The sequence below is a fragment of the Mauremys mutica genome, chromosome 14, assembly GCF_020497125.1.
Source record: "Mauremys mutica isolate MM-2020 ecotype Southern chromosome 14, ASM2049712v1, whole genome shotgun sequence".
Lineage (NCBI taxonomy): Eukaryota > Metazoa > Chordata > Testudines > Geoemydidae > Mauremys > Mauremys mutica.
The window spans coordinates 36224547-36286007 of NC_059085.1; the positions used below are offsets into that span (position 1 = coordinate 36224547).

A 61461-nucleotide genomic window follows, 5' to 3' on the forward strand; every position below is an offset into this window, starting at 1 on the left:
CAGGCCAAGGTACCCTGCACCAAACATCCCGAAGGCTCCAGCTGCATGAATTCAGAACTGCCCTTGGCAGAGAGCTGTAAGGCGGTCATAGCTTTGGGAATCACTTTCCTTCCCATGTCAGAGCAGTTACAAGGGCTGGTGCCAGCAGGAAGGTCCCTGCTTCCTAGGCCCTGCAGTGGGACTCAGGGGAGGCCTCAGAGGGTATGTCTATACTACACTACATTGTAGTTCCAGGTCTATGGGGACTGGGCTTGCAGACTCACTGTTTCCATGCCCGTGTTTGAGCACCCACAATGCCCTGTAAACCTGTGTTTACACCTGAGTCTGATGTGCTAACACATCCACAGGGCACCATGCAGCCCTTCTAACACGGGACTACGGCTTGAGCAGCATCCACACAGCAAAACAACAGGGCTTGTACCTAAATCACAACAAGCCTAGGGCCCTGACCCACCCCCGCAGCGCAGCCCTAGGAGCCAGGGCCTGAGTGCTGGCTGGCCCGAGTCAGACTGATGCGGGCCCCTTGGGCTCAGCCCTGAGCAGAGGGGCGCAGTGTGGACGGACCCAGCGAGGGAGGAGGGGAGCTGGGCGGGAGCAATGGGCTGCAGGAGGGGCCGTGAGGGGAACGACTGGCGGGCGGGGAGCCGCGCGGCAGGGCGGCGTACTGGGAGGCCCGGGCCGCGGCCCCTCCCCAGCCCCGGGGCCGGAGTCGTCCTCGCTTCCCCCGCCGCCCCGCGCGGCTCTCCGGCTCCTCCCCGCCAGGCGGGGCCGGGCAGCGCAGGGAGATGATGTCAGCTCCGAGCCGGGCCGGGAGCGATGGTGCCGGGGCAGTGAGGGAGGAAGCCGGTAGCCGAGCAGTCAGGGGACCGAGGAGGGGGACGCGGCAGGCGGGCGAGCCCGCAGCGAGACGGAGCCGGCCCCGGTCTCAGCCGTGGCCCTGGCGGGCGGTGGGGACTCGACCCCGGGCGGCGGCGGCGGCGGCATGTCGGGCCAGAGCGCGGTGAGCGACCCCCAGCACGCCGCCCGCCTGCTGCGGGCCCTCAGCTCCTTCCGCGAGGAGAGCCGCTTCTGCGACGCGCACCTGGTGCTGGAGGGCGAGGAGATCCCGGTGCAGAAGAACATCCTGGCGGCCGCCAGCCCTTACATCCGGTGAGGGGCTCCAGGGGCGGGCCGGGCTGCGGGGCGCGCTGGCAAGGCCGGGAGCGGGGTCCTGGGGCACGGGCCGGAGCCTCGGGACGGCGCCTGAGGGGCGCGGGGCCCTGGCGCGCTGGTGAGGGAAAGGGGCCGCGGGGCCCGGCCAGCGCTGAGGCGGCTGCACGACGGGGGCGCTCGCGCCCTGACCCTCAGCTCCCTAAGAGGCACCTGCCCACGGGCCCCATCGGCGGAGGCAGGTGAGCCCCGAGCTAGCCCGCTGCCCTGCCACAGGGGCCCCGCAACGCGCAGGTTCTTCTCCCCGGAAAGTAAGTTCACCCCAGTGCGCCAGCCTTGCAGTGCTGGGCACTTGCTGTGTGTGTGTGTGTGTGATGGCTCTGCCAGTTCCCCGCCCAGCCCATCTATTCCTAGGAAGCCGCCAGTAAATTGATACAGGGGAGCCTGATTTTGGTTTTGTTTACCAACATTATTTATTTAAATGCCTATCAACTTGTTTCCATTACAACCTGGCAAGCGCTATCTCAGCTGGGGAGAGAAATGTTTATTTTTGAAAATTAAGGGAAGAAAAATCATGCATTTAGCTTTTTTCTCAAGAGGAAATAATTAGAAGGTAGGGTTTTGTGTGAGTGTGTGTGTACTTGTGGTCACATAACTTAAAAAACAAAACAGCTTTTGTTTTTAAGGAGGAAATCTAATTGCCCTTGATATTTTGGAGACAGGTTGTAAACAGCTGAGATGGAAGTTTCACCATCTGCTGTATAGATATGCTGTCAGTGAAATCAAAGGCTTTTAATACTTTCCTGAGTGTGTACTTCTGCCCTTCCAAAGAAAGAGCTGCTACAGTCTAGTGATTAAAACACACAAAAATATGCTTTATAAAAGAAAAATTTAACTGGATCAATTCTGCAATTCAATCTGATTAAAATTATGTAACTGAATGTTTGTAGAATGGTCTGAAATGCCTTTGGAGGAAAATGATATTCGGTTGCATTAACTCATGCCTTTATTATGAGGTTACAGGTCTGTCGCAATTTACGCGCATTTAACATGCGCAATTTCAGTTTTATGTTGCAGGGCTGGCATCTGGGGGGGTGTGGCCTCAAGATTTAAAGGTCCTGGGGCACCAGCTGTGGCTGGGAGTCCCAGGGCCTTTAAATCACCCAGGGGGCTCCCAGATGTAGAGGTGGCTGGTAGCCCCCGGGGCAAACTAAAGGGCCCGAGGCTCCAGCCACCATAGAGATCCGGGTCCTTTAAATGCCAGCCCGGCTGCCAAAGCTGCGGGCGGAATTTAAAGGGCTCCTCCGGGCTCCCCACCGCGGCGGGAAGCCCGGTGGAGCCCTTTAAATCCCACCCACAGCGGAGGAGCCTTTTAAATGCCGCCCCGGACTGGCTGCCGGAGCTGTGGGCGGGATTTAAAGGGCTTGGGGATGTAATTTTGAGTATACACGGTTTTCGCTTTATGCACTAACCGCGGAACGGAACCCCCACGTAAGATAAGACTTGCCTGTATTTGTTTGTTAAACAGAAAATATCCCAAACAATTACACTTTGAATACATTTCCCAGACCTGAAAAAGAGCTCTGTGTAAGCTGGAGATCTTCTCTCTCATGCCAACAGAAATTGGTCCAATAAAAGATAGTACTTCACAAAGAGTACTTTGTCTCTTTCCAACTACTTGGGCAATAATAAGGACATGATTTAAACCAACAAGCCAGGAAAACAAAAGTTAATACTGAGTGGTAGGGAGATTATGAAAGTAAAGGACACTGTTTTAGTATGGTTTGTTGTTCTCAACAGTATGTACTTTGTATAGTGCTCTCAGAGCAGTGCACATATGCTGAGTAATTTCATCTTAATAAATGCTGGGTTTATTGTCTGTAAGATGCCCTAAACAAAGTCATGACTCTAGGATTGGTTATTTGCTTTTTGTAAATTCATGTGACAGTTTGGCTCTTCCAGAGTTTGTAAACTAGTCATTATCCTGCTTCACTGTTGGTTTAAAGATTTAAAAAACAAACAAACAAAAGCTTGAGTTAGCATTAAATGTATTGCCTGTGTCACAGATAATGTCAGTTGTTTTATTTCTGGCAATATGTAAGCTTCCAGCAAACACTTATTGGTTCTGAAATACACCTATTTTAACTTAAAAACTTAAACACAATATGAATGGGCTGCTTCTTTCTTTGTACAAAATTTTGCAGTTTTCTTACCCTAACAATATAATGGAATGTTCTTTGGGTCTCACCAGATATACCATAGCCTAATCTGCACTGGGAAAACTGGCTGTTGTTGGCAATGGGTGTCAGCAACAGGTACAATCAAAACTGTGGTGAACAGAGTTTAACTGCAAGTGTAGGACAGGACAGACAATAGTCAACACAATCCTGGTTTCTGAATTGGTGCTAAACAATTTGTTCTGGACTGTGCTCACAATTAATCCATAATTACACTGGGTTCAGGTGCAGCCATTGCTAGCAGTGGGAAACTTTCCTAGTGTAGTCAAAGCTTAAGAATCCAATGATGTGACAATTTTGCCTTTGATGGCAGTATATTTACAGTACATGGCAGTGTGTGACTGGGAGTACATGAACTAAAGATGATTTCCATAGATTATTTTTTAAACATTTTAAAGGATTGTTCCACTGTAAGCAGGTGGCAAATGTTTAATTTTCTCCGTGTACCCGAAGAGGCAGTATACGGCCGAGTATTATTAAAGTAAATCCCAAATGATGGCAGGCCTCTTAATACTTGGGTACTCGCTCAGATCCACTCAAATTATATTTGCCTGTAAAAAATACTGTGATCATCTGCATAGATTGGGCTAGATGTAGATGACATGTGCAGTTGTACTTCCCAGAAAGTACTCGTGTGTGATAGATTACTGTTCAAGCAACCATCAGGCAATACTATTCAGTTCTAGACTTCAGTTTAATTTAGTCCAAATTTACAAACTGTTTGAAGTTGATGCACATAAATGAACCCACATTCACTGAAGATGAGCATCTTGGAACAATGCTGTGCATCACGTATTGTACATGTCAGAACTTTACTAAATGCCTAGGGGAGACTACGTGCATCAGCCCTGTCAGAATTAAAGGCATGTCTTTGCTGCCCCACAGTTCGGACTACAGAGATGTGAATAGCAGTGTGCACCAATGTGCTGCATATTAACATAGTCCTCTTCAAACAGAAATTGGTCTTCAAAAGGGCTATGTTAATGTGAACTAGGAACCTTTTAATGTGTGCCTACTGCATCCACATGGGGGAGTTACAGTGCAGCACTTTGATGCTGACTGCTATCTACACTCCTGTAGACCAAATTGTGGGGCAGTGTAGACATGCCTTAAAATACATTGTTTTATTTGGGTTAAGGAAAAATGCATTCTAGAAATTGTTTCCCTTCAGTATTATTGTATTTATGGCAACTCTACACAGACTTCAGATAGTACTGTATTTTTCAAATATTGTATTATATCTTCAACATGCTTAGCAATTAAAACTAAATAAAAATATACAAAAGGAAACCGCCACCAACTTTATAACTTTTAAATTTGACTTCATGATTATTTCTCTAGTACTTCTACTTCTGCATGATAGTTGAGAGACCAAAAAAGAACTACTCCTTACCCATTCAGCTTAAATGCTAAAGCCCTGATCTCTGCAAGAGCACAAAGATTTGCTGTGTGGATTGGCTTTCAGGATTGGGGCCTAAAGTTAGATGTGACACACACAGTGGGATAAGAAGAGAGGGGGTATAGAAAACAGGTGACAGTGACAGAAAATGAGATGTATAAATAACAAGCATTGTATCCATTTTTTTTTAACTGTTAACATTAAGGAAGAGAGGTCAGTGATAGGCTAATCAAAGAAATGAGTTTGAAATAAGTGAGAGTAATATGGGTAGGATTTGGCCCAATATTTTAAATGCCTTGTTGGCAACTGAATATTTCTTAGAATTACTCATTTTTGTTAGTATTTTAGATAGTTCCCAGTAGGATTTGAAGTTAATGCTTTACTGAGGTTATTAGGCTTCCGAGAGGGGTTTAGAGAGGTCATATTCTTGCAAGGCTGGTTTAACAGTGTATCTATTTACATTGTCGGCTACTTTTGCAATTGAAAAGCCTATACTTCTTTTTAACTAAAAAATTAGAGTAGTTGATTGATACCTTAAGATCAATTTGAGATGCTCTCTATGGAAGAAAAAAATTTAATATGCATTTTGAGAGCACATGAACTGCACCCATGGATATGTGCTAGAAGAGTTAAGGTTATTCAAGCACAAATCCCACCCTTACAAGAAACCTGCTAATTAAAAGTAACTTTCATTGACATATCTTAACACTCCAATATCATGTTTCTCTCAGCTTCCTCATCTCTTCAGTGAATTCCCTTGGGCTTCCAACATATAACCAGCCATAATACAGATACCAGGTTCCTCCAAACCAAACTCTGAGACACAAACTGTAATTTTGCCCCTTTCCCCCCGTCCACTTTTTACCCATGCTGCTCATCGCCCTATTTGCCCCCCTTCTCCCTGCCTCCTATACTCTTCTCCTTTTCTTATCCCAGCTGTCTAGCCTGACTCCCTGACTTCTCAGGGTCTTTAGTTGAGCAAAACTGGTAAGGCAAGGAACTGGCATTGGAGAACAGAAGTGTCCAGCAGAACTTGACAGTTCAGTAGTTTTTTCCTTTCAGATGAAATAGGTCATGGCAACTAAGGGAATTACCTCTTCGCATCTAAAGGTAAAATTTAGGAAGTAGCCTGTGACTGAGATGTTATGGGACTGTGTGTATGTATGAAATGTAGGAATGTCTAAAAGCAAGGGAAAAAGCAGCTTAAAAATAATGTGAGGTCATCTTTATGCATCGTAAAGGAGTGGTAAATTTAAAGCGATTTTATTACTTTAGCTCATCTTTAACTTTTATCTAGGTGCTATGAACATTAGTCCCATTTATTGTTGTGCAGACCATATTCATTTTTAAATGGTACTGCATTTCTGAGATCTGCTTGATGTTTGCTAAATTTGGTGTCACTGCAAGATATTCTGGAGCTTGAAGTCATCCAACTTAAGCCTAGACTAAGGATTCTAAATGAGGCCTTGTTTGTCTGTCTTGAGAACTCAGTACCAGACACCATCTCCTAGGTCTCAACACAATATGGGTTCACTTCACTTCCATATATAGGTCCCAGTTGAAGGTTTAGAATTAATTAAACTAATCTAGAACCTTACCTTAGCCAGGAAGAAGTGGGTGGTTACTCTTGGGAAATCAGATTTGTACTTATCCAGTATGTGAGGTGGTACTTTAAATATAACCAAATTGGGAGGAAGTGGAGATAATTGTTAGAGCACAGGAGTCCGACAGGAGTTTTAATTTCTATTTCTTGCTGTGTCACATGCACTGAAACCTTGGGCAAGTCATTGGTGGTCAGATTTTCCAAAGCTATGTACTATCTGCCCAAATCAGCATGTAAACACTTAAGTTAGGGTGTGTGAGAGAGAGAGGCTCGGCTCACGCCCAGCCACCCCCTCAGAAAATCCCACACACGTGTATGTATGCTGATGCACTGGCGTGGCTACAGAGAGAGGTATATCACCTGGTTTTAGATTTGCATGGGGATTGCTTAGACTGATAGTTGTGACTCTGGCACATGTATGTCAGGAGGCACAGATGAGTTGTTTTCCCTCTGACAGACCGGTTACCCATTGCAGTTAAAAATGGCAGCTGCTGAAGGAATGGAAAGAAGGGTCTGGCAAATACGCAGCAATTCTGAAACTGCACAGGCTTACCATACAGAAGGTTTACATATGCTAGTTCCTATCTGCCTTTGCTTCCCGGCGGACACTCATATTGGTCTAGCTGGGATGCAAGTAAAAGAAATCTGCTTAATCCATAAATGTATGTTGGCTGAAGTGGCAATAAGGTCTTTACTGCTGAGTTGTCCTGGGAGCCTGTCATGACTCTTTCGTCCAATCACATTTGTAATATCATGAGGGCAGTGAGATCCAGGAAGGCTGGGTGAGTGCTTCCAAAGGCACTTTATACATGCACATATTTATCTGGTGCCACAGTGTGTAACCAGGGCAAAGTTTCTCACTCACAGGAGGCAGAAGACTTCACCTGCATGTCTGGCACCTGAATCTTGTAGTACAGCACTAGGTTTGAGCAGAGAAGAATTACAGCATACCATTTTGCACCCTTTAGAAGTGGTCCTTTTGATATCTTGACTTGTCAAAAGGGACTCTGTTACACAACCCAGGGAAAGTGAATAGAGCTAGGTCTATACTGCAGGTTAGGGAAGATGGCTTCTTATAACATTTTTATACTGGCAAAAGCTCTAGTGTAATAATAATACCTACCCCTTTCATAAGGTTTTTCATCATTAGTTCTCAAAGTGGTGTACCAAATGAATCAGTATCATTATCTCCATTTTACATATGGGGGAAACTGAAGCACAGGGAGGTGAAGTGGCTTGCCCAAGGTCACCCAGTAGGCCAGAAATAGAATCCAGGTCTCCTGAGTCCCAATCAATACTCTAACCTAGGGGTGTCAAACTCAGTTTACCTTAGGGCCAGTGCCAGTCCTCAGATCCTCCCAGCGGGCCAATGTCACTCATGCCGCCCAGAACCTGCCCCCTCAAAACTCCATTCCCCCCAAAAAAAATCCACCTCCCACCTGCCTAAGGCTCTGGGATGGAGTTTGGGTGGGGGAGGAGGTCTGGGGTAGGGGATTAGGGTGCAGGCTGTGGGAGGGAGTTTGGGTGTAGAAGAGGTGAGAGGGTGGGCTCTGGGAGGGAGTTTGGGGTTCAGGTTCTGGGATGGAGTTTGAGGGTTGAGGGTGTGGGGCGGGAGGGGATGTGGGGACCAGATGCAGGCTCTGGGTGGGAGGGGGTGAAGGGGGTGCAGGCTCTGGGAGGGAGTTTGGGGGCGGGAGGGGGTATGTGGAGAGGGGGTGAGGGGGCAGGCTCTGGGAGGGGGACGGGGGTGGCGCTTACCTGGGGCTCCAAGGCAGGAGGGACCGGCAGTCTGCCCCCAGGCACCGTCCCCACAGCATCTCATTGGCCGCAGGGGCGCTCAGGGTGGGGGCAGCGTGCAGAGGCACAACCCTGCCCTGCCCCTAGGCTGCAGGGAGGGGCTGGCAGCCACTGGAGCGAGCAGGCAGACGCTGCTCAGCTCTGCTGCGCTGCCACGGCCCCTGAGGTGGGAGCACCTGGAGGCAGCAGGTGAGGCCAAGGGAGAGACCTGGCCCCAAAACTGCTGGAGCCCCACAGACCACATTGGGGAGGCTCGCTGGCTGCAGATGGCCCACAGGCTGGGAGTTTGAGACCCCTGCTCTGACCACTAGGATCCCCTGCCTCCCGTCAGTGAACTGCTATAAACTATACCAGCAAGAGCATTCTTTTACCGGAATAAGCTGCATCTGTATTAAGATTCTTGGCTGGTAGCTTTACCATAATTTTCAATGTGCATACCTAAATCTTTGAAAATCTTAACTGTCTTACGTGTGCAGAACAACAAGGGCCTGCAAAGGCCTACACACGGTGCTCTGTGCTTGCATGAGACTCATTGAAAACGTAACCCTTACCCCCCCCCGGGGCCTCATTTTCTCCATCTGTATAATTGCGATAATAATGCTTTTCTACTTCACAATACTGTTGGGGCTGTTTAAATTAATATTTGCACTTATATTATATCTTTCCTCACAGGATCTTAAAGCACTTTACAAAGTTATTTCTGTCCTTGAGTGTTGTGAACTCTTTTGCCTTTTTTTTAAAAAGTGACATTCATTAGGTAACATGCAAAGATTATCTGTCCTAACCTGGGTAATAGCATATTAAAGAGAACACTGTTTGCACTGGGCTAAACTCTTGGGTACATCTTCACTGCAGTTAACTCAGGCTGTTACTTGGGTGTTGCCCTTTGGCCCCCACTTGTCCGCACACACAACCCTCTCACCTGAGTTTAGTGATGCTTTAAATTCTGGACTAGCTAGTCTGACTGGGGATGTAGGTTAGTGCTCAGGTGCCACTTTCGCTCAGGTGCCACTTTCACTCAGGTTAGTAACTGGCCCACTTTGCACTGAGGACAAATAATAAATCACTCGAGGGTTTATAGTCCTCCAGTGCCTTCCCACAATTGCTCCCATGTACTCAGAAGGACAGACAAGTTCTTCCACAATTCACTGGGGAAATTATACAGCAGCTCAGCTTACTGCATGCAGCACATGGGATATGACCCAGAAACCTAGCAACACACATGTGATTGCAGCACTGAGGATGCAGTAACTTGATTTGGGATGTGCATTATGGCTGCTCACAGCTGATCTAGGCTGACCTGGGTGCCAAGCACCTGAGTTGACTGCAGTGAAGACATAGGCTAGGAGACTAAAAATTATCCTCTCTTAGGGTCAAATCAGTTCATTTATTTTATGGTAGACCTTGCTGTGTTTATGCCTGTGAGGATTATTGTGAATGAAGAAAATTTTTCTGAGGTCATATTTATAGATAAAATAAGCTTTATTATACAGTCAGTGTTTTGAAGTGTTAAGCATTGTATTTGAAATGAAATTTAGATTTTCAGCTACATGGATGTGTTTTTGTCCTTCGTTTTCAAACTGTTGCTGTGCTTAGCTGTAGCAGACGTATGCACATGGTGCTATTACTAAATAATCTCCTAATTTAGTAATGTATCTATTACCACATTTTACTTTTTCTCTAGTAATCTGATTTGGTTTGTCTCCAGTACAGTAATCTGGTATATGTAAAAATAAGCACACGGTATTTTTCAGTGTATTTAAAATTAACTCTAAACCCAGACTCATGGAAATAGCTTTCAGGCAAACAAATACTGTAGTTTATTTATATATTTTTGGTCATGTGCAAAGGCTTGAAACTAACAAGATGTTTGCTGCCTTCACGCAGTTCACTCTGCCTGTGTTGTACACCTTCCCTTATCCTGTGTCAGTCTTGTCTATTTAGACTGTAAGCTCTGAGGAGCAGGGACTGATTACTATTCTGTTTGTGCAGTGCCTAGTACAATGGAGCCCTATTCTTAGTTGGCCCATAGGCACTACTGTAATATACATTATTAACAATAAACAACCTTAGGATGTTAACCTCTCTCTGTCAACATTTAACTGGACTGGATTTGAATTGGAGACCTGCTGTGAAAGGCTTTGTGTCATATTATTAATTCCATGTTTCCTTCTATCCTAAGTACTATTGATTTACAGCATTTTGATTTGTTGTTGTGGAGTCTGTGAGAAGACAGATGACTAAAATGTCTTACTCACTGTATACATTTAGTTCTAAGCATTGCTTAACACTGGACTTAATAATCAAGTGCTCTTCAAAATCAGTCCTAGAATTTATGTAAGATTTTAATTAGGAAAATAATATAGCAGCCACAGTATCATTTGTCTTACAGCATTTATTGGCTAATAGAAGTGTTGTCTTTTTTCCTCATGAGTGCTGGAATCTTCTCTCTGCTTTTATTTGTTTAAATTTCCATTTGTTCAGTTTCTCTCTGCAGTTACAAAATTTCTATAGATGTTTCATAAACATTTCTATTTGAAAACAGTCTCCTTCACTCTAGGGTTCTCAAACTAGGGGTAGAGACCCCTCAGGAGGTTGCGAGGTTATTGCAGGGGGGGTCGTGAGCTGTCAGCCTCCACCCCAAACCCTGCTTTGCCTCCAGCATTTATAATGGTGTTAAATATATAAAAACATATTTTTAATTTATAGGGGGGTTGCACTCAGAGGCCTGCTATGTGAAAGGGGTCACCAGTACAAAAGTTTGAGAACCACTGCCTTAACTGAATGAGACACTGACATTAACAATGAAGTAATTTAATGCAAAATGCTGCTGTAGTTAAAGTTGTGGAAGCACTCTTGATACAAGGCCCTGTTTTTTCCCGACATGTAGTGATAAAACTAACTTTAGGGACTGAAATTTCCTATGCTTACCCTCAGTCCAAAGCTGAACTCCCACCCTTCCTTTCAGCTCTTCTACTTTTTAATTATATACACACAAACCATGATGTAACACATGCTTCAATGTGCAGTGTTTGAAGCCATTCTGTAGTCCAGGGGTGGGAAGCTAGTTTTCACCTTAGCTTCAGTCTTCTTTACCAATCTCCCTGAAATGGCACATACTCCATCTTAGGGTAGAATTTTTCTAGGAAGTTAGGAATAAATCACAAAAGTTGTTTTAAAAGTAATTGGGAGAAATCCTGGCCCCACTGAAATCATTGAAAAAATTCCTATTGACTTAAGTGGAGTTAAATTTTTCAAGCATGGTGTTTAAGTAGTATCTGAGTTGTTGACTTTTTGAAAAACTTTCTAACTTTTGTTTGGTTTACCATATCCCAAAAAATAACTTGGCCTAGAAACTCAATGTGTCTGGCCTTCCTGAGAAGTGCCTTTTAAGAGTGTGTTTATTTGGATGGAAGTAAGGTGGAGCATGATGATATATATAAAATGAGGTTGTAATGGAGTATACAGTGCTCATGCTAAGGTTGATAAGAAGCCCCTAATTAACACCTTCCTTAAAGCAGGACTATACAAAGAAGGCCTCATTGGCTGAAATTTAGGTATCTAAAGGCCTTTTAAGTGTCTATGCTATTGGACATCAGCTAAGCAGGGTTTTAAGAATCTAAATTTTGGACTTAAGTGCCTAAATCCCTTTGTGGCTCTAACCCATTTTGCTTTTACACAAAAAGTTGTAATTCTAAAGAGACAGAGGTCGCTACAATATGAGTGTCTACTAATCAGTCATCTTTCCTACTAAACACAATTAATTCCAAAAATATATATTTACTGCTCAAGTCCTTAAGAATGTAGAGCCATGGAACTGGTGAAGGACTGTGCAATACCCTAGATGCAGAGTCGGTTGAATTGATAAACTTGATTTTGTTTTCAGTGGCCTGTTCTACACATACAAAGAGACTATTTTCTTTATTTAGATAAGATGATTCAAATTTGAGAAACCAATTGAGAGTCAAATAGAACTCTCTTCTAGCTCCCTTCTCAGTTCAGACCAACTGTTTCCTCCACTGTACGTTCTCCTTGATCTCAAACTCTCTTTCTACCATGCTTCTATTTATGTAAATCAGCCTGCCACTACCCAGAAATTGTCATCCTGGATCAGACCACTGGCTTATAGTATCTGGTATCCTGTCTTCGGAAATACCAGATGCCGTAGAGGAAAATGAAAGAAACCCTGTAGTGTACAGTTATGGAATAATAAAAGGGAAATCTGTTCCTCATCCCAAATAGTTAATGATAGGTTTAAATCCTGAGGCATGTTTTCACCTATCTAGTGTGACTGTAGCTATCTTTGCAAATATATACCCCTTTTTTGAATCCTTCTAAGTCTTGACCTCAGTGGGTATGCCTATACAACAAAGAAAAAGCTGGTGCCAGCTGACTCTGGCCGTGGGACTGTTTCACTGCTGTGTAGACTTCCGGGCTTGGCCTGGAGCCCAAGTCAGCTGGCATGGGTTTTTCTTTGCTGCGCAGACATACCCAATATCTTGTGCCAGTGAGTTTGCACTCTGCAATGCTGGCTGTATGCATCATTGCCTTTGCTGAAATCCTCATCTGAGCTCCTTTTCTCCTTGACTGTCTCATCTTCCTTCCTCATAGCCTCCCAAAATCTCAATTGTCCAGCTTACTGCCTTCTCACATCTACAAAGGAGTGACATGATCATGCTACCATCTTCACACTGTTTTACTGGTTTTTTAAATAACTGATTTTCATTTACACTGCTTCATCCTACAATTGCTATAAAGGTTGGCTAAACTTTGCTGCTTTCTTCTTTCAGGTGCCATAGTGATGGGGATATATAAGACCTGAAAAAATAGTTCTCTTTGGTAACTCATTAAGGATAACGTTTTCCAATGATGATGAACTTATCAAGTCACAAGTTCTAAATTGTTAGCAGGGACTTGGGGCGAGGGATAGCTCTGGTTTGTGCATTGGCCTGCTAAACCCAGGGTTATGAGTTCAATCCTTGAGGGAGCTATTTAGGGATCTGGGGCAAAAATCTGTCTGGGGATTGGTCCTGCATTGAGCAGGGGGTTGGACTATGAGGTCTCTTCCAACCCTGATGTTCTATGATTTTTAATATTTTTTTTATAATGTGTAGATTTAGCAACCCTAATCTGTAGTTGGTCTTGTTCCTTTCTAGTAGCTGTTGGTAAGATGTTTGAGAGCAGAGTTAACAAATTGGTAGACAATTTGTATTCCTAAGCAAGGCAAAGGCCCAGCTCTTGGTTAAGAGCCAAACTCCAGGAATGTCATCCTTTGAACAGAAGTGGAGATGACAAAGTAGGCAAGTCATGGTTTCAAAATAATGCCTAATGTATATGGAAATGTTTTAGTAAGAGTCTGCAAGCTGTTTTCAATTTCAAGTTGTTATGAAGTGGAAGTTAGGAAACATGAGCTATATAACAACCAAATTTAGGTGGCACCTGCACCAGAGCGGTGGCTTGAAGCTTTATAATTTAGATGCTAAGTTAAAGTTAACCAGAGAGATATAATGACGACTAGTATTTTTTATACTAGCTAAGCTGTTACCTGTTGAATAATATTGTACAGGTTTTTGTATTTTTTTTTAATTACTTTAGAATAGTTCAGGTCTCTTTCCAAATGCATTGTCACAAAAAGGTTAAGGATTTTTAAAATGTGCTTCTAATATAAGAGGATGTCCCTTAAGCCTTCTCTGTGCTGCAGAATATACCCAGAGCTGAATTGGTTCTGATCACAGTTCAAACCAAGACAAGCTGTGATCAACACTTTCAGATACACATGTTGTCACTAATGAGCGTGTTTGTGGTTTTTTGTAGGGTGGACAAGGTTTTCTAGTTGGGATTAGTTATGTTTCTCCCATCAGTGGCCAGCAACCTGTGCAGCTAAATGAGTACAAACTACAAACGTAGACCGGGAAAATTGCAATTTGTACCAAGATGAACTCAACTGTTGCAAATTGTAGCTTCTTTGTCTATGCTTGGGTTTTGCATTGGAATAGCTACAGTAGTTTCTGCCCACTGATAAGGGTGGATAAAAATAAGTGATTTTCTTGGGGGGAAAAATCAAAATGTATTTTTTTTATTTACATTGGATATTTCTTATTTTATTTAAATTATAATTTTTCTTTTTAAAAAATGTTTTTAAAATGGGAATTACAAAATATGTTAAGGCTTTAATTTATTATCTCTTAAAACATTTAAATAAATATAATGAATCCCCATAAACCTTTAGCAAAAACTTTAGTTAAAGGCTACTTCTCTATTATATAAAGAAAAATCAGGGGAAAAGATCTAACTTTAGAGATCAAGCTTTATAAATATGTCACAATAGGTCAGGTACTGTATTAAGGGCTTGATCCTGTGGGAAACTAGGGGCTGTCCTACTGGGTGCAAGAGACTGGAAAACTCATCACAGGCATTGGGAGCCAGCCTCTGACTCCAAGATGCACCATATCGGGATCATCCATTGGGCTCACCCTAGTCGTCTCATGTGCCTATTTTATAGTCTCTCTCTCCCTAAGCTTTGCTTAGCTCATTTCTCAAGTTTGAATATTTATGATTCCACCCATCATTCACCATTTTCTAACATACTAAAAATGTATAGCTAATAAGAATTTGAAAATAGTAAGATATATACTAAATATATATACTAAATAGTAAGATATATACTAAAATGATTATTTAAATCAAGGCTTTCCATATGGGGGTTTAAATCAATCCACCTTGCCACTGATGGCTTAAACCCAACTATAGACAAGGCCTCAGACTTGACTGGAGATTGAGGGCCAGATTCTACTCCACACTGGCTGTAAATCCTAAATCCATTGACTGCAGCAGAATAATATCAGATTTATAGTGGGGCAAATGAAATCACGATCCAGCACAAGGCCTTTAAAACACAGTAAAATGAAGCAAAAAATTCCATTGACATATAGAAGTGGGGCCCTAACTTGGAATTGCTGTTGGTGCTAGAAAAACATGCTGAATGCTATGTCTCTGTGGCTGCTGTTTGAAGGAATTATCTTGTTCCTCCTACAATATGGAAAAACTTAATTATCTAATTTTTAGCCAACCTTCTTTTTTCTTTACTCTGAAAAGCTTTAAACTAAATGCAATCCTCCTCCTTACAAAACAAAAACAAAACAATTCTCCTTCCCCTCCCTTTTTTTTTTTTTTTTTTACACTGAGATGTTGTCTGGATCATTTCGCCTTGGGATCTGACATTGCTCATTCTTTTCAGAGCACCTAAAAACTAAGTACGTAGGCAAAATATTTGGAAAGCTGGCACTCTCTACAGGGTGTGGTGAAGACAGATAGCTTCCATGTGTGCTGCCAAAGGGCCGGGGTGTGACCTGAAAAATAAATCCTACTTCTTTCATTGTAACATGTATTTTGGAGGAGGGGGTGGGTGGCATTAAACTGCTTCATCATGTTTCTATGTCTGACTTATTTTATATGATCTAAAAAGTTTTGCATGCGCAAAATTCAAGCTTGATGAGAGGAAAGTGTTACAGCTATAAATCCAGACACATTATCAAATGTCTAGCTTTTTTAATGGTAAAATTAAACAAGGCTTAATTAGTGTTAATGTGGGGAGGTGGCGCTCTGATGGCTCATAAACGCATATATGGGACCTGAATTGGGAGGAGACCAACTTAGCCTTCATTGTGTCTTGGCGAGAGCGAGGCCGGCTCCAGGCAGCAGCTCAGCAAGCAGGTGCTTGGGGCAGCCAAGGGGAAGGGGCGGTGGGTCCCTCTTGGATGGAAGGACCTGCTGCCAAAGTGCCGCCGAAGAAGAAAGCGGCGCGGTGGAGCTGCCACCGATCGCGATTGCGGCTTCTTTTTTTTTTTTCCCCCGGCCGCTTGGGGCGACAAAAACCCTGGAGCCGGCCCTGGGCGTGAGTAGGTTTGTACCTAAATCTGCAGAGGAGGTTTCAATGCTTATTATTGATGGGGGAGTCTGGAGTATTGCCTTGGCAGGTTCAGATCCCTCTAACTAGTATTGAGTAGAGCTCACTTTCTAATTTGGGATTGATTCACTAGCACAAACATGTTTTAGCCCAGGGTTGGCAACCTCTGGCACACGGTTCACCAGGGTAAGGACCCTGGCGGGCTGGGCCTGTTTACCTGCCGTGTCGCCAGGTTCGGCGGACCGCAGCTCCCACTGGCCGCGGTTTGCCGTCCCAGGCCAGTGTGGGTGGCAGGAAGCCGTGGCCAGCACATCCCTCACCCGTGCCACTTCCCGCCACCCCTTGCTTTGCCGACCTGTTGCAAATTAAATGGTTTAAGAAAATAGTTTAAAAAATCCTCTTAACCTTTCTCCCTTATTTTTCTTCTACTCTTCCTCTTATAGAAATCTTTCTCTCCACTCCAGTCAGCGGGGCTCTTCTCCCCAGGATAACAGCAATATACTTTTGCATACATTGTTTTCAAAGGTGAATTTGGAGCAAGAGGCTGTACTTACTCCCAGAGCATACAATGTAATAACTAATAGGACAGCTGTTCTGGTGGGGAAAATACTTGATGGCCTGGAAGGGGTGGGCAGAGTTGAGAAGTGGACAAACAGAAACTCCACTTCACCCCTTCTTCCCTACCCTCATTCCCTTTGTATTGGTTGATACAATGTTTTCTTTGTTGTTTTGATATGTTGGGGTGTTTTGCGGGGGGGGGGGGGGTTGCCTTGCATGTAAATCTTAGTGTTCTATTTCCTTTAGCTGAAATAAGAAAAGTTGACGCAGCCTTTTCTGTTGATGCCAAACAGCTCCAAAGTTCGGAGTATTGTATAGGAGCCAATCAGAGAAAAGATCTTTGCCTAGTCCCAAATTAATGAATGAAACAACCAAAACTAATTATGTAAATCTCTGCATGCTGGTTTGCTGCTAATAACTGTCAGCCTCCCCAGTCACTTAGATATGTGTGACTATGCAGCAGGTATGCAACTCAGACACTCAGAATAAATCAGCGTCCTGGGAATTGTAATTAAGTATCTGCTGTTCCACCAGCCGTGTATACTTACTTGCTGAAATATCTCTATTTAAACAATTTCAAAATCTTACTTTTAAAATTAAATTATAGAAATTTACAGTTATGCACAGCCCAGCCTCCATACCTATACCTACTTTTTTTCCACACACTGAAAACAAATAGAAATTTCAAGACCACTTTATCTCTCTATCACATAGCTTACTTTTAATCTTAATTTATTAACATTTTTGTACTCACTGATAAAGTGAACCTGTCTAATGGATAAATAATGTGGTCTTATTGTTTCCAGTTGTCTTCAGGATAGCATATGGGAGTAGAGTTAATGTTGAAAGGGGTATATTCAATGTGCATTTTCATGGTTCTGAATATATATATATTTTTTTTTCTGGCTTTTTATATTTGTACTTTTTCTCAAAAACATAATCCCCCATCCCCTAAAAGTACAATGTTCTCAAGATTGATTTTTTTTCCCGTTGTTTTTTGGATTTGGGCTGAAGTAAGTGATTTCAGGTTAACCATTATTATGGCCTGAAATAGGACACTGTTTAGACAGTCGTACATTTGGTTAGATCTGAAACCTCTAAACAGCACTATCTCATTAATAGGAGGGTTTCTGCAAGGGTATATAGTACAAGTCAGGGACAGATCACAGGCCATGAATTTTTGTTTACAGCCCTTGACCTGTCTTAGTTTTATTAAAAATTCCTGTGACTAAAATGTAGCCATAATCATGATTCCTGATTAATAGGACTAGCCTCTTAAATTATATTAACCTAATTTCCCCAAAATAGCTGGCATAAAGTCTGTTTATTATATATATTACATCTAGATTCAGATCCCCACACCTGTTGGAATGCTCAGGCATCTGTGTAGATATTTTTGTGATATCCTTTCTTCTAACAATATCCTGGTACCTTGCTTTGAGAGCGTCTGCAAGGAAGTACGACCCGTGATGTTTTGGTAACTAGATACTGCAGACTCATTAGTTACTGTTTTTCCCCACAGAACAAAATTGAACTATAATCCTCCAAAGGATGATGGATCTACATATAAGATTGAACTTGAAGGGATATCTGTCGAAATCATGAGAGAAATACTGGATTACATCTTCAGTGGGCAGGTATGGTGCTTAACAGAATTATTGCATCTCTCACTGTCTAATTCAGCAGCACCAGTTAGAGATAAGCCACCGCTTTTTGTTTTATCCTGTCATCCAAAAAAGGCAGCAATAGTGAACTTTGTGCTTTGAGTCTTTGCTATGAAATGACTTCTATACGCCAGAATGCAGGCTACTGGTATGAACCAAAAATAGATTGTAAGCACTTCAGATGTGCTTCTCTTGCTCTGCTTAATGTCGTGTATCCCAAGAAACAAACTTTAAAACTAACTCAGTGAAGAAACTAGTAAGGGGTTTTTTTGGTTGTTTTGTTTTTTTTAAAGTTTAACATTTATTGTTTAAAGCATGTGATTTGGTACTTGTGAAAAGTGTCTGGATTGGCAACCTGGGAGGCTGCAGACCTTCACAGAACATTTTCCATCTGGGCAGTCCGAGCTTCCCACTTCATTGCCCCGCTGGTATCCATCAAATCCAGCCATTTAAGGCTGACAGTTTTTGGTTTTTTTCCTCTCCACATCCGTTCAGTCCTCCCTAGTCACTACTGACTTCCAGCAAAACACAGCTTAAAATCTGCTTTTGGTTTGTCCATCAGGAACCAGACTGACCTTGCCAAATTAATTTCAAACAGGTCTCCAAACGCATCAGGTGGCATCGGCTCTTGGTTAGCTGAAACCATTTTTAAGAAAATAGTTTCGTCATCAAGGCCACAGTAAAGATGAAAAAAGTGCAGTTGGGGCTCTGTCTCTTTTCTGTGTGTGCTGATTTGTCTTACCAGCAAAATATAGTTCATTTTCCCAGATGAGTTGAACAGTTTCATTGTTCCTTCAGACAAAACATCCCTTCAGATGCCCTCTACCCAGCTTGCACCCACCCTCTCCCCAGTTAAGTTGCCCACCAGCAGTGGCTTTATCCTTCTGCATGGTAGTTTCAAATCATCTTCTACACCTATGTTATATTCCATTATTCAGTCACTAAGGGCAAGTCTGCACTGAAACGCTACATTGGCGCAGCTGCAGCGCATCTGATGAAGACACGCTATGCTGACGGGAGAGCACTCTTCTGTTGGCATAATTACTCCACCTCCGCAAGGTGTGGACAGTACTTAGGTGGTTGTAACTTATGTCACTTAGGGTGCTGTCTTTTTCACACCCTAAGCGACGTAAGTTATATCATCGTAAGTGATCCTGTAGACCAGCCCTAAGAATCAGTTATAAAGTTATATCAGATAGTGAATTGTGGTTGTAACTTTTTACAATAAACTCTTGCAGATCAGGCTAAATGAAGACACTATCCAAGATGTTCTGCAGGCAGCTGATCTCCTGCTTCTTACAGATCTTAAAACCCTCTGCTGTGAGTTTTTAGAAGGTTGTATAGCTGCTGAGAACTGTATTGGTATTCGGGACTTTGCACTGCACTATTGTTTGCGTCACGTTTATTACCTTGCCTCGGAGTATCTGGAAACTCACTTCCGAGATGTCAGCAGCACAGAGGAGTTCCTGGAACTGAGTCCCCAAAAACTGAAAGAAGTGCTATCCCTGGAAAAGCTGAATGTTGGAAATGAAAGATATGTATTTGAAGCAGTAATTAGATGGATCTCCCACGATTCAGAATTAAGAAAGGTTAGCGTGCACTAAATTACATAGTTTGTTTAGTAAATTGGGCTCACATAAAATTACCTGATGCTAATACAGTGCAGATAAATTATTTTTCCTGTATTCTTGCATTTCTAGGATTTAGATATTACACTGTATATAAAGATGGAAAGTAGATTGGGGCTGTTGAGCTGAAGTGTTGCTTATACTGTAGCTGCATCCTCCCCTTGTTTGCAGATAAAAACACTGAATGAAGTAACACAGTTGTTAGTCTTTGTGTGTTTGATGTATGAGCTTATTGTTGGGTGGAGGGGAAGTAACCATTTGCCACAAGACATAGAAACTTAAACTGTGCTTGCTAAAATAGTTTTATTTAGAAATTAAGTTGTTTTATCCATAAAATATTTTTCAGTATTTTCTGTATATTAAAATAAATACATCACATAAGAATTCCCTTGGAGCTATATTCTAAAGTATGGTGAACAAAATTTTGTTTTTAAACTGTTTTGGAAATTTTGAATTTTTCTGGTTCTCTAGGTTCACCTGAAGGATGTCATGTCAGCAGTGTGGGTTTCAGGATTAGATTCAACTTATTTGCGTGAGCAGATGATGAGTGAACCACTGGTACGGGAGATTGTCAAAGAATGTAACAACATTCCACTCACTCCACCACAGCAGGGGGAGGCAATGTTAGCTTCTTTCAAACCCAGAGGTTATTCCGAGTGTATAGTGACTGTTGGTGGTGAAGAAAGAGTGTAAGTATTCAGTACGTTACCGACAGAAATGGCTTGTATTATTTAAGCAGTTAGTGAGCAGGTGGTAACTTATTGCCTCTCTATAAATCCATAGCATACGCAGATCTTGAATACTGCGTGCAGATGTGGTTGCCACATCTCAAAAAAGATATATTGGAATTGGAAAAGGTTCAGAAAAGGGCAACAAAAATGATTAGGGATATGGAATGGCTTCCATATGAGGAGAGATTAATAAGTCTGGGACTTTTCAGCTTGGAAAAGAGATGACTAAGGGGGGGATATGATAGAGGTCTATAAAATCATGATTGGTGTGGAGAAAGTAAATAAGGACGTGTTATTTTCTCCTTTTCATAACTCATGACTTAGGGGTCACCAAATTAAATTAATAGGCAGCAGGTTTAAAACAAACAAAAGGAAGTATTATTCACACAATGCACAGTCAGTCAGTGGAACTCCTTGCCATAGGATGTTGTGAAGGCCAAGACTATAAACAGAGTTCAAAAAAAGAACTAGATAACTTCATGGAGGCTAGGTCCATCAATGGCTATTAGCCAGAATGGGCAGGAATGGTGTCCCTAGCCTCTGTTTGCCAGAAGCTGGGAATGGGTGACAGGGGATGGATCACTTGATGATTACCTGTTCTGTTAATTCCCTGGCATTGGTCACTGTCGGAAGACAGGATACTGGCCTAGATTGGCCATACTGGGTCACAGCAAAGGTCCATCTTCTTATTGATAAAGAAGTGAAGTTAATATTAACCCATTTAGTGTTGAATTAATTGGGCACATTATAAAACTTGTTTTTTAGCATGGTTAGATGTACCTAGAACACCCTTATGTTTGATCCATTTTAGAATGTCAAATATATTCAGTGAACAAGTTACTTAACTTAAACTTCTAAAAATCCATCTTTAACAAGTATTAAAATACAAATAAATATGTAGCATTATCATAGCGCTTTACATATTCGAGACACCATACAAACAAAAATTACTCTAATCACATTTAATCATATGTCCATTGATTGGCTGAGTGAGGTTTGTGAGAGTCCTTACAATAGCAGTGTAGTTCCATAGCAAACTTCTGATTAAAACATCCTCAGTGTTGAAAGTTAGTGAGGTAGAAAGCCGAAGACACAACTTTTGTGGTACCATATGCTGGTGCCAGAAAAATTTTGTTCAGACTTGTAAACTGAGCAGGTTTGATGCGAAAGTCCTAATTAAGAATAAATATGGAACACCAAAAGCAACACTTATTTTACAGGTTTGTTTTTTTTCCCCTCAGATCAGTGTTACATTTTAATAAAATATCAAAACTCTGCTTTAGCATCAGGACCTACCTGCGATGCCAAAGTAGATTCTCTGTTCGTTACATTGAGATTTAAGGTGACAATGCCCATTCTCCTTTCCTTTTTCAAGTATTTTGTGGGGTTGGGAGGAGGGAATTGTTCTTTGCTGACCCAACTTTGACTTTTGCTCACTATTGATAAAAACTCAGTAGCACCTCCTGTTCAGTTACATTTAAAACTCATTCTACTGGGAGAAGAAATACTGATGTTCTATGATAGTATAATCTGCTTTTTATATAAAATTCCTCACTGACTAGGGCCATAGCTAGTTTCCTTGCGTCGCATATTCTCCCCACCACCCTCCTTCTTGCCTATACATTTAGAAACTTAGATTGTAAGCTCTTTTGTGCTGGGACCGTGTCTTTGTGGCATTTTCCAGATGCACATGTTTATGAATCTATACTTAAAATACATGATTAATCAAGCAATTTTAGTGACCCCTGTGTTGTAAGTATTTAGATATAATATATATATGTATATATAAATGCCACCTGATATAATACGGTAAAGCAGTGCTGCGGGGCGGGGGCGGGGTTGTGCGCTCCGGCGGATCAAATCAAGTTTGATATAACGCGGTTTTACCTATAACGCGGTAAGATTTTTTTGGCTCCCGAGGACAGCGTTATATCGAGGTAGATGTGTGTGTGTGTGTGTGTGTGTGTGTGTGTATATATATATATATATATATATATATATATATTTCCTCCTTTTTCAGGTCACGGAAACCAACAGCTGTGATGCGATGCATGTGCCCTCTTTATGATCCTAATAGGCAACTCTGGATTGAACTTGCCCCTATGAGTATTCCAAGAATCAACCATGGAGTACTCTCGGCAGGTAAATGACAGCATGTTATTTTAACAAAAAGCAAGTGGAGTGTAAACTCACCAGGTTGTCAAAAATGGGGTATAGTTTGTAATGTAGTTTGCTTTCGTAGAGCAAGCTACACTAGAGCCTGTTCATTTTCCCCCACCCACCTTCCCCCAGCATGCTGCTTTGTCTTGTGAGGATTCCCTCTGAGGGGAAGATCTTGGAATCATAATTTGATATTTTGTTGGAGTCTGCTGAATCTGTCGCTATGGGAATGTTTTACTCAAGTAACCACACTATGACTTCAGTTGTGTTCCACTGAGTACACCAGTGCTGAATTTGGCCTGTAGAATCTGCACTGATGGGTTAAACCACAGGGAAAAGTACAGTCTTTACCTTTTGCCAGTCTGGAGTCCAATATGGCATTTTTATGAACTTGTGATTTCCAAGATATGGCTCAGTGCCCTGTGACGATGATTGGTGTGACTTCCATTTTAAAATCTTCACATGCACTTTGTTTTACAGAAGGATCTTTGTTTGTACTTGGAGGTCAAGATGAAAATAAGGAAACTCTGAGCTCTGGAGAAAAATATGATCCTGATACCAATTCATGGAGTTCCTTGCCACCAATGAATGAGGCAAGATCACTACCCAACTGTATGGGGGTTTATTTTTCCTTTGAAAAGTAGAGGATGGATGGTGTAGTAGTTAGAGCATTAGCTTAGGACTTGGGAAATCTCTGTTCTGCCAGAAACTTCCATTGTGACCTTGGGCAAGTCTCTTGGCCTCTCTGTACCTCAGTTGCCTGTCTGTAAAATGATGATAATAGTAATCCCCTACCTAACAGGAATGTTATGAGGATAAATACATTAAAAGATTTGGAGGCACTCAGATGCTATGTTTATGGGTGGGGGGAGGGGGTGGTCATATAAGTACAGTATCCTGGACAGATGGTACTTTTAGAATGCAGTATAGGTCAGACCAATTGATTTTCCAGCTGCTTGCACTTGATCTAATCAAAGCCATGGTGCAGATTTTTGTTTTTCTTATATATTTCCTAGATGCCACGCTTGGATTAGTAATAACTGCAGCCTCTGGAAAACGTTGGTTGTTACTGAAGAACTAGCTATGGAGCTAAGCTGCAGAATTCCTTATGAACTCTGATGTTTGGTTCTGTTCATAAAGTAACCCATTAGAGTTCATTGGCTTTTTTTTTTTTAAATGTGTATATATAAAAATAGTATTGAGAATCTAACATGATGAGAGGATTGGACCATGCAGAAGGATGCACATGAAATGGGGGGTGGAGCAACACATGGAAAGTAACTTGAACCTTATCGTAAACTTGCCAGCTTGGGTTCTTTTTTCATGTTTTAGCTGCCATCAAAAAGTGACTATTCCACTATATATAAATGTAAGTCCTGAAAGTCACCTTTTTGGGGTGTTGATTTTTTTAAGCAGGTATAGGATTTTTTTTATTTAACAAGTTGTTGATTGTGCTCCAGAATTTTCTTTACCGAAGGCCTTCTATTAAATAACTCATCCTTGCACCTGAGGAGATTTCAGCATAGCTCTTTTGGTGATGACTGTGGAACCAGTAGCAGTGTTTTTACAGCCTACTGTGAATAAGGTTAGAGAAAACATGTGTTTAAAAACACTTGCACTCGGGCTAAACTACAGGTTCCACCACTGCTACAATCAGGAGAGCTGGACCAATGGGGAATTATGGGTCCAGAGTGTTTATTTGCAGCATTGATTAGCCAGACCTGGTCACTGTAAGGGGAAATTCTTGCTTCCGGATTAGTTGAAGAATGGAGCATGGTCCATAGCTCAGATTCTTGAATACTAAAGAAACATGCTACTATTCACTTGCTGAACCTCTGTTTTAACTTTAATGCTCTTATTTGTCCTATATTATGTTCTTATATTAAATTACAGAATAAAAAACTTGCTCCAGAGATTGATATTTTGCATTATAACTTCTTCTTTTTTAACAGAGGTGATCTGAGTTACAAACTTCTGCAGGTAGAGCAAGTATTAAAAATGATTACACAGCCATTACTGTTGTAAATATGCTACTACAATGTTTATTGGTGTCTCCTATAGGCACGACATAATTTTGGTTTGGTAGAGATTGATGGAATTCTGTATATTCTGGGAGGTGAGGATAGAGAAAGGGAGCTACGCTCTATGGAGTGCTATGAAATTTATAACAAGACTTGGACCAAGCAGCCAGATCTGACCATGGTTAGAAAGGTAAGAACTACATCATAATTTAGAAAAGCATTGTTGTTAAACTCTTTTTAAAGTCCCTATTCAAATACATAGTCGGATTAAGGTACTGCAGTTTTCAACTTCTGATTTTTCTTTTTTTAAAGATTGGCTGCTATGCAGCTATGAAGAAGAAAATCTATGCCATGGGTGGAGGCTCCTATGGAAAACTGTTTGAATCTGTTGAGTGTTACGACCCTAGGACTCAGCAATGGACAGCCATCTGTCCACTAAAAGAGAGAAGGTGAATAAGATGCACATGCACGTCCAGGTTACAAGGACACTTGTTTATCCTTTAAAATCAAAAATAATATGGATTTTAAAAAAATGGTCCAAACCCACTTATTTTTAAAGAAACTAATAGATTGTTAATCTTAATTTCAGTGTGGCTGTGTGTGTGTCTGACATTAGTGTATGTTTACTAGTCAACAGCTTGTGCAGCTGTTTTAACACTAAGGCCTGGGTCATTTGGTAAGTTGAGGCTGTTTTGTGCCACCCTGGTAATGCACAGCAGTCCTAAAGTTGGCAAAAGAGGCCTCAAGGTGGTTTCCCTGTGTCTCACTTAATTGTTGGGTGGCGTGAAGCTGTCATAGTAGCTACTACCCCAGCTGTAATGCTGGAGAGGTGAGATGGGAAACGGGATAGCCAGGGCACCATGGTGTAGGCCCCAGTGATTTCTGGCTGCTGACACAGTCCTTTGGTGTTCCTATTGCAATTTAGAGCAGTATTCTCAGACAACTCCATGGTCAAAGCCACCTTTGACCCCTTTGCTCCTAGGAGCACTGGATACTTCTCAGTTGCAGCTGAGGATCTGTGGCCAAAGATGATTTTCATGTAGACTCCCGATGTTGTAAGAATTACTCCTATTCTACAGGATGGGGAAAAAAATGGTATTGTGTCAGTATTCGAATTCATACTGAATTTGAACTTAGATCTTTGTTTCCAAAGAGATACTCTGTTGCTCTATTATTTTGTACAATGATTTATATGCGGTTTTAAATATTACTTCATACTTGATCTGCTGAATATGAAAGAGGTAGAGAATTATGGTAGGGCATGTACAAGGTTATGGGTATACAGATTAAATATTTGTTTCCTTCTCCTTTTGGCCCTCAGATTTGGGGCAGTGGCATGTGGAGTTGCCTCAGAGCTTTACGTGTTTGGTGGAGTCAGAAGTCGTGATGATAATCAGGCCAGTGAGATGGTGACATGCAAATCTGAATTTTATCATGATGAGTTTAAAAGGTAAGTAGTTCTGGCTGTAGACCTAGAAAATCTTTAACGCCTCTCTTACCCCCTTTTTTCCCCTTGTGGTGTAATAGAGCATTGCAGTTCATGTAATTTTTCAACAAATGCCAATTATTTTTGTCCCTCTTACCTCAAAGAAATTGACCTAGATATTTCTACCTATGGTATCAGTTTTACCAAAGGATGTGGCTGTTAGCAAGCTGACGACTATGAATAATTCCTGGTTATTCATAACTTACAAGGGCTAATATCTGCTGTGTTTCTTTCTCTGCTTATTTCACTATAAATCAGGAATGTGCTATAGTTTTTATAATCTGAAACAAGATTTGCCATTGTTGTCAGAAATTCTAAGAGTTGCAAGGAGTGAAATGGTGAGGATAGAGGGGATAAAAATGTCCATGTCTCAAGACCTTGTCTTTATACTGGTATATAAAGACTTGTGGGCTTTCCATAGCATGAAAATAAAATAGCGGGATCTAGGTTGATTTTTATCTCTGAAGATGTAGATCTAAAGTGATATTGTCAACTTTGGTATGAAAATGTTTTACTTGTTGTTACATGTAAAACCCAGGATGACTATAACTGAAAGAACCTAAAAGAAAAATAACTTTTTCTCTATTTTTTCCAGTTTGTTTACTTTGTGTATAGTCTAACTATAATTGGTTTCTCCTGTTGCTTCCATGGTCCCTTCACATAGCAATAGGGGGGAGAGAGGCTTTGGGGAACCCGTGATTATAAACCAACAAAAATGGCAAGGGGGTTGGGGACTCAGAAAAGAAAGATCTAGCTTCTGAAATTGTGTTAAACACCCACCCCCACTGACTGCCATTCTTTTGTACTGAAATGCTTCCAGATTGCATCTGTTTTTCAAAAGTTGTTTGGAGTAGGACTCCAGATCCCATGTTAACACAATAATTTTAAAACTTCCAGCAATGTTGTTTGATTCATGGTAAAGTTTCTAAAAAGTTTGGAAAACCCTGACCTATCCAAATTTTGGATATGGATGGGATGACAGGTAAGGTGTTGTCATTGCTTCTTAGTGAGTTTAGTACAAATGTTGATAACTGGCAATGGTTTAAAAATTCTTCCAAGGATGCCACTTTTAAGCAGAGACTTTAGATGAGGGAACCACAGTAGATTCTATTCAACTGAGTAAAGCTATAACTATTCAGCAGATAGAATGATGGGGTTCTTAGAGTAAGATTTGGTATTGATTCTTGTGAAACTAGTAAAGAAAAAGGCAAATTAGTAATACTTTAACTGTCAATGTTCATTAAACTTGTCAAATTTTAAAGAATATCTCTCAAGACTATAAGGTCTCTTTCCCTCCCTCCTCCCTCCCCCCACCCAAAAAAACCCAAAAACCCTTCCCTTTCATTTTACTCATCATCTGGGCCAGCGTTAGCCTCCATGTCTTGCAGGTGCCAATAACTGAGAGTGCATTTAGGAACCTGGACTTCTAGACATCCTGAAGCACAAGTGTAAAATTATGCCTAGTTTATTGGTGCCTGCAAAAATGGAGAAATGATGAAGACCAAGATAAAAGTTTGGCCCATAGTCCAGAAGTAAATGATGGTAATATTCCAGCTGTGTAATTTATGCTTCCTGTCTTTGGACAGTACGGTAGCTTCAGTCACCAGAGCAAGAAGGGATAGTATTTTTTTTTATAATGCAGTTTACCAGAAGAGGGTGCTATATTACCATGTGATATTTTAGTTGTATAAATCTTGATAATGAAGAGAAGCAGTCATTGAGTATTTCAAATACATTCAGAATGCTGCATAACTTGAATATAGTTCATCTTAGTCATTAAAAGCATTTTAGAGCCCAGTGAAGTTGTAACTATTGCAGTTGCATCTATTTAAAAAAGACTGTATACAAAGAGGCTGCATTTTACAAAACAAAACACTTTTTATAGTGCCTCGATAGTGCTCATATTCTTTGAAGAAAGATTGCTGGTATAATTAAATGATCGTGTTTCTGATATGATACAGTGTGTGTTAAGTTTCAAAATGAGGGTAAGTTGGCTGCCCCTGGAAAAACATGCAAAACTGTCATTTTTCTCATCTTATTCAGCCTTGTCAGTTCCTACTTTTCATTACCTGAGTTTGAGTGGAAAGATTAAATTTAAATAATTGTTCAAATCTGTGAATAGTATATTCTAATAATAAAAAATATGTACTGCTTTGCTTGGAGTACAGGATCTTCCACTTGTCATATAAAATATATGCTTAGTGAAGTTATAATGATGTATATAACAAACACTCTGCTGAGCATGAGTTTTTAATTAATTGGGTAACATTTGCTCCTCATATTGATGTTCGTCCATCGTTTTCGAGGAAGACCTTAACATCTATCAGGTTGTGAGCTGTCCACAGTGCGTCCGCAAATGGCTGGTAAGGCCAATACGGGCACGGAATGTTCTGCCACATGTCGGGCAGACATGCGTGGGCACCACTGTTACAACATTTGCAGCTCTGGCTTTACGGAGTGCTCGCTTCTCTTGTGCTAGTGTTATCCTTCTAGCTTCAGATGTCTGGCAGCCTTGGTGGATCAGCGTACGCCATGTCGATCGGTCTTGTGCCAGGGTTTCCCAAGAGGTGATGTCGATATCCAGGGACTTAAGAGAGGCTTTCAGCGTATCTTTGTATCGCTTCTTTTGTCCCCCGTGCGATCGCTTTCCTTGAGACAGCTCACCATAGAAGAGCTGTTTGGGGATGCGGTGGTCTGGCATCCTCACAACATGGCCTGCCCAGCGTGTCTGGGCTTTCATAAGCAGAGTGTAAACTGACGGCAGGCCTGCTCTGGAAAGGACTTCTGTGTCAGGCACCTTATCCTGCCACCGAATCCTCAGAAGTCTGCGGAGGCAAGTCGTGTGGAAGTGGTTCAATTGCCTAGCGTGCCTCCTGTATACAGTCCAGGTCTCACTGGCATACATCAAGGTAGTTAGCACTACTGCTCGGTAGACTTTAAGCTTTGTAGCAAGGCTTATTCCACGGCGGTCCCACACGTTGGTCAGCAGTCCGCCAAATGCAGAGCTTGCCTTGGCGATTCTGCAGTTGACCTCGATGTCAATTGTCACTGCACGGGAGAGGGTGCTGCCAAGGTATGTAAATTGGTCCACTGCTTGCAGCTTTTGCCCCTTCACTGTGATGGTGGGCTCTTGGTGTTGGGCTTTCGGAGCTGGCTGGTGCATCACTTCGGTTTTCTTTATGTTGATAAGAAGGCCAAAGTTATCGCATGCTGCTGCGAATTTGTCCATGCTGGCTTGCATTTCCTGCTCTGATCCAGCATTCAGGGCACAATCGTCAGCAAAAAGGAGGTCTCGTAGCACAGTCTCCTTTATCTTGGTGACAGCCTGGAGTCTTCGCAGGTTGAACAGTTTCCCATCAGTCCTGTATCTCAGGCTGACTCCCAAGGAACTGTTCTGAAAGGCGTCTGACAGCATGGCTGAAAACATCATGCTGAACAGGGTCGGTGCCAACACACACCCTTGCTTGACGCCATTTGTGACGGGAAAGGCCTCTGAAGCTTCTCTGTCGTCCAGAACACGAGCCGTCATGCCGTCGTGGAACTGACGTACCATCAGGATGAATCTATCAGGGCACCCAAACTTCGACATGATACGCCACAGACCTTCACGACTGACAGTGTCAAAAGCCTTAGTGAGATCCACAAAGATGGTGTACAGTTCACGATTCTGCTCTTGACACTTCTCTTGGAGCTGTCGGACTGCGAAGATCATGTCCACAGTGCCACGCTCTTTACGAAAGCCGCACTGTGTCTCGGGTAATAGACCCTGTTCCAGGTGGTCAATCAGGCGATTCAGCAACACTCGTGCAAGGATCTTGCCTGCGCTGGAAAGCAATGATATTCCTCTATGATTGTCGCAGACTTTTCGATTTCCTTTCCTCTTGTAGAGGTGTACGATGGATGCATCTTTCAATTCCTGAGGAATAGACCCTTGATTCCAGAAGGACTGAAACAGTTGAGTGAGTTTGTCAACAAGCACTGCACCACCATCCTTATAAACTTCTGCTGGGATCGCATCAGATCCTGAGGCCTTGCCACTGGACAGCTGGCTGATGGCCTGTAGGATTTCAGACTTTGATGGTGGAACGTCCAGACTGTGGTTGATATCCGCCTGGGGCATTCTATCAATCGCCTCGTTATTAATGGAAGATGGGCGGTTCAGTACGGATTGAAAATGCTCAGCCCAACGCTGTAGAATCAGAGTCTTCTCAGTAATGAGAGTTACACCATCTAAATCCAGTAAAGGAGAGCTCCCTGAGGGCCGAGGTCCGTACAAGGATCTGAGGGCTTCGTAGAACCGTTTGGCATCATTTCTATCAGCAAACATCTGGATTTCACCTGCCTTGGTGTAATCCTCATATTACAGACTGATTCAACAGTATGTCATTACTATGATGTACACAAAAATTAAATCTTTACCTGTTTGCCTCTAATTAATCCATCTTCTCTTAACTGCAGAATATTAGTTTGTCATTGGACAATTTACTTGTTCCCACAGTAAGGGTATTGTGAAGGAAATTGCATACTTTGAAGATGCCTCTACAAAAAGGCTTCTCTGATATAAAGGAAGAGAAAACACATCTCAGATCCCAATACCATTAGAAAGACAGTACACGTCAAAATTTTTGTCTAGTTAAAATGCATGGACCCACTTATTTTCTGACTAAAGCTGCAGTAGTGTTGGTGTGTATGCATATGACTCACAGCTATCCAGAGTGTTAGGTTTAAGGAAATATAATTGGGATTTTGCCTCTGTGTTAAATGGAGCAGCAGCAATGAGATTAGTGCATAATATACATACTTTGGCAAGATACTTACAAAAAACCTTTTGGACTTTTCTTTTATCTGTTGATTTTTGTGTACTGTACCACAGCGAGCCAATTACTGTTGTGTAGACATAAACTAAATGTTTTCTGTTCTCTGGCACTTGTGATGATAGCAACATCCCCTTGTACAGTTTGCTGCATGAATAAACATCTTTGGACTATTGACTGGAAGATTCTGACGTTCTCATTGATATGTTCATAGTGGGCAATCGAATTGTAAGTGGGCCCCAACAATGAATTAAAAAACAACAACCAAAACTTTGCCTCTTTTGGCCCAACAGCTCTCAGAGAAGCATTAAAATGACAGCTGCTGCATACTTGCAGATCTTGGCAATTTGAGGTTAGTTACAGGTAGCAGATGCTGGAATAGTCTGTACATTGTCATGAAGTACACCGCCTTTGTGAATGGAAACAAATTTTTCTCAATAAATCCCCAGCTGTCAACTTAGCCATTTGATATTAATAATATTTATTACTTATATAGCAACATATATGTGCAGGATTATCCAATCCCCTTCCTACAGCCCTCACCCCTTCATTCTAACTCCTGGATCTTGTTACTTGAGAATTTGGGCCTCATTTTTGTTATCTGATCTGCACAGGCAGACCTTTACACCCACAAGAAGCCCCAGGCTCAAGGGTGCATTGGTATGGAAGCAGCAGGTATGAACTGAATTGCAGGAGCGAGGCCTTAATTTGTTAATGCCTTTACCTCACTCTGCCAATAGGTGCCACATATGGTTTTAGTGTTCATAGTTCTCCCTCTGCCCCCACCCAAATTAATATATTTTTCTGTTGTCACAAACTTTTATAATGCCTAGCAGTTTGCCTACATCTCTTCATACCAGATGAGGCATTTTAGAAACAAATGTCTAAATGTTGGGACCTGTACAAAACTTAATTATGAAGACAACTAATAAAATAGCTTTCAGAGCTTTTAAAGGGAAGCAAGGTGGAGTGTCAGCATAGATTATAATATGGTGTGGACAAGGTTAAATAGTTTTAGTACTCATGACGTCTTAAGTGTTGCTATATCTGAAAATCTCACTTTTTAAAATTCTAAATCAATTTGGTTTTGGAATGATCTTGCATCTAGGTGTATGAATTTGACTGACGATATGTAGGTAATGTATTTTGCGCTCCAGGTCTCTTGAGATTGTTCTATAATCCACATTGTTTGAGTTTGTTTGTGAACTGTATGTCCTAGTTAAAACAATGTGGATATATTTAGATAGCTTTAAAGGAAGTTTTGAAAAGATGGGGTGGGGGTGGCTTTGGGATCTAGCATCAGACTTTGTGTCTGAACTCTCAAGATCCACAGGTCAAGGCAACTCAGTCTTTCATCCCTCCAAAGTTTTATCTGTTGAGTGACATCCAGCTCACCCGGCTGTATCAGGTGTGGGGATGGGAGAATTTGGGTGATGACTTTAAGCAAAGATTTTGTCTATTTAATGTGAATATTTGGGATCCTATGGCTCCATTCAGAAACATACAGAGTGGCCCTAAATCTTGCATAAAAATTCTTCATTCCTCCAACATGTTGTGCCACATTCTGAAAGAAAACTGACTTCCTGGCTTCTGCCCTCTACCCCATAAATTGCAGCATTGCACTGGTGCTCTGTGCAATGGTTGTAAGCTGCTTTGATAGTGTCTGGATTGAAAGGCACTATTAAAATGTGTGAATTTTTGGGTTGTTTTTTTTTCCCCTGTTTTAGAAGTGATGCCTTGTTAAACTGAATTTTTAAAAATGACTAATTTCTATAATATTCCAGTATTTGATAGAGAGAGGAGCATTTAAATAGGATGTGCACGGATTTTTTTTTTAATTTGCCACAAAAAATAACCAGAAGCAGAAAAATAACTCCCATGAAATCGACAAGAATTTCTTCAGTATCCTGGAGATAAAGAAGATACGGACTATGCATAAAGTGCTGTCAAATGTATAAAGTAAAATTTGAAAATAGATACTTTTATTTATAAGGACTGTGTTCACAGTAGGTACGCACTTTAGACCGTGTATTTTTAATGTAAACTGCTGTATTCTGTCTCTGTACTTCACTTTTAATTCAGAATTAGAACCCTTACCAATTCTTATGAATTATAGCTGTTTGGGCTATCTCTTCTTTGTATTCACGTATTGCTTTAAAAAAATGAAAAGCTTCCTCTCCCTCCCCGTCATCTTCAATGGAAACGTACAAACATACGTTGTTAGTCTTACATGCCTTATTATCTATCAGCTCTGTCTACAGTTACAAAGAAAGCTGTCACCTCCTCTTCCTTCAGTTTGATTTCAGCAGAACCATTTGCAGAAAATAAGTGCACACAAGAGTAACCTTACAAAAGCGTACTTTGTAGCTCTTGAACATTGTGACCTTCTCAGTACAGTATATTTGCATACTGTGCAAACAATAGGCAAATAAGCAACCTACAGTAAGTTGGAATCTAATCAAACTCTGATGAAAAATGACCCCTTGCCCTTCCTCTTTTTGTTGCTTCCTTGCTTAACTGTTAAAACTGCTGTAATCGTTCCTGAAAAGTTTGGCTATTTTTTAAATATGTAATTTTCATGAGCAATTACAGCTTCTGTTATTTCTATTTTTGGTTCCAATCCACAGTAGAAAAGCTGTTGGGCTCTCAGCTAGTTTTAGGGTCACATAGGCTCATAATCCTTAAATTTCTGGTGTAAATGAACCCAAAAGTTTAACTGATTCACGTGATTTCCCAGCACAAACTGACATCAAGTCCATTTAGAAAGAACATGTTTTCAGTGGAGTTGTGAAAAGTTCTCACACTTCTGCATATTCAGCATACCTTTCTGTATTGGTGTACTTCCTATGGTTGCCAACTTTGGTTGGACGAATTCCTGGAGATTTCATCACAACATAATCTTTAATTCCTGGAGACTCCAGGCCAATCCTGGAAGGTTGACAACCGTAGTACTTCCTCCTACTCAAAGTAGTCTTATTTTTTTATTGTAAATCAAATTAAATTTTCCCACCTCATTTGCCTTTTATTCAAATTCAATTTTTTTTGTCAGTTTATCTATATCTAATCCAGAAGTAGATTCTCAGATGTAATGAAAATATTGGTATGTCCATTCCTTGCAGTAGGTGGAAGCAAAAATGAAATCTTAGAATCTGCTTCCCTGACTCTCCTTTAGTGAGGGAGGTGGAAGAGAACCAATGAAGCTGCCCTCCTAAAGTGTCTGCTCTGTACGGGGGTAGCTGATGGTAGAAGGTTGCTCTTCTGACCCATATCTCTTCAGCTGCAGCCATAAATAGGGTGACCAGACAGCAAATATGAAAAATTGGGATATGGGGGGGGGGGTAATAGGAGCTTATATAAGAAAAAGACCCCCAAATCAGGACTGTTCCTATAAAATTTGGACATCTGGTCACCCTAGCCATAAATGACAGCTATAATGAGATCTGGTGCTTTCTGCAGAATCTCCTTCATTCATTCAAAGAGATGTAAAACTGCCAAAAACACTAGGGGGTTGTTTCAATACAGCTCCCACAGGGGTACAGAAGGGAAGCAGTGTGTTTGCAGCAGAGGGTGTTTGTCTGTAAAACTCTCTTCTGATTCACGAGTTTGTATCCTGCAGGACACTGTGAACACAACTATTCTGGTAGGCCTCACAGTTGAGCTTTTCTAGAGTGCTGTGAGAGGAGAAGTTGTTTCATTGTGAATGTTGTCCTTGGGCTCCTGAAGAACTGGCTGTGGTTTTCTCCCTATACACGAGTTACATTGTGTATGTGGTTTGTTTTTGTTAAATAATGCGAGATTCCCAGATGTTGTACCACTTGGTGCTATATAAATGATTAAAGCGCCACCATTTTAAAGTAACACTGCAGTGGTGAATTAGACCTAAAAGTCCTTTTTCCAGGTTATAGTGATTCACTATGAGTTTCCATGGAAACTAAAGTGAGTAGCCACAAGCAGAGTAATTGGAGCTTTTGTAAATTTGAGCGGACCTTGAAACCTATACCTGTAGACTTTGAGACCCAATAGGCTGGTAAAGTCTGCGTCAAGTTAACTTGGGGGATGGAGAGAATCAGGCAGAGCAGATATTTGTATCCACCTTTCATAAAAGTTGTGGGGGGGGGGCTAAGGGGTGGGAACAAACTAAAAAACCCTTCCTCTCTCTATACCATACTACCACAGCTGAGATCAGTGGAAGCACTGAAGCTGGAGCTTCCCTTGGTCCATAGGAGGGAGGTGTTGGCAGGCTGTTCTGTGTAAGGGCGGGCCCAGTGAGTTTAGAATTTACTTATCCATCCATGTTAACTTTCAAGGCACAATCGAAAGCTCATCATCTTAAGACAGCTCTTGAGGAAGGCTGATGTGGCAGGAAGCGTGAATGCAAGCTGGAGGGAAGAAGTCCTATCACTGACATTAGTGTCAACTCTAGTTGGACATGCTGTTGGGGTTTTTTTTATGCACTTTAACACCACCACCTCCCAGATCCCTGGAAAAGGTAGCAGTTGCAATGTGTATTACATATGTTGCCTGTAAACAGTGGAAAGAAAACTACCATCCATCCTGTAATAATTCAAATGTTTCAAATCAACTAGGGAAACAATGTCGTTATTACTCTATCAATGAACCTTCTATAGACAAACCTCAGTATTGCATGACTGAATTGCTGATTAAATCAATGCAATATATACATGACAGTTTAGAACTAAAATTATGAGTTTAAAAGGGTGCATTATTCAAGGTGAAATGATGCAACAGCTGTTGATGGTAAATTATGAGGTCTCCCGATTGTGCTGCTACACAGCTCTTAAGTTGAATATCTGTTTCCATTACAAGCACATCTTTTTCAGGGATTTATAACTGTGCTATAAAACTTTACTCTGGATGAAACTTGGAATGAAACGTAGCGGCCCAGAAGCACTTTTCTAAAGAGATTTCCCAAGTAGTTTGAGCCCATTAAACAGTTTCAACACAGAGGAAGATACTAAACATTTTAGCGGACTAACTGGTGTGCTCTCCCCCTCCCCCCCCCCCCCAAGGTTTGAAGGTTGGCCTTCTATAAAGGGATGGGTTTTAAAACAAATTATTTACAGCAGTAGCACTGACCCTCGTAATCCACTGGTATGTTTACCAAGGTGTTCCAGACCAGTGGTGATTAGAAAGGATATTTTGGAGAGATTAAGTGACTTGCCCAAAAGAAGCCAGGAATACAGCCTAAGTCTCCTGACTCTTACCCCTGTACCTGAGCACAAGACCATCCTTTCTCCTTGTTTTAAACAAAGTATGATGCTATTTGCCTGTTTTAAAGATATAAATCTGAATGTACTGAATCGTGAGACGGGAGTGAGCTTCTGTCATATGATACAGAAAGCTCAGAGCAAAGTAGAAATGTAGGCATCTAATTCTTAGTTTTAATCAGCCCTTACAAATAGTTCTGTTTCTTTCTAAAGTAACGTATTTGTTTATCAACCTCCCCTCAAATTGACTGAGTTGAATCAAGAAAGAATCACTTTTGAGTAACGAATGGGGATGGTACAGGAATACAAAAGAGTCAGCAACATCTGTGGGGATATTTTTCCTTAAATCTCCAGGCATTTTATCTAAAATCTTCAGGACTCCTGTAGATTTTTTTTCCCCCTCAAATGTTCTTGTCCTTGCCCATATTGTCTTTTATGGCCCTTGTAAGGTTACTTTTAAGTAGTCTTGATGCTGCTGCACTGAACTGTAAATAAAAATACATCAGCATCTGTAGAAATGTGGCAGGAATCTGTAGAGGTTTACTTCAAAACCATGGAAGAGACAATTAAATTGGCAGCTCTGTACTTCAGGTATTTTTACAAGCAGACAACTGTATAAACCAGTCTTGTCAGCATATTTGTGATGAATACACATTAGTTTTCTGGCTCACAAGGGTATTTGTAGGAACAATTGGTCTTCAGTCAGTAAGAAAGTCAGACTGACATAGCGTTGAAGATGGGGGATCCCTTTAATGAGAAAACAGCTGTGATTCCTAGTATTTCAACGGGGGTGGAAACCAAATAGAGCATGATATAAAATTGGAAAAACTGTCTTCCTGTCCGAAAAGGCTAGACATTTCATTCACTTACCAAAAATCCTCTAGCAGTCACAGAGTATCTACTGTCCTGTTCCTGGTTGAAAAATAAAACTCATCAACTGCTGCACACTTCTTAAGTAGTAATTTACTTCTGACAATGACTGAATAGGACTACAAGGTTGGCATGAGAATTTTAGGGGGGGAGATATGGGGAGTGTCTGGTAACAAAAACATAGTATAAGAGCTTGCTATTTCCTGTACTGTGTCCTAAAATAAGCACAGATGTAAAAGCAAGTATTAGACTGAGACTTTTCAAAGCTTGCTAAAGTCTTGTCTACCCAGGGAAATTGACCGGCATAGCTGTTGTGGAATAAGCTATTTCAGAATAGCTCCCCCATGTGGAATTCTGGAATAACGTCCACACAGGGAGCTGTTGTGGAATAACTGAATAGCTTATTCCACAATATTTTTGCTGATAGACAAGGACTAAGGAACTTGGATGCTCAATTTCCAATGGGAGCCTCTTTCTAAAATGTTAATTTGCATGATTTTGCTTAAGTTTATAATGGGTAAAACTGTTTGTCAAAAAGCTTCTGAGTTTTTACCTCACAGATCTTGTCAATAATTCATATACAAAATTTTTGCCTTTTTCTTACAGGTGGATTTATCTAAATGATCAGAACTTATGCATCCCAGCCAGTTCTTCCTTTGTGTATGGAGCTGTACCTATTGGGGCCAGTATTTATGTCATTGGAGATCTTGATACAGGTTAGAATCAGAACTAGTAACTTCAAGTTGCTTGTTTTCTTCTAATTTTCTTAAGTTTTAAAATTATTTAAATTGACATCTTAGAATAAAAGAGTAAGATTTCATATTTTGGTCCAGGTTTCAAGATTATGAGTCACATTGTGCTCGGGGGGAGGGGGTGGTGTTATATTAAATTGACAGATAACTAACAGCAGAATTTAGCCTTTTGACTGGAAATCCTACTTGTATATTTCTGAGCACCGACATGATCATGGGCGGCTCTAGGGATTTTGCCGCCCCAAGCATGGCAGGCATGCTGTCTCCAGCGGTTTCCTGCGGAGGGTCCGCTGGTCCCGCGGCTTCGGCGGATCTCCCGCAGGCACGCCTGCAGGAGGTCCACCGAAACCGCGGGACCAGCGCACCCTCCGCCGGCACGCCTGCGGGAGGTCCACCGAAGCTGCGGGACCAGCGCACCCTCCGCAGGCAAGCCACAGAAGGCAGCCTGCCTGCCGCCCTCGCGGCGCCGGCAGAGCACCCCCCGCGGCTTGCCGCCCCAAGCACGCGCTTAGCGTGCTGGGGCCTGGAGCTGCCCCTGAACATGATCTAAAATCCCTCAGAAGTTTTAAGAATTCTTTTAGGATATTTTGGTTGATTACTGCTGCTAAGGTTAGGAAAATAGACCAAGGCTAATAGCAAGTTCTTGGATTTGTGTGTGTACAACATAGAAGCAACATTAACTGTTCCTCAAAATCATTGTCATTGGTACGTCAGCAACTTTGTGCATCTGACTAGCCTACAAATTGAGTAACAATAACAACTTGTAGTAGGATTATGCTGTGGAGATTTCTGCAACGATGTCCTTGCTTCTTTGCACTAGTAAATGTTGCTAAGAGAATATATACCAAGGACAATCACCACACATTTGAAAGAGAGGGGAATAATGAAGTTATGTAGGAAACTTTTTAGAAACTAGTGTTACAAGTTTAACTAAACACTAGTTTATCTCTTCAAAATGTAATATTTTACTGTATGAATGAAAAAAATCCTGACTCTTGATATGTAACTGAGTAGATTATAGCTTTAAAGCAAAATGGCAATGCTAAAGAAGAGGAAGAATGAGGAAAAAGCAGAGAACCATGTTCTACAAGTAACTTTTCTAAAAAATATAAACATTTATAGAAGTAACTTTTTATTTCTCAAGAAATTCGTAAGAGACAGATGAACACATTGAATATAATAAAAATCTGGGAGGTAATAGTTTGTAAACATGGCAGTTAGTGTTTGTACTTTCTTAGTACAGTTATAAAACTGTCTGCATAAGTGATCAAAAGCTTAGTTTTTCACATAGGGCTCTTTTTTCCTAAGTATTTTATAAATGTGCAGTTTACATCTGACGCACGGAGCTGGCATAGTTGCCAAGTAAATACTAAGAACTCTCTATAGTAGTTTAAAGGAAGAAGAGCAGATACCCATGGCACTTCCAGTAATGATTAGAGTGGGATACTGGTCTCTGAAACATTAGAGAATTAGTTCAGTACATCCTGTATAGGATATTGATTTGTACATCCAAATAACTTCTCTTTAGCTTCTGAAGTATGTGGACCTATTCCTTACTTGCGGTGAATGTCTCATTTTGTTTTCCACGTGTTTTTTCAAAGGCCTATATTATAATTATTTGCTTTGGAATGTGCCCAAAATGATGATCTGTCACAACAGAAACTAGGCTTCATATGAACACGACATACATATTTTAATCATCATTGCTAAACCTCTTTTTCCTGGATGTTCTCTTTCACATGGAATGCTCCATCTTCTAGCAAAGAACCCATCCCACTGGTGTTTTGAAATCCTCAAACATTGTAGCTTCTAAAATTGGCATTGCCTGTACCAAATGTTTGAAACTAATTACTCTTGATGTCACCTACCTCTTACTGGCTCTTGAAAGATTTTTAACTTACTTTCATGGCTACCTATGTGTAACTGAACTTTCAGAAAATAAGGTAAAATGGGTCCCAAATTTGTTGCTGCTTTTTCCTTAGTTTTGTTCTTTTAAATACAGGTTTTTCTCAGCTTTACTTTCTTTTGAAAACTGTTCTGCCAAATATTCAGAAATTGATCAGAACAGTTTTTGTTTTCCATTTGGTCTGGAAATATATTGACATCATTAGACTTAAATTGCTTGATACTGTGTAACTGAGTGTGCAATGAATTTGTTTTTTTTATTTAACTTTAGGTACCAATTATGACTACGTTAGAGAGTTTAAAAGGAGCACAGGAACTTGGCACCATACTAAACCATTATTTCCATCAGACCTTCGCCGCACTGGCTGCGCAGCCTTGCGGATTGCAAACTGCAAGCTTTTCCGACTGCAACTTCAGCAAGGATTGTTCCGTATTCGTGTTCCTTCCCCATGAGTAATCCTCTAAAAATGGAGGAGATGGGAAGAACCTGACACAGTCCACCATAACATAGCTTTATATAAGGAAAAACAAAGCTATTGCAACTGAAACTTACATTATATGCTGTGCTTTGGTATGGTATCTGTTTTTGTTTGTTTTAAAATGCTTAAAAACTTGAGTCTCAGCTCTTGTTTGGGGGATAAATAGCTGTATATTAAACAAAAAAAATACCATGACAAAGGGAACACCTTCAGTCCTAACTATCTAAAAAATTAAACTACACTAATGAAGGAGTTCCTTGTGTCTGAAGCAGGAAGGAATGGGTAATATAACAAATTGTATTGAAAAGTAAAAAAAAATTAAGGTGCATTTCCCCTGAGGGGAATTGATAAGAGTTAGCATGCTATCTTCAACTGGATAGCTTTAGTACATAGATACGCTATATGAAAACCAGCCTCTCTGGTATACTGCAAGACTGTTCTTCATCTGAATCAGCTGGAGGGAGATATTGGTTATTGCACCTTTATTTCTAGCCCTTTCTCACTAGTCAAGGTCTGTGCCTACAAGGGTGGAGGTGTACATATGTTTTTCATTCATTTCCGATGTTTTCATTCCTAAGGATCTTTTAAATATATTTAAAATTGAACTAAGAGTTACACTATATTATAGATGTGTAAATTGTTTTTCTACACTGTGTCATTCAAATGGTCTGAAGATTCCGTGTATTGGTGGGCCAGCATGCATTCTTTGTGTGGATTTTGGAAGCTGCAATTACTGAAATAGATGGAAGGACTGAGGCGTGGAATATGTCACACCTTTACTGTGGCTGGTAAAGGAATGCAGCACATGAGTTGCTTTTCAGAGAGAAATAGGACTCCTTTTCCCTTCAGATGACTTAAAAATCACTGCAAGTTTGCCGTGCTGAGGACGTGTATTTGTGCAAAAGGGGAAAAGGAAAGGTGGGGCATTAAAAAGGATATATATGTATTGTGGAAAACTTGATTTCAGGTTCCTGTTTTAAAGGAAATTGTACAGGTAACTTATATTGGGATCAGAAGCTGGTTTACTGATTGATCTCTGTGCTAAGGTACAGAGTCTTGATTACTGCTGTTTGGCTTTGAAAGCTTGTTTTAGAATGCAGTTGTAGTGAAGAATTTGTTTTATGGCTTTTTCCTTTTAAGTCTTGTTAACACTGCGAGTAATATTTAATTGAGTTATGTTAGTAGGAAAGATCTGCTGGTAGAACACACTTTACCTCATTACTTAATTTCATTTTTGTTACTTGTGATGGGTGACACACAACACTAGGGGGAAAAAAAAGAAAAAAAAAAAGAAATGGAGCTGGAAACTTATCCTTATCTCCACCCTAAAAAGACTCTTCTAATACTTTGTAGTGTTGCTGGTACTGTTACAAGACACTATTCTTTCCACTCTGAAACTTTGAAGGACCTCAACCAAAAATCAGTGGGCCAGGTTTTGCCCTCAGTTATACACGTATAAATCCAGATTAACTCCTTTGATCCATTTGTTAGGCCTAAATAAAGATGTAGCACAAAAACCAGTTATGTTAATTTGACTGAAGTTAGCATGTTTTATAAAGCCCTGGGAAAAAGTAAGATACAAAAGGGAGGTGCAGCTGGTAACTTAAAAAATGCACCTAACACATTCTAAGTAATCGTCTCAAATAAAGACCACAACTAGAACAAAATAGCTATGGTTCAACTATCTAAATTTTCCTTGATGAAACATTCCAAGATTTACTAATTTTCATCATTCTGTAATGGTAACAGAATAATCCAGTTAAATCAATAACTGCAGGTAGAATGTAGTCCCTTGATTTTTGTAATGCTGAAGTGCTGCAGAATCTGAACTGTATACAGTAACCTATTTTTAATCAGTATGTTTTTAATAGTTTTTTACACATTGTAGTAGAAATTTACTTGACTTAGTATTTGTCTTTAGATTTGTTATATTATGCTTTATTACAAAAATGTAAGCTGCTGTTTTCATCTTTAGATTTTGTGTTGAAAAAGTTTTGTAAAGATTCCCATTTTTTATAAATTAAAGGCTTAAGGTAAAATGTTCAAAATCACATAAGTTCTGTTTTCAAAAGTGATTTATTCATTTAGGAGCCTAAGGCCCTGGTCTTCATTTAAAATTAGATCAACCCAGCTACATTGCATAGTGGTGCTGTGAAAAATTGTGTGCACAGGACAACGTAGTTAGGTTGGCCTAACCCCAGGTGTAGAAGCAGCTAGGTCAACAGAAGAGCTTTCTGGTGACCTGCCTAGTGCCTCTCAAAGAGGTAGATTAACTATATTCACCGAAAAACCCCTTCTATTGATATGGGAAGCATCCACACTTCAGCGGCCAGAGCTATACCACTATAGCGGCTGTGTGTAGACATGCTCTAAGTCTAAAGAGCCTAAGTACCCAAGTCACTTTGAAAATGAATTTTGGCTCCTAAGTAATGTAGATGCTTTTGAAAACTTTATCTAATATCTTGCAAGAAGTACCTCCTGAGAACTGAAGTTAGAGCTAATGGCATTCATCGCCCAGCAAGACTGGGTAGTAAATGCACAAAATAAATTTAAATAAATCCCAACTTCTGTGTGCTCTGGCCATGTTTTATGGCAAAAGTTAATAAGTAAAATGTTAGTTTACATTTAATGAGGTAAAGTAGGATTAACATTAGGGTTATTTTTGCATTTTCTAAAAAAGGAAAATAAATAAAATCGTCTTGTGTAGCTAAAATACTCTGTTGGATTTGACAGAGGAGTATAAGCCACTTATTCTGAAACACCTACACACGTTTAACTTTAGGCATGTGAATAGTTCTATGAGCTACTGCAGGATTAGGGCCTAAATTCTTTGAACCAATAATTGTACATTTAAGTGTACAGCTAACTAACTTACTGTGTACACAGTGCATGCGTTAAGGAAAATATCTATCATGCATGCTTAGTATGCAGTTTTTAAATGGTCGTGTCTTGAATCAAATATTTTTTGTAAAATTAAAGGCCTTGGTGAGAATTGTTTGGGTCAAGTTTCAAACTTCAGCCATTTTTGTTTTAGCCCAATCTTTTTTTTTTTTTTTTTTTTTTTTTTTAAATGGGAATAGTGGTGGTTTGTGTTTCTTTCCCTTAGGTTGAACTTTACAATAAATAAATAGAGGATTTTGTTCACTTTACCCAAAAAAATTTGCCTTAAGGTGGAGCCCCAGAATTGAGAACTTCAGAATAAAATGTGAATGTTTTGGCAAGTTATTAAAATAAATCAATAAAAATAAAAAGGGGTTAATGGTTCTGCAACCTTAATCATAGTGGCAATGTCATATTCCTGGTTTAAGAATGTAAGCCTGTGGCTTCTTTGCTAGAGGGGTAGAGGAAAAGTTCAAAACCAGAAATAACTAGTACAGTGCGTGGTTTCTGATAAAGTTTTGCTGTGAGGACTCTGGCAAAGGTTAAAGAAAGATTCACCTGGCACCTTTTCCTCCCCAGCCAACCGGCATGGCATCAGTGTAGTAACCAGTCTCTGGTCTCTTAAGCCTGGGAACCCAAGTCTGTTTCTACACATTGTATAATCACATGGGAAATTTGTGCTGCTGAACATCCAATGCTAGATTGGATTTCAAATTCACAACCTCTTTGCTTGTTTACCCTTTATACAGCTCTAGTTAAGAGTCCTCTGCTTAACTATAGCAAAACAGGTCATTTCTCCTTTTAATATTTTACCAGCAACAGCACATGATTTATCCTGACAATGCCATGTCAACTTGTCCTCAGTCAAGAGACTTGCAGTAGCCCTGAAGCTCTCTTTAAAACTAACAAGAAAAGATGAAGAATCTGGAAGTTAATCCCAATTTTTAAAATCTTATTTATTAATCACTGCAGACAAACTTGGTTGTGTGTGCCTGTGGACTCATAATACTCAAAAGCACGTTCAGACACTGTCTTATGAGTCGGAGTATATGTAAAAGGTGGACATTCATCAAAGCTACTGCAGTCCTTAACTTTACCTTTATGCATTGGGTTCCCCTTCCAAAAAATCCCAGGCAGTTTAGTTTCCATTAGAGATGTTAGTAATATTTCAAAGGAGTTAAGTGGTAGTACTTTTTTATTTTATTTTATTTTTTTAATATTTCTTGTGCTTGCATGTCTTGGTAATTGCACAATGGTACAAAAGTGAATTTTTATGTTTTAAGTGCAGTTTCTCTATTCAGTAGTTCCATAAATATACAGTCTATACAAAATGATTGATTGTTTTTGGTATTATGTGTTTGCCATAAACGGTGTAGTATGCAATAACAAAAGGAAAGCTGTTATAAGTGCCAAACTTTTGGTTTTCTCTCTATATACAGGTAATACACTATTCTTCTGTTACAGGGATGTTTAAAATTCACTGTGTTTTTAAAAAAAAGTGATTTTTTTTTTGTAAATTAATGCTACTTTTAAACACTGTAAATCTCTTTATTATTTTTAATACTGTTCTGCAGGTTTGTGTTACTCTACATTGCTGCCTTGAAACATCACTCCATGTGATGCATATGGTCACTCTGCTCTTTATTAGGGCACTAGTTACATGCATGTAAATAAAAAATGGCAGCTGACAATAATAATATTTGGATAAAGTGCAATTCATTTTAACTAATCTCGCCTGCAGAAGGAAGGTTGTGTCTCAGGTTAAGTCACAGCAAATGTGAGTATTAACAGGGACACAGATGTACTCATAGGCTACAGTTCCTTCTATTGTAACCAATGTGTATTCTTGTGCCACTCTCAATGACACTTTTCAAGGAGTTTTGTGTTGTTGCATTTAATTTAGGATAAGGATATTTTCCGTTCTTGACATATTAAGCATTCTGTCTGGGTTTCTCTTAAGTTTATTTTGTTCCTGAGCTGCGTGTATAAATTCTGTCTCCAGGGTTCATTAGATATAAATTTATTTTCACTTAGAATGTACTGATTCTCAGTTAATTTGCAGGATTTTGGTGCTGTTGATGTTATGGTGATGTTGAACTGGTGGCAAGTGTTCAGGTCTAGACAGACATTAGTACTGTAACTTCTTTAATGTTTGCAATCCTCTTGCTTATTAGTGTGATTAAAAGCTTTCTTTACCAGGTAGGGTCCATGTTTCAATAGCATGCTACTGTATATCATAAAGGAAAATATACATATATTTTGAGGCACAGTGTTTACTTTCGTACGCCTTACATCTAGGGTTGCCAATTTTGGTAGGATATATTCCTGGAGGTTTCATCACATGACATAATCTTTAATTAAAGATTAATCTTTAATTCCTGGAGACTCCTGGACAATCCTGGAGGGTTGGCAACCGTACTTACATCACTCATCCAATAAGATTTGGGGCCTGATTGCATTCAGTGTCCACTGACTTGATAGCACTTGGCTCCCTGTTGGATTTAGTTCAGAGGGAATAAATAAATAGGCTTTACTTCAAAATGCACAAGCAGGTGTTCTAAGGTCTGTTGATAGGTTGGGCCTTTTGAATACACAGCTTACCTACAAAACCTCAATAGGGTGCAATGTTAAATTTTATCACTCTAGGAAGAACCTCTTGTTTACAGACAGTACTTACTAAATGCTGTAATAACATGGCAGCCCTACTGAGTTTGGCAAAATGGCAGATGACATTTCTGTAACTTAATAGTTGGACTAGTTACCAGTTTTTAAATAAAATGTAGATTAATATATGCTTTAAGACTAGTGCTTTCCAAGTGCCAGTTTTTAAATAAAATGTAGATTAATATATGCTTTAAGACTAGTGCTTTCCAAGTGCCTAATTAAACAGACACAAAGCTTTCTCTGTTAGGTGAAATAGGGACTATGGTAATAAATGCATTAAATCATAAGGCATTACCAACAGGTGAGGTACTTTACATTTATTTCAGTGATTTGAATCCCTTAAATTTTCTTGGCAACCCTAAAATAGGTAGCTTGTATGCTACTTATAAAAATTAAATTACCATAAATGTTTAAAGCTAAGGGGAAAATTTATCCAATAATAATTGGAGGTCACCTGAAAGACCATGTTGTAATGCCTTAAAACTAAACTGGAAGGCTGGAACTTTTCAACATAATAGCTTATATCTTGTTGCATGGTGTCTTTTCTTTTTTTATTATTCAATTCCAAGCAGGATGAGCATGTGAATACCATATACATCTGTCACAGAGTTGCTCAGACTGTAAATGAATTATGCCATCAGCTAGATATGGCCTTCTCGTTTAATAATGAAATGAGACCGTATTGAGACCTTTTTGGGAGAGGGACGCTTTCTTATTACTATCTCTAGAAGAAACTCTTACTTAAAGTGTTACTTCAGTGATCAGTTATGAAAATGTAAATTTTTTTTTTAAATTATACATAGTAACTACTTCTAAATCTGATTTCCCTTCCCTCTCCATATCAGTGCTAATGTTAATGTATTTTTTGAAGCTGTATTTAATTTAAATCCAGTTTGGGGGCCTGATTTTTCAACCAGGTCCCAGCTCTGTCTCTGTTTTTATTGATGTAATCTTGTGCGTGCACGTGAACACCTGCATTTAATTAATGGCAGGCTAAAAACCATTTTTTTGCGCAAAATTGCACCTTTAAAATCAAAGACCATTGCTGAAAATCTGGGTCTTAATGTGCAATAGGTAATAGGCTACAACATATTTATCATTGGCTGTTCCTGAGTTTCTCTCTCTTTAGTGAATTCATTTGTTTGAGAGCTCCAGCTAGGCAGCGTCTGTTTGTTTGATTAATTTATTCATGGAGCACAATAGAAAAACATAGATTCTAGCTTAAAGGTAAGAACTAAGCTGTGTCACTTATTGCTTGTATTAATTGTTTAAGTTTAAAAAAAATGTAGCACTATAGCAGAAAAATTAATTTTATCCTTTCGTTATTAGAATAAGAGCTGGTAAACGCTAAATGCTTTGCAGACAAATAAGACTTTGTTCCCCAAAACTTGGAACAAGAAATTTACTAGCTTCCCTGAAGGTTGTATATTGACTAAGAGCCAGCAGGGGGGCACAGAAGGATGTCTGGTACAGTAATCAAGTTGTACTAAAGTAGTATTAATTAAAGCACTTGTTAAGGTTTCAGATCATTTTCAATAGAAATCAAGAGATGCAGTCACATGAACCAATGCTTTCAGAATTAGTGTTAAACTTTTTTGTTGGTGGCTGTTACACACACACAGAATAATTTGTGGATGATCTGCTGAAATACAATTCATCCTCATTTTGGTGCAAAAAAAGGCTAATGTTCAGGCCCATTTGAATTTAATTTTTTCCTTGAGGTTCCAAAACCTAGTTTTTTCTCATCATACTTGGAGGTTTTTTGTTTTTTTTTTAACACTAGAGAAATATGTTTCTCATTGAGACTGTATATAGTATTATGCAGAGTAATGCAATATTGTATTGATACTTAAGTGCATTTGATTCAGATCTTACATAGTACTAATAGAGGGCTTTTAAAATATAGCATTAATATTAAACATGAGAGTGAGGAGGGAAATATCAAGCTCCAAGAGTCGGGGACACGCGCTATTTATAGTCTTGTGGCAAGCCAGAGCAAAGGGCCCATCAATTCTCACATAAGTGCTGCCTCCTTTGCAGCTCCTGGCATTGAAACCATGGCTAGAATGATCCAGTGCTCCAGTAATCCTCAGTTGCCAGAATGGTCTCTAGGGGCCTGACCTGGTAGAAAACTGGCTGCAACTGGCTTCTTTTCTGACCCTCTCCTCAACTGCACCCATCAGATATTCAGCACAGCTAGTAATTTGGGCCTAGAGCTCACTTTGCGGTGTTAATGACCAATTGTTTATTCAAGGGGCAGAGGATTTGCAGACCTCTGTTGGAAATCCAGAGGGGCAGCTTTCAAAACCTTATGGAATCAGAGGGTCACAGGTCTCTGGCCATTCTTGTGGAGGGTCTGCTATTTAACTACTTCCTACCCTCTCCATTTTTCTCTTTGCTAGCACCCTGGCTCTATTACCACTCCAGCCCAGTGCTAATTCCTAAATTTGAATGGAACTGCATGGAATATGCCACAAACAACTCTACTTTTCCATACACTGGCATTTTGCCACTGGCTTTGTACTCTCTTCTATGCTATGCATTGCATTAAGCTGAATAATTCAGTTGTGCATTTTCAGTTAAGACTTGCTTTCCATCAAACATATATGGGTTATAGTTCATCTGAATACCTATGATTGGTCTATGTGTAGCACGCTTCCACGTATCTGTTTTATTTGTAGCAGGAAGTATTTGTCTTTTTAATAATTTGTCCTTTGATTTTTTTTTTTGATTGGGGATAAACCCTTATACCCAGCTACCTCAGTGGTTTATTTTATTTTATTTTTTGCACTTTGCCAAATTGTGGAATTTTTTTTAGATTGCATTCTATCCTTTAACAAAAGGCTAGACGCAAATGGGAAGCAGGGTGGAATATTGCCATTGTTCAAGGATAGTTTACCCTAGTTTCCTTTAACAACGTCTGTCTTCACTAGCAGGCATAAGGGTTCTCCTGCAGCTGCTGCAAGACAATTACTTGAAAGTAACTAAACTTTTGTAGTTGTAAATGTAAGAAGCAGTCAAAGGCATATGTTCTTATGGCTTTAAATAGGAAAGTACTTCAAAATCTTTGCACTTGTAAGTGAACTAGACCAGTTAGGCAAGCTTCTCTCTAGTCCTACTGTATATTCTGCTCTACGTGTGGACTTGATTACATCTCCTTTGAAGTAAATGGAAAAACTCCTATTGACTTCATTGATGTTGGATCAGGCCCTTTTTGTTTGGAATTCCCAACCTGCCCATCTAGGAAGAGCAGAATATCTAAGTTGATTTCCATCTTCCAGATTTGAGAGCATGATTTTGCCACCTACTTTGGAACCTTCAGCTATCCAGCTTCTGTTCAGTTTGAATAAAAAGGGACCAATTCATTCTTTGTCTTTCCTAAAGGTGCTGTTTTGACACACTTCTGATTTCTTAAACACTGTGTTTGACTTGTTAAAATGCCACTAGTAAATCGATAACTGTTAGTGCTTTTTTCTTGAATATTCAGTGCTTATATGCAATTATCTTTAATTTTGTACAGCTCCTTAACTTGTAAGGGCCTTAAAGATACACATGTAAATTTTAAGAAATAGCCTTCAGACCTTTTTTGTAAAATCAAAATATGAAACATTTCACAAAGGAAGCTTCCCTCAAAATATTCATCTTAAATTGTTCAGATAAATTTAACTCAGTTAAACTAAAATTGTAATGACTATGCATGTTCCTGCAAATGGTACATCTGCTTTGCACTTGGGAGGTGTATCCTGCATCCTGCCTGTGGGGAGCATTCCCATCCATGTGGCTCCCTGATTTTTCAGGGTGCTGGGCCAGTCCCAGGTGCTGGGCACAACTTAGCCTCAGGGCTGATCAAAGTTGCATCTGATGCAGTGGCCTACAAAGGGCCACTATATCAGCTAGGGACCAGTGCACCCCAGTGGAGCTTTGGATATGGCCTCCCTCCACCCCCACATATTTTCCCCTCAGCCTTGCCACTTATGTGGTGTGGTGCCAGCTTGAAGTGGTATAGCTTTGTTTGCTTTGCACTCCCAGAGGAGCACAAAACAGACCTAGTTGGTCTGATGAGCAAGTCCCTTAAATGCTGGCTAAGGGATCAAAAGCTATTTCTTAATCCTGTTTTCTTTTAATCAAGATCATCAGCTCAATGTGGGGAATTGGTAACTGATAATTATAAAAGGTTTTGATGCCATGGAGAACATAGAAGCTCTTGCTCCTGCACCAGTTGGGAGAGGGGGAAGAATCATGGGATTATAGCCATTTATGAGCCCATGTCACTTCTCCAAACATAAAATGAGGTCAGCTGATCCCATGGCAAGCATTACAAACTTATTGAGAATCCTCCATGCTGGGAGCCCCTAAGTGAAGGGGGGATGGGCAATTATATACATTGTTCACTTGCCCCTTGGGGAATTCACCAATAAGTAACGGAACTTAAAAGCATCCCTATTCTTCACCTTAGAAGCTTCCCCCTTTTTTAGGAAAGGTGAAGGCGGGGGCACCAGAGCCAAACCTGCTGACAGGATACATCTGTGCTACAACTGGGAGGTGAGATTCCCAGCTCAGGTGGACATACACAAGCTAGCTCTGCTCAAGGTGGCATGCTGTAAAGAGCAGTGTGGCCATGGTGGCTCTGGTTAGCTGCCCCTGTGCAGCCAGGATCTCAGACAGGGCTGTGTATATCTGCCCAAACTGGGAATTACGTTTCCCTGCTGCAGTGTAGACGTGGCCTCTGCATGGAAGGCCATGGCCTCCTGCAGCTCTCTGAATGTTGGTAAGAATGAGTCCACATCATTTCCTACATAGCAGGGCAAGAAAAAATGGGATATACAAGCCCTGGGATATGAGCTGTAGGTGGCATTACATGTTACTACATCATGTTTGAAGTTTGATGTGATTTTACTTTGCTGTGTTACTGGCAGGACTTTAGGAAACCATGAAAGCATTTTGCTTCAGTTCTCCAAATTTCATTGCAATTAACACCATGTTTGTCTAATGTCCATTCTCTGAAATCTTGTAAAACACGATTTTTGCATGGATATAAAAATTCAAAATGTTCATGTTCTTCATTGAGAAGGTTGATAATGTTCCAAACAAGATCGCTTAAGCTCAAAATATTGACATTAAAAAAGGCTAGAATGTTTGCTCAAAAAAAGATGTTTTGAGTGTAAATGAGAAATAGTAAAATTTTACAGGCCTTTTATGAAAATGGAATGTTCTTTGTGACATTGCAACAAAATACAAATCTCAACAATTTACAACATTTTTGTTCTGAACAAGACTAGGATAAGTCTAGGGCTCCCTTTGGTTTGTGGGCCTGCAAGCAGTGGTTCTGTAGTTAATTCAGCCCTGCTGTCTAACACCCTTGGCAGAGTAATGAACTGTCCTCTTGTGCAGTATTGCCATGTTGGCGGAAGGTATTGGAAATTTGGGAGTGAAGGATATGGAAGTCTTACTACAAGAGAGTTTAGCAAATGTAATAAATATTAGGAAGTATTTGACAGCTAAATTCTTTACAAACATATAGAAAAGAACTATAGGGATGTGTACATTTTGTGGTTAATTGTTTGAACACTTACTTTTCATGATTTTTTTCTTTTGGAGTCTGGCTATTTGAGATTCTTCTAATCAGACCTTCAAAAGAAAAGTCACTGTTTTCCTTCATACTCTGTCTTCAGGATTTGCCTTCTTTAAACCCGGTATATATAATATCGTGGATCCTGTTGGGTGGGGCTAAAAAATAATAATAAAAAAAAATTCATGCTTTTTATTCAGTCCAGTCTTGGGGCTGAATCATGTGCAGTCCCTATTTGGCCCTTAATATGTTTTTTGCAGTGTAGTTGTAGCTGTATTGGTCCCAGGATATTAGAGACACAAGTGGGTGAAGTAGTATTTTTTACTGGACAAACTTCCATTGCTGAATGAGACAAGCTTTTGAGCTGCGCGTAACTCTTCTTCAGGTGTCCTCCTTCAGGTGTTCTTCAGGTGGCCTGAAGAAGAGCTCTCTGTAGCTCAAAAGCTTGTCTCTTTCAGCAACAGAAGTTAGTGCAGTAAAAGATACTACCTCACCCACTTTGTTTCCTTGCTATGTTTTAGCACTGGACAATGCAATAACAATCTCAATGGAGCATTTATGATTGCATTAGTCACTCAGTGAAAGTAGTGTTAGAAAAGTCAGAATGCTGACATCCCCATAATGTCTAGCCTTTGCATGGTGCTCCTCCTGCGGTATCCTACATCAATATCTGCTATGATAGCACTATTTTACGATGACTTGCCTGTAAAACTCTGTCTGTCTGGGTCAAGGAAAATGTCTTGTCGCTTTCCCATTAGAAAGTCTTCAAGCATAGTTCTCTAGAGACGTGCTCATCTGGTCGGTTACATAGGCTCAGTTTAGGAACAAGGTTAATATGTCACCGAATTGTTCATAGACTGTCATTCTATAAACTTGCTGGTTGTTGAAGATTTTAACTTGGATTTTTTTTTATTTATTTTTTTTAGTAATTTATGGAAACTGATCTTTTATTTCTATCTTATTCCCCACTCCGGATCTTCATTAATTGACTTAAAACTGAATAGTGTAAGTCACTCAGGGCCAAATTGGGGAATCAGGCTGGGGTTGAATGTATCTGCTTGAGAGATGGGGGGCTGGAAGAGCCCTGACTCATGATAGTAGGAATCCTCTTTAGCCTCGCCCTGCCTCTTCCACAGAGGAAGGACTGGAGGATCTGCAACTGCGGACCTTGTGCAGTCACACAAGGATCACTGTGGAGCTGAGCCTTTTGCAACACAGAAGTGCATGTGGTGTGTGGCTTTTCCAAGCACAGTCCTCTTTCCCCTCCCATGAGAGGCCTGCCATGGCCATGGAAGTGGGGTTGGATTTCTCACCTTAATGTCTCCCCATGTTATTTTGTCTCCATCTGCAAAATGGTGGCGTTAATGGTTTAAAGCTTTTTGAAGATAAAACGTATATAAGTGCTAAGTTTTTAATATCGGCATGTTTTGGCTTTGATTTTTTTTCTTACCCACCCAAATACTTCTCTTTATACCATGCTGACCTTAGATTAGGAAAGCTTTTGATGGACTGGTGCCCAAAAATCTCACGTCCAAATAAACTACATCCACCATTTCCTGCCAGATTTTTCTCTGATTTGTTAAGCATTCTGACTCTTTAAATAATATACTTCCCAGTGTGTGTCCTGCTAGTCAGTCTCTTATTACTATTGCCAATAACCTCTTCCTGGTGAAGCAGAGCTTCTAGACATGGAGCCAGATCTACCACCAGTTGGAGTGAGTGTCATTCCATTAACTTCATAGCATTTGTATTCCTTTATGCCAGTGGTATATTGGGCCATTGTAATGTGCTGGATCCTTCCAGGTAAACGTAGCTCTTGCATGTATCCCCATGTCATCCACTGGTGCCTCTGATATTTTCAGAAATACTTGTAGCTTGGACTTTTGAAAAGAGCCTAAAGAAGTTAGATACCAAAAACCCAGCCTAAATCTGTTTAATTTCTGCCACTCTTTTGGTTGTACCACTTGCATCAGAATTCTGAGATGGAGCCTGTGTGCTCCGGAGTCTTGCTAGAGATCCTGAGTTCTGTCACAATTTTGTCTTCCAGTAAAGTTGGTTTTGTCTTATGGTGTTTCTATCCCCTTTCACTCATCCCCTTGTCAACAGAATTGAACATGGAAAACATTTGCCTCTAACTGTACATTCTACTGGTAAATTATCCTCTTCCAATTACCACCTCTTGCCTGCATTCACTTTTCGCCTCTATGTTAACCTTACCCCATGCCTCTTCCTTAATCCCCATCACTCTTTTTTGCCCTTTTTAATTCAGGTTAGCCTTTGTTTACTTGTACATATCCCTCTGACCTGACATATCACACTGTGAAGTGTCTGAAATCAACTCTGCTTGGCTGAAATAAAATGTCTTGTTGGTTTCACTTCAGTCCTAAACCCAAATTCTTCTATAGAACAATGCAATCAGAAAAAAAGTCTGAAAGTGTTTTGTTTTTGTTTACTGAAAATGTTAGTCTAGGAAATATTTTTCTTCCTTAGAAGTAGGCAGTCCACATTGTTAGTAGATTAGAAGTTTATGCTTCCATATTCGATATTTTTAATTGAGAAATATTATTTTGGGAAATGTACAATTTTTGTACTTTGATGTCAAAGTGGCCTTTATAGGAAAAGCACATAAAATATTTAGATTAAAATTCATTAGCTATGTAATTTTAGTGGGGATTTTTGTATTGACAGGGTTTTTATGCATTTTTCAAAATATACTTACTGTTTTGTGTTAGAAATTATTAGTAATATTTTTTAAAATACATGATGAAATTTTCCCATGGTTCCTCCTTCCATTCCATTCAGTTACTACAAAGCCCCTAGCTACTCCTGTACATTAATTCCCCCCCCTCACACACACACGTATTTTCATAGTGTCAATATAGTGAGTTATAGAATGGACTTGTAGCTTAAAGGGAATAATCCTAGCAGTGTGGGCAGAATTCTGGAACACTTTATCTTTTGAAAAGAGCAGTGTGAAGTAATTCAGTCGTATTTAACCAACTAAGTTACCAAATTTATAGTTATTGTAATTTTTTTCCATCCTATAGTTTTTACATTTGAGTGCTAATTACATAATATGTACTACTTGTGCAGTATGCAACTTTCCTTCATTATATCATTGTGGCATTAATGGTCACGAACCTGAAAAGTTCCAGAGTTCTTATGGCATCCCAGTTAATGGGCTCTGAATTAGAACCAGATGAGATGTGTTGAAAAAATTAAATATACATGTAATTGGATTGGTTTATATATTTTCCCTTAACTGATGCACAATATTCTTTTAGCGTTAGTGGAAACTATACAATTTAATTTCAAATTCAATTACTTTAAACAAAATTAGGCTATTGGAGAACTACTACAGGGAAAAATAAAAAGACTGATTTTGAAAACTGCAGGTAGAAAATATGAATCGCACAACTAATTTGCATGAGCAATTGCCTCAACTGCCTATGCAACATAAGGTATACAGTTTGCAAAAATCAGATGTTATATTTTGTCATTACTCTGATTTAGTTTATCTTCTCCAAAAGATGGCTATGGTTATGTTTGCTGCTTAGGGACTTCCAAGTGAATGTTTGTCAACCCACACTTCAGTTTTCATTATAGTTATATATATTTTCTGATTTGTTGGCGTGTTTTGCTTAATAAGAGATTCTGCATCTTTCATAGGTTAGCAAAAGTCCAAGCTCCTAGGAATAGTTATGAACGAACATTATTCATGCTAACATGTATTCTTTTTTTTTTTAAACGTGCAATTTTTAATGGCACTTTGTGACCTACTGCTGAAAAAATGGGTTTTGCAATGGAACAAATTGTATTAACAGTTAAAAGAGGACTGTGTGTACTTGAATGTCTTTCAGGTGTTGAAATTGGTAATTTTTCAAGCTGTACCCTCAAATAATTTGGTGGGGATGTAATTTCAGAGCTTTAGAATACACTATTAGGAATAATATGTTGCTGAATTTACTTTGTCATAAAATCTCCCAACAAACTCTCTGGTCCACCTCCATCAGTTTATTTTCATGGCATAATCCTGCATAACTTTGCAGTTACAATGTGGAACAATTACTTGATTCTTATCAGTAACCTTTCTTGCAGAATTGTTCTTTGGTTTACATGTTTTAATGATGCAGAAAGGGATACAAAAACTTTCCTGGATTAAGTAGCACTTACTTTGTTTACATGTTCAGTATAATGTTGAGTAACTAAGGGGAAGTTCCCATTTAAAAGCACATGAATTGTGCTCTGGGGACTTAGTTGCCAATGTGCAAATTGTGCTGTAATATTGTACCAAGGATCAGTGAAAGTGTTTTATCTTTTTTAATGTAGTTTGTATTGACCGGGTTTTATAAATGTCAGAAAACAGAGTGTTGTATTTTGATCTGAAATTTGTGTATGGTAAAGTCACCTTTGCTTTATGTATTGGAGGTCCATTCAAGACTTGAAATATTTTTTAGAAGGGTACAGACCAAAAGTAATTGTCTTAAAGGTGTTTAATAAACTAACCAAATAAAACATTAATAGTTTGAAGACTTGTTAATTACTCTGTTATACCTAATGCAGTTTTCTATTTTTCTGATTTTTTAAATGGTGAAATGTAGTTCAAAATTCACTTTCAAAGTTATTGGGATCTCTTTTAAACATGATTACTGAACCACCAAATTGATTATTTCCAGTGAAATTTTCAGGGTTTCCCTTTTCTTTAAATGGAAGGTTAAAAAGAGGACACAACTTGAAATCTAGTCATTTTTTTAAAAAATGAATGATTAGCATTTTCAGATGCTCCACCTTACCCTGGGTCCCTTTGCCAATTTTTATAATTTTACACTCACTTTTTCCTGTTTCATTTTCATGCAGCAGCAGAAAAGGAGGAAAACATTTTAAAAATCTACACACACAGTGAAAGCTTAACTATGCACAAAGTGCTGTCAAATGTGTTTTTGAAAACTTATCTATTGTATAAGTCACATAGGCACTTTCGAAACTTTGTACCAAACTAACAAACAGAGAAAAATAGAGAAATAGATAGTAAATAGGTCACATAAAGTACAAAAGGTATGTATGTGTTCTGTCTTTAATACAAAGTATGCCTGATGATGTTCCATTTATTAGGGGTTAGTATATGATTGATAGTTAACTATTAGTCCAGGTCCAGGTCAATAGGTTGCTTATGGCCATATATAACCCCACTTATCAATGTAGTTATAATAATTTATAACACTCAATATTCATCTCTGAAACATGGTTATAACAACATCTAATTATTAACATTGCATAAATGGTACCTTAATGTAAAGTATGATAGAGATACATTTTGCACTTAGACCATTGGGGCTTACACATCTTTAATAAAAATTAGATTTGGGTAATAGATGAAATTCAGAAGGATGGATCTTGGGAGAAGCAAGAGGATGCCATTTGAAGAACTAGGTAACAACAACCTAACTAGTGTCAGCGTCACAAGTTCTTCTATAGGTTAGAAAGAGTTCTGCGTGCATGACTGAAAGACCCTTCCTTCTGTGCTGCTTCTCATTAATCAGAAGCTTATCAGTTGTCATAGTGAGACTAGAGAAGCAAGACTTTATTCTTCACCAGGAGCCCTGAATTTTTGTCCCAGGCTCTTCATTTGATCAAACAGTCAAACCTGACCTCTTTTCCAGCCAACCCAGATTGTCTTTTTGCAATTAATGAAGAAACTATGGCTTTGACCATTTTGGAGGCACATCCTCTCCAGACCCTTCTCTAGAATGGCTCCTTTATGCAATAAAGTATATTAAAGAAACCAAAACTAGAACCCAAATTCAGTCCTGCTGCAAGTGGGTGCAGCTCCAACATTTCACATGCTTGTATTGGGACTGTTTGGCCCAATTACTTTTGAATAACTGGCAAATTAGTGTTACACAGCTTAACTCACAATTTAACCACCAGTAGCCCTACATTGGTGTATGGCTTATAGATCTTCAGCTGAGTGTGATAAGCAGCAACATCAATAGATGGTGACTGGCTTGATACTAGGAAAGTCATCTCTCTGCTGTGCTTCAGCAAATAGTTAATGCTGTTCCTGTGTCTCTTACTTACTAAGCCATTAGGGCTCAGTCCTGGGAGGTGCTAAGTTCCTGTCAAAGCAAGTGAGAGTTGGAGGATGCTCAGGGCCTTGTGGGAAGCACTCAGTATCTCAGAAGATATGACCCTGTGATATGAACACTGGAATTCCAGAAATGATGCCTTGTCCATGCAGGAGGTAAATGCTATTTTGGTTGCAACTCTGGCAGAATTTGGACTCCTTAGGATATGGAATCTGTCCACCACCCTCGTGTGTGCTGTTGGACTGCCTAGGCTTAATTTCAAAGGCCTTTTACTGAGGTTGAAACTCAGGCCCATGTCCTCCTGCCATTCTTCTCTGCATCTACCCCATCTCAACCCTCCAAGACCAAAATTAGAAAAAGCAAACTGCAGATCTGGCACCAGAGGGGTCTGAGGAGGGTAGACTTAGTGGCCATCCTAGGATGTGGCCAGCTGTAGCCCAGGCTGCCCAGTTAATGTCCTCTTACTTATGCCAATATGGCTAAAACAGTTTCTACTTCCCTGAATTAATCCAGGTCCAGTAACAAATTTGTGACCAGGTATCAGGTTCCTTCCAGATACACACAGCTCAGCATCCGTTTAAGCCATCTGCCTATAACATGGCTAAGCGGCAAGAGGCGTGCTCTGCTCAGATTGTGTTTAGCTGAGAGAAATACTAAAAAGCAGACAGGTTGCCCTTTCCTGGTGGGGTCTGCATGCTGTTCCCCCGATGTCGTTGGAATCTGTCTTTGGAAGGAAGCTCTTCTATCAGTAGATGGATAATTTCTCTTTTGGAGAGCAAAACCAAGCTACAGACCTTATATTGTATATATCCATAAATAGTCTTTCTTTCCAAAAGTCTCAAAATAATTTGTACGCAGTGAAATGCAGCTAACTTTAGGGTGGAGGGCAACATCCATTGCTGGTGAGAGGGCGACATTTTGGTCTGAGTCTCCAAAGGCCAAACTGCAATAATGAAAATAGCCTTGGGCTCTTCAATGCCCATGCACACCTTGGCAAAGATCTCCTGTGCCATACACTGCATGCCAGATAGATACTGGCAGTGAACTATCTTAGTAGGACAAGGTGCTGTCAGTAGTTCCAGCAAGACTTGGTATTTCAGACCTCATGGCTATTATGCCATCCACTCTCTGATACATGGCTAGAGCATGGAAATCTGTGGTCCTGTCTCTGGACTCAGTGTATGACCTTGGGCAAGTGACTTAACCTCTCTGTTCCTCCGTTTTCCCCCATCTTTTGTGAAGTACTTTTAATATTCTTGCACGGAGAGTGCTATGTCTGTACGTTCCGGGACTTTCCTACCTGCACTCTTTGCAAATCATTCGGCTTTTGACCCCTTTGTGGTTCGAAAATTAAACAAAAAACAAGCCCCCACTTTCTGGGTGGGGTAAAATAGAAGGTTCAAGCCTTCGGGGGAGCAATATCTCCACTGTACATGAAAGGCAAAGGAAACCCAGCAGCAGTTAGGATTCCGGCCTGTGGAACAAAGATAAATCCAAGTTCAACCTCTCCTCGTTGTTTCCAAGTCTCAGTAAGACAGAGGAGATACGGCAGAGCCCCTCTACGCAGCAATAACCATGGGAACACCAGCAACAAAAGTAAATCAACATTAGATTCTATATCATCGAGCCCATGTTTACACTGGAGCCCTCAGGTTCTCTGCACCAACCTCCCTGGCAGTTGAGTCTGGATCTGTGCTTCATGTTTATGTAGCTTTTGCACTTAATAACAATAGAAGGTTTTTACGTCGCAGTTCTGTCCTCCAGATGAATTTGAGCAATGGGCCTTTCATGTCTGCTTAGGAAAGGCACCTACTGTATTTACAGAACACTGAGGTGTTTGTTCCGTTAACTGCAGAGCTACCTTCCCATGCTGCCCCTTCCTCAGTGCTTCCCAAAACGTCATGGTTTTTTTTGCCTTCCCTAGCACCTTAGGCCTAGCTGAGTACGGCAATGCCCTGCCCGCAGTGGCTAAGTGGACGGCCACCACAGCACTCCTAGCCCAAGCTCCTTTGGTAACATGTCTGCTCCTTTGGCTGTGCCTTTTGGCCAGTAACACGCACGGCGCTAGAGCCACAAATGGGTTGAGGCACCCGGGTCCAAAATTTAGATCCTCAAAACCCCAATTTAGCTGCCGCCTAAATTTCTGCTGCTGAGATCCTCAGACGATGCAATCCCCTGCCTGTCTCAGCAGTGGGGCCTGAGCTGGTAAGCGTGCTCTGAGCATGCTTATTGGATTGAACCCACCACAAAACACTAGGGGGGGTAACCCCCTTTTGGATCCTATAGTCCAGCGATTAGAGCACTCACCTGGAATGCAGGGGAGACCCAGGTTCAAATCCCCACTGTGCCTGGTGTGGGGCAGGCACTTGAACCCAGAGTCGCCCAGGGGGGTGCCCTAACTGCTCAGCTATAGGGCATCCTGGGACAGAGTGTGCTCGCGTGCTCTCTATTTCTCTCTCTCCTCTGTTGAAGCTGTTCCACTTTGTATCAAATAATTAAATGTGCATTGGGACAGAGAGAGCATGAGAATGAAGCTAGCCCAGTGGTGAGGGCATTCACCTGGGGGGTAAGAGACCACCACTCAAATCCTTTCTCCACATCAGGCAAAGGAACTGAATCCAGGTGTCCCCGCTTTGGGGAAGTGCCCTAATCACTGGGCTAAACCTCTACACACTAGACCGTCTGTCCCCACTTTGTGGCGCGTAGCTCTGCATTGCCAGTACAGAAATCTGGGGCACATTGAAAATGTAGGGAAAGAGGATTTAATCAGACAACACAAGGGATTCTGCTGATCAGATTTAATTCAACAAAGCCCTCCATTTTCTTTCATGTATTTGAAGTTGCTGAAGAATTGAGGTCCAATTTGCTGCCAAGTCAACGGGGCCCTGTGAAAGAATAAATAATTTAGAGGTGTATTACTGTTGCCGTGGTCTAGATCTTGCTGTGTCTGCTCCAGGTGAAGCCACTGGATGTTTTGTCATTGACTTTGATGGGAGCAGGCTCGGGCTATTATTGTTTCTCCCTTTGCTATTCAGAGTTGAAACAGGCAAAGCTCTTGGTCTTCCTATGCCTGTAAGGAAGCCTAAGCCCCAAACACCCAGCCTGGGATGAAGGAGTTGGCAAAAGGGAATTTACGGTAAGAACAAATGTATTTTTATCCACCAGGATATGCTTATCATCAGGAAAGGGAAAGCCACGCAGCAATCCTATCTCTCTGGGGAAAGGGAAGTGTCGCGTGTGACTCTAGTTTTTCCGAGTTCTTTCCAAACTTTGAAACATTTTCTTTTCTTGCTGTGCAACATCATCAGATTAGTCCACAGAGCAGAATATTCATCAGCCCGTAGGCTAGGCCAGGGTTGCAGGTGAAAAATATTAAAAGCAAGGCTTGCTGTTTTGCTAGTGCCTAGGATGAACCATTTCCCATTTCGTATTCAGCAAGGACCTTTGGAAAGAGTGCTTTGAAATGGATCCATGTTATGCTTTTTATTAATATATTAAGACTCTAGCCAGAAGCTTTTAATTTTTCAGGGCAGCTTTGATGTTCTTTGTTTTGAAAAGGAAAGCAGATTTCCCCCCCAGGCTCCTTTTGGAACACCCAGCACTATCAGGTTTTTGCAACATTAAAGGAAAAAGCTGTTTGACGTAGCCGCTCAGACCACAAAAAGGCAGTAAACTTTCCCTACCCCTGTGTCACCGCATGTGCAGTAGCAAAAGAGACCTATGAACAGCTTCTATCATGTATGCATCATAGAGCAGATGCTGCAGAGAGGGCTGGGCTGTATCACTAATTGGGGGTGGGAGGGCCGGATTCTGTAGTTCTGTCACAAAAAGCCACATTCTCCACTCCATTAGAACCATGATCTAAAGTGGACGTA

General features: G+C 40.4%; 1 protein-coding gene across 1 annotated transcript; it reads left to right on the forward strand.

Annotated features, from left to right (window-relative positions):
• Positions 1–882: 882 nt before the first annotated feature.
• GAN (gigaxonin) lies at positions 883–41968 on the forward strand. The gene is made up of 11 exons (XM_044986970.1): positions 883–1149; positions 18172–18286; positions 19552–19902; positions 20413–20630; positions 22693–22814; positions 23313–23425; positions 24894–25043; positions 25166–25302; positions 26175–26303; positions 37858–37967; positions 40180–41968. The coding sequence occupies exons 1-11, from the start codon at positions 983–985 to the stop codon at positions 40359–40361; spliced, it is 1794 nt and encodes a 597-aa protein (XP_044842905.1). The 5' UTR covers positions 883–982; the 3' UTR covers positions 40362–41968.
• The last annotated feature ends 19493 nt before the right edge of the window (positions 41969–61461 follow it).

What these genes read in the sequence shown, in the direction of transcription:
- GAN (XM_044986970.1), top strand. Translation starts at nt 983, where the DNA reads ATGTCGGGCCAGAGCGCGGTGAGCGACCCCCAGCACGCCGCCCGCCTG. An exon ending in ATTACATCTTCAGTGGGCAG is followed by an intron (nt 18,287 to 19,551) that starts GTATGGTGCTTA and finishes AAACTCTTGCAG; the next exon opens with ATCAGGCTAAATGAAGACAC. An exon ending in ATCTGACCATGGTTAGAAAG is followed by an intron (nt 25,044 to 25,165) that starts GTAAGAACTACA and finishes CTTTTTTTAAAG; the next exon opens with ATTGGCTGCTATGCAGCTAT.